Source organism: Triticum aestivum, chromosome 5D (assembly GCF_018294505.1).
Source record: "Triticum aestivum cultivar Chinese Spring chromosome 5D, IWGSC CS RefSeq v2.1, whole genome shotgun sequence".
In the NCBI taxonomy this organism is placed as follows: domain Eukaryota; kingdom Viridiplantae; phylum Streptophyta; class Magnoliopsida; order Poales; family Poaceae; genus Triticum; species Triticum aestivum.
In genome coordinates, this window is record NC_057808.1 from 413654287 (window position 1) to 413726375 (window position 72089).

General features: G+C 47.3%; 4 protein-coding genes across 4 annotated transcripts; all 4 read right to left on the reverse strand.

The window, feature by feature from the left end:
* Positions 1 to 8826: 8826 nt before the first annotated feature.
* LOC542812 (dehydration-responsive element-binding protein 1B) lies at positions 8827 to 10113 on the reverse strand. Its single transcript, XM_044542390.1, has 2 exons — positions 9359 to 10113; positions 8827 to 9156 (listed from the first exon to the last, which is right to left on the reverse strand). Exon 1 carries the CDS (start codon positions 10016 to 10018, stop codon positions 9380 to 9382), a length of 639 nt encoding a protein of 212 aa, XP_044398325.1. The 5' UTR covers positions 10019 to 10113; the 3' UTR covers positions 8827 to 9156; positions 9359 to 9379.
* Positions 10114 to 12837: 2724 nt separating this feature from the next.
* LOC100037628 (dehydration-responsive element-binding protein 1B) lies at positions 12838 to 13993 on the reverse strand. Its single transcript, XM_044545733.1, has one exon. It carries the CDS (start codon positions 13618 to 13620, stop codon positions 13012 to 13014), a length of 609 nt encoding a protein of 202 aa, XP_044401668.1. The 5' UTR covers positions 13621 to 13993; the 3' UTR covers positions 12838 to 13011.
* Positions 13994 to 31799: 17806 nt separating this feature from the next.
* On the reverse strand, positions 31800 to 33234 carry LOC123125206 (dehydration-responsive element-binding protein 1H). The gene has a single exon (XM_044545734.1). It carries the CDS (start codon positions 33154 to 33156, stop codon positions 32434 to 32436), a length of 723 nt encoding a protein of 240 aa, XP_044401669.1. The 5' UTR covers positions 33157 to 33234; the 3' UTR covers positions 31800 to 32433.
* A 6271-nt stretch (positions 33235 to 39505) lies between these two features.
* LOC123125207 (dehydration-responsive element-binding protein 1B) lies at positions 39506 to 40453 on the reverse strand. The gene has a single exon (XM_044545735.1). It carries the CDS (start codon positions 40356 to 40358, stop codon positions 39696 to 39698), a length of 663 nt encoding a protein of 220 aa, XP_044401670.1. The 5' UTR covers positions 40359 to 40453; the 3' UTR covers positions 39506 to 39695.
* Between the last annotated feature and the right edge of the window lie 31636 nt (positions 40454 to 72089).

Genomic DNA, 72089 nt, shown 5'->3' on the forward strand with positions numbered 1-72089 from the left:
GCAGCATGTTGGTGCCATGTCATGACACCATGCCAAGTTTCATGATTTTCAGGTGTGTTTTAGATTTACAGGAATTAAAAAACCAAGTTTCTCAATCTTTCCGGCCAAGCCACGACGCCCAAATGTTTGAATTTCATTCTCATTTCTTGCATGGACCTAGAAATTCACCCAAGGACACACATGTGATTTTTCAACCAACTTTGGTGCACTGGAGCATGTGCTTGTAGTTCAAATTTGAATTATGCACATTAAATGCCCAGAAACTCAATTTATGTATAAAAAGGCCAAACGAACCCGGAATAATTCCAAAATTTAGCATGATACTTCTATTTGGTCTAATCTGCCTGTGTAAAAAAATTAAGGCGGGAGAAGGCAGTGTACGTATGTTGTTTCGCACACGGAGGTGACACGTTCCCTTTCGGAACCACGAGCCTTCTTGAGGGAAGCTCCAGTTTGCAAGAAGCTTACACCAAAGCTTGTCCCAATTAGGCCAAAAAATTTACCTCAGCATGTTGGTGCCATATCATGACACCATGCCAAGTTTCATGATTTTCAGGCGTGTTTTGGATTTACAGGAATTAAAAAACCAAGTTTCTCAATCTTTCCGGCCGAGCCACGACGCCCAAATGTTTGAATTTCATTCCCCTTTCTTGCATGGGACCTATAAATTAACCCAAAGACACACATGTGATTTTTAACAAACTTTGGTGCACTGGAGCATGTGCTTGTAGTTCAAATTTGAATTATGGACATTAAATGCCAGAAACTCAATTAATGCATAAAAATGCCAAACGAACCCGGAATAATTCCAAATTTAAACACGACACTCATGTACTAGTTGCATGTTCACTATACATAAATGTTCTAGCAATTCAAACACCATCCTTTCCCTCCGTAACACCACTTTGTCTTTTAAAACATAATGAAAAAATCAGGTATACCACAAACAGTTTACTAGAAAGAATTGTGTGGGATGCGATATAAAATATCTTGGCGCACCGTCTTGTCTGGCTTACGCAGGAAGCTTCGTCGTCTAGAATCCACCGCCCCCGCTTGAACCACACTTGCACACCAGTTTCTCGCGGCACCGAGCGAAATTTTTTTGCCACCGCAGAAATATCTATCTCTCCGCCCCCTCCCTCCCACCAAAAGCCACATTTCCACTTCCTCCTTGCTTTCCAAGTTCAAACCTTCACTGCTGCTTACTGACAGCTCAGCCTCCTCGCTGGTGACCCTTCTTCTTGCAGCATCGGCTCCTCGCCGGCTACCCTTTTTCTTGCAGCGCCGCCTCCTCAGCGGTGACCCTTCTTTTTGCTGCGCCGCCTCCTCGCCGGCGACCCTTCTTCTTGCTGCGCGGCCTCCTCGCCGCCGACCCTTCTTCTTGCTGCGCGGCCTCGTCGATATGGTTAGGTAATCCACACCACACCCACACCATCCTTCTCCTTTCCCGTCCATATGCCCCGACCGACGGTGCTACACCTTCCACCGAAATCACTGTCCCCCTCCTCCAATTAAGCGCCGCCCACAGCCATTTTGCATGCAGTATAACATGGAGCTCAGTAGCATGTGGCCGCACGCACGCACGAGGTCGCTATGGCTGCCAGGCGTGCCGACCGCCAGATCTTGGAGGAGCACCTCGTCTTCGAGGCCACTGTCGACACCGCCACGCGGTTGTCTACTTTAAAATACAGTTCGTGCTGTTTTCTCGAGGCCACCGCCAGTGCCTTTTAGTGATTTATCCTCTGCAATGTTAATATGCAATCTGATGTTCAGTTAACAGTTTGGTCCTCTGAAATGTAATGTTCAGTTAACAGTTTGGTCCAACAATTGCTACATTTCGTAGTACTGTTCTCAAGCATTCTTTGTTTTGTTAACTGTCTTATCTTCTAGTACATGTTTCTATTCTGCAATGTCGTGCTCAGTTAACTATTTTGGTTCATTTGGTCTGCTGTCCATTTAACTGTTTGGTTCAGTTCTGCAATTTGATTTTCATTTGCTGTGGGTACAATTTTGTATTGTTATGCATGTGACACCAATCGAATTTGGCTGTACTCAATACATATTCTACTGATAGTATGGCAACTCTCAGTTAACCTGATCAAGATCTTCCTTATGTGTGTTGCAGGGAAACAATGGGAGACACTGCGGTTTACCATCGAGGTTTGTTCAAGCATGGTCCTTTGGCTAATAGCACATTATTGTGCAGTTGCAGGAATCATTCTAATATTTAGGTTTCTTACAATTTGGTCTTGCACATGTAGGTCCTGCTGTCAGAGGCTTAGACCCACTGTTCGACCCATTTTGCATATGGGGAAATGAGATGTCCATGAATATCAGTCAAGTCAAGAAACTCAGAAAGATTGTTAGGATGAAGAAACTTGCGACGAATAACAGCAAGATCTTTGTTTGCACAATGAAGAAGACATCAGTCAACTATAGGATGGTACTAACTCTTTTACCTTGTTTTTACCCCTTGCGCCATTTCAAAATTTATAACAGCGATTTATGCATATCTTTGTTTTCAGTACTTTTCAAAGCAGTTAACGGATGGTTACCTCTCAAACCACCTGCATGGTCAAGAGGCGAGGAAGGTATTCATTCAACACCCACGATACAATATTGAAGTCTTGCTGAAGAGGACGAAGGTTGGGCGGGCAATTATCCATAGCCACTGGCCTAAAGTTGCAAGGATATTAAACATCACTGAAGGCTCAATATTTTCCTTCAGCTTCTGCAGTTTCCCAGATGAGATTCATCTGTCTATTTACCATGTATGATGCTAATTTCCAAAGGTTTTTGATGTTGCATGTGAAACTTGGTGATGTTGTGTAATGGCGTAACTGAGTGCCGAAGCTATCTGATGTAATTCGATTATGAAATCCCGGTTGCTGTTACACGGATATGAAATATCTGGTGTGTTTTATAAGAAATATCAATTTGATTAGTACATGGATTATCAATAATAGGCTAATTACTCTGCTTATTGGGGGTTTCTATTGCAGACGGTTACTCAGACAGCACCGTGGGCGATGAACTCAAACAACCCGCACGGTTTCTAGAAAGTAGGCGTGTTCAATCAACTAACAATCACACACGGCTTCTGGCAGCGAACTATTTGCGTTAGGCCACCTTTCACAAACGTTTCCACACAAAGAACTGTGTGTGATATACATACCAACGGAAATGGTTTTCTAGGATTCACCGTGTGGGATGTACATACGAACGGAAACAATTGGGTTTTGATGGCCTGCCAGATTGCACACGAGCCAGCCTGTGAGCTAGGAGGGCCTATCCCCGACGGTTTCTGGGTCGTGTGGGAAGGACCCCCCCTATCGCCCACACTCACTTGGCGACGGTTCCAAACACCGTCGCGGAAAGGGGTTAAAAACCGTTTGTATAGCACGTCGTTGTACCAGTGCATGGCAATCCCTACTCACTCACATTGATATCTATTGAAGGGCATCTCCATAGCCCGTTGATACGCCTAGTTGATGTGAGACTATCTCCTTCTTTTTGTCTTCTCCACAACCACCATATTCTATTCCACCTATAGTGTTATGTCCATGGCTCACGCTCATGTATTGCGTGAAAGTTGAAAAAGATTGGGAACAACAAAAGTATGAAACAATTGCTTGGCTTGTCATCGGAGTTGTGCATGATTTGAATATTTTGTGTGATGAATATGGGGCATGGCCAGACTATAAGATTTTGTAGGGATAAGCTTTCTTTGGCCATGTTATTTTGAGAAGACATAATTGCCTTGTTAGTATGCTTGAAGTAGTATTGTTTTTATGTCAATATTAAACTTTTGTTTTGAATCTTATGGATCTGAACATTCATGCCACAATAATGAAAAATTACATGGATAAATATGTTAGGTAGCATTCTACATCAAAAATTATATTTTTATCATTTACCTACTCGAGGACGAGCAGGAATTAAGCTTGGGTATGCTTGATACGTCTCCAACGTATCTATAATTTTTGATTGTTCCATGCTATTATATTATCTGTTTTCGATGTTTTATATGCATTAATATGCTATTTCATATTATTTTTGGGACTAACCTATTAACCTAGAGCCCATTGTCAGTTTCTGTTTTTTCCTTGTTTTTGAGTTTCGCTGAAAAGGAATACCAAAGGCATTCCAAACGAAAGAAAACCTTCGTGGTGATTTTTCTTGGACCAGAAGACATCCAGGAGACTTGGAGATCTAGTCGGAAGAGCCATGAGGCAGCCACAAGGGGGGAGGGCGCGCCCCTGCCTTATGGGCCCCTCGTGACTCCCCTGAGCTAATTCTGCCTCCTATATATTCACATATATTCCCAAACCACCAGAAGTATCGATGAAAACACTTTTCAGCTGCCGCAACCATTTGTACCCGTGAGATCCCATCTTGGGGCCTTTTCCGGCATCCTGCCGGAGGGGGATTCGATCACCGAGGGCTTCTACATCAACTCTATGGACCTTTCGATGAAGCGTGAGTAGTTTATCTCAGACCTACGGGCCCATAGCTAGTAGCTAGATGTCTTCTTCTCTCTCTTTTATTCTCAATACCATGTTCTCCTCGATGTTCTTGGAGATCTATCCGATGTAATCTTCTTTTGCGGTGTGTTTGTCGAGATACGATGAATTGTGGATTTATGATCAGCTTATCTATGAATATTATTTGAATATTCTCTGAATTCTTATATGCATGATTTGATATCTTTGTAATTCTCTTCGAACTATCGGTTTGGTTTGGCCAACTAGATTGGTTTTTCTTGCAATGGGAGAAGTGCTTAGCTTTGGGTTCAATCTTGCGGTGTCCTTTCCTAGTGCAACAGGTGCAGCAAGGCACGTATTGTATTGTTGCCATCGAGGATAAAAAGATGGGGTTTACATCATATTGCTTGACTTTATTCCTCTACATCATGTCATCTTACTTAATGTGTTACTCTGTTCTTCATGAACTTAATACTCTAGATGCAAGCAGGAGTCGGTCGATGTGTGGAGTAATAGTAGTAAATGCAGGCAGGAGTCGGTCTACTTGACACGGACATGATGCCTATATTACATAATCATTGCCTTAGATATCGTCATAACTTTGCGCTTTTCTATCAATTGCTCGACAGTAATTTGTTCACCCACCGTATTATTTGCTATCTTGAGAGAAGCCTCTAGTGAAACCTATGGCCCCCGGGTCTATATTCCATCATATAATTTCCGATCTACTATTTTGCAATCTTTTACTTTCCGATCTATAAACCAAAAACCCAAAAATATTACTTTATCTTTTGTCTAGTTTCATCTATCTCCATCAGATCTCACTTTTGCAAGTAACCGTGAAGGGATTGACAACCCCTTTATCGCGTTGGGTGCAAGTTGTTTGATTGTTTGTGCAGGTATTGGTGATTTGTCGTTGTCTCCTACTGGATTGATACCTTGGTTCTCAAACTGAGGGAAATACTTATCTCTACTTTGCTGCATCACCCTTTCCTCTTCAAGGGAAAAACCAACGCAAGCTCAAGAAGTAGCAGCGATGAGCCTCGCGCCGGATCCAAGCCCACTAGGGCGGACGCTATAGATTCCCGCCGGATCGATTTAGACTGTCGTCGTGCACTTTTCTCATGGCCGAGGTGGAGCGTAATGCGGATGGCCATCTCCTCCATTAGCTCGCATGGGATGAGCTTCCAATCTGCAAATCAGGTGACGGTTGGCCGCCATGCCGGAGAAAGCCAAAGACCGCTGCAAGGGAGCTTGGGGATGGAATGGAGTGGCTAAAGTTTGGTCCGGGAAGCTGATAAGGATGGACATATGTGGGATTGTGTGGGCCAACATGGGCCAGAATGTGGCGGACGCTCCCGGTCCTTCCGTATCCATCCTAAAGTTGAGCTGAATATGTGGAATGCCTGTGAACCAAGGTGTTTGGTGCGTGTATGAGACATCCGTTTGGAATGGTTTTTTCTACCGATCAGTAATCGAGCCCGTCTGTTCAGCCAGTTTGGGCCGGTCTGAGGATCCCGACTGTGGATGTTCCTACCTCTATCTTCGTCGATGTTAGAATAAATCCGAGGCATACTGTTGATCATCCGAGGACCAAGCACTCACACGAGCACGACACCGAGATTTGTTAACGAGGTTCACCGATATGACTACATCCCCGGGGCTTGACTATGGGCGCTCCTCCCCATGACATCGCTACAATACCGCACCCGGTCGCCCTAGACGCCGGCGGTGCCGGCTTCCCCTGCGTTCCTGTGCTATTATGTTGGCATAGGTTACATCATGTGTCTACCCCCACCATATATGAGAGGCCTAGGATACAAGTGTCCTATTAGGACATGACTCCACCGATCGATGACAAGTTTTACGCTTCCATCGGACCACTGGGCTCCAGTCCGAACTACGTGTCACTAGCTTTTTTTCTTTCTAAATAGGCTTCGACTCTCTGTCGACTTATGCCGTAGCCCCTCAATCAGCACCGAGTGAAGTCTACCTCCAGACCTCAGCTCCACCTTCAACATGACTCCATCCATGGTAGATGATCAGTCCACCCCGCGCCTCGTCGATTTCAAGCTCTCACGTGCACCGTCTTGAATCAACCTCGCGCCATAGTCTTGTCGGAGCCACACAGACCCTCGGGCATTTGCCACGTGTTTGCACATCTCAGAAGTCGGTCACCATCAGCATCACGCTCCTATGTCGTCGTCGCCGATCCTACCACCGTCTACTGCACCAACCGACTTGCATCGATCCGTCAGACTGTCTAGTCCGACCCAACCGAACTTGTTCGACTGCAATCATGCTCCATCCTGCACCATGACCGCTTGCACATCTATGCATGTCTTGGACGCTCTGTGTTTGCATGATCCTCATGATGCGCTTGTCCGCGCGCTTCCGCAGCCTATCCACGTGTTTCAAGCCATCTCAACAAACCGGCCGAGAAAAAACTTCCGTGCAACCTGCATAATTTTTCTTGTCTCTATTTGTTGTTGTAGCTTCTCCGTGCACATTGGCAGAAAAGATCAAATCCAAAACTGCCCATGTACACACACATGGCTTTGGCACCTTTTTTCTCAAACAAATCTCACGTCTTAGCTTCCATGTTGGTTGTGTCGCGTGTATCATCAGCAGCACCTCGCAAATTAGACCCCACCAGGCCTTGCCCAAAGCCTCCACCTCATGGATGCACAAGGGCCTAGCCCATTAAGCACGCAACCAGCTAGCCCCACTGGGCCAGCCTGCCACGCCCTAGGCTGCCCACGAGCCTCCTCGGCTTCGGCTCCCCGTGACTTCGAAATCACTAATTAAGGAGTACTCGTTGCAAAGAACACTCCATCTTCCCACGTCACGACAAGTGACGTACATGCAGCGCGTCACTTGTCGCAACCTGGGAGTTTTTACTTTTTTCGTAGATTCGTTTATTCAAAATGTTTTATCTCTTAAACCGTGCGTCCAAATCTCAAACCGTTTCACCATTGGATTCCTCGCGTGGAGATCTTCAAAACTAGATCCCATGTTGATAGGTTTTGACGAACTTTTTTTCTCATGAAAAAACCGGACAAAAAAACGGACGAAAAAACCAAACCGGGAGCACGGTTTTTTCCCTTTCCGAAAGAGGCACGCCCGTGCCTCTCGCGAAATCACAACCGTGCCTCTCGCGGAAGCAAAACCGTGACTCTCGTGGAAAGAAAAAAAAACAGAAAACGCGTTTTTTTCCCTTTCCGAAAAAGGCAACCCGTGACTCTCGCGAAAGCACAACCGTGCCTCTGGCAAAAGCAAAACCGTGACTCGCGCGAAAGAAGAAAAAAACAGAAAATACGTATTTTTTTCCTTCTCCGAGAGGCACGGCCGTGACTCTCGCAAAAGCACAACCGTGCCTCCCGCGGAAGCAAAACCGTGACTCTCGCGAAAGAAAAAAAACAGAAAACGCGTTTTGTTTTTCCCTTTCCGAGAGGCACGGTCGTGACTCTCACGAAAGCACAACCGTGCCTCTCGCGGAAGTAAAACCGTGACTCTCGCGAAAGAAAAAAAACAGAAAACGCATTTTTTTTGTTTCCGAAAGGCACGACCGTGACTCTCGCGAAAAAAAAGTGACTTTTGACGAAAGAAAAAAAGTAAACGCGTATTTTCGCGCAAAAAAAATTTAAATTTTTTTTTGGTCGAAACGCTAAGGAAGACCTGGAAAAAACCAAAACGTCGAAAAAGACCGGGAAAAAACCGTTTAAAAAGCCGAAAACACGTGCGGAAAAATTAAAATACAAAATCTGGAGGGAGCGTCCAGAGCGCGACACGTGGCGAATGGCTGAGAGCGCGCCAAGTGGCGCTGATCGTTGCGAGGCTCCCGAAGGAGCGCTCGTTAACTAGTTGCTCCCCCGTGACTTTGGTCCGCGCCGCTTCGATCGAGCACGTCCGTCTCGCCGAAACAGATCGATCAGGTACCTATCCGATCGACAAGAAGTCCCAACGCACTCGCCTGACATCGCCTTCAGAGTTCAGACCGTTTCCTCTTCTAAGATCAACCTTCCACGGCCTCCACACAACCTAGCTCATGATACCACTTGTTAGAATAAATTCGAGGTATACTATCGATCATCCGAGGACCACGCAATCACACGAGTACGATACCGAGATTTGTTAACGAGATTCACCGATATGACTACATCCCCGAGGCTTGACTATGGGCACTCCTCCCTATGACACCGCTACAATACCGCACCCAGTCGCCCTGGACGCTGGCACATATCGCCGGCTTTTCCTGCGTTCCTGTGCTATTATGTTGGCATAGGTTACACATCATGTGTCTATCCCCACTATACATGAGAGGCCAAGGATACAAGTGTCATATTAGAACACGACTCCATATCCTTTCGAAACACAATAATACTACAAGTCCAACTGTAACCTACATTGTACATCATAGTCAACACAACTCTAACAGTCGAGATATTTTAGACTCGCAGAAGGAATCGTATGCTTTGGCATATAATCTGTCCAACAACCATTATCTCAAGTTGTATCACTCAACAGCGACGTCCTTTTCATTTGTCGTTTTCTTCTCCATGTTGTCATAAGATATTTTGATTGATTCCGGTCCATGGAGATTCAGTGCACCTGTGAGACTACCAGATATGGTCATTTTTCTTTGGTCTTGATAGACAAATTCAGTCCTTCCCTGCAAATAGAAACCGGAAGCTTTCAAATACGGGAAAAAAATTGCTCCTGATGCTTACTCTGTATCTTCCCATATTTGGAAGAACACAACCACTAGTAGCCTACTCCCTCCGTAAACTAATATAAGAGTGTTTAGATCACTATTTTAATGATTTAAATGCTCTTATATTAGTTTACCGAGGGAGTAGTTTCCAAAACTGTACATGGCTTAATTAGTCGGATAATTAGTTCCAAAGCGGCGTGTAGACGGCGCTGTATTCGCCGCCATCCTCGCTCCACGTTCTGGCGGACGGCGGCTCCATGAGCATCCCCTGCGCCAAGCTCGCGTAGTACGAGCCGGCGTCCATGCCGCCAAACCAGTGCTCGTCCAACAAGTCGCTGGACGTGGACAGCTCGCTCGGCGTCGGCGAGCCTTGGGCGTCCTTTTCGCCGTCGTGCATCTCCGACGTTGACACGACGGGGCGCTGCCGCTGGAACTCCAGGACGGCGATGGCGACGGCGTCCTTGATCTCCCGCGCGCTGCTGAAGCGGGACGAGCCAGCCGCGAGGACGGGCAGCATCCGCCAGGCGGAGTCGGCGAAGTTGAGGCAGGCGGCGCGGTCGAGGAGCGCGAGCACGGCGGAGTCGTGCGCGCGCGCCGCCATCTCGGCAGTGGTGAAGGTGCCGAGCCAGAGCCTGTACCCTTGCGCGCCGCGCACGCGAACCTCGCACACCCACTGCCCGAGCCGGCCCCGGCGCCGCACGCCGCGGTACAGCGGGTGGCGCGTCTCCCTGAACTTGGTCCGCCCTGCCGGCCTCTTGGGCGGCTCCGAGCACACCGTCCTGTGCCCCTCACGCGGGGAGCCGGCAGCGGCGGTGTCCATCAGTTGCAGCGTCAAAAACTAGTGGAAAGTCGCTGCGTTGAGAGTTGCAGGTTGGTTTGAGCGGTCGAGTTGGGATGAGAAGAAGGGAACCGAGGCGGGGAAGAATAAATAGGGAAGGTGGTCTAGTGGTTACCCGGCGGGGCGCTCGGGTGGTGGCAGCGGCGCGCCACAGAAGGAGACGGACAAAGCGGTAGGGTCCCACCCTCCATCTCTATCTCCTTCCTTCTGCTCTCGCTCCTTTTTACTTTGCAAGCAAGCAAAGCTTATGTGCCACAGGGATCACTTTTGTTTGCTTGTAGTACGTTTTACCCGTCGTTGCTACAAGTGTAGCCGTGCGAAGAATAACTAGCATAATGGAGCCACATATCTTTCTTTTATTTAGGGGATGGAGCCACATATCTAACCAAGTGAGGACAAACGCATCACATCTGGGCATCGTGCCAGTTGGCCATAGGATTCAGAGGACGGAGGGGAAGGGACAGCTCGTGATCACGACGTGAAGCACAGAAGCAGTGAAAAGATCTCTGATCCAGGGCCCCAACGTGGCCTCAACCGGCCGACTAGTGACTAGTAGATGGATTCCCTACCACATCTTGTGGATTAATTAGCGTAGCGTACGTCTACACCAGCCAGTGGAGTGGATTAAGCTGCCCGATATAGTCACCGCTCGTGAACGAATAGCGCCTATTTTTAGAACCATTTCGTAAGTATACGTACTGCAGCGTTGTCGTTACTGCTGTCCGTTGGCCTGCCGTTTTACTTTCTTTTTTGCTTTGAATAAAAATCTACTATAATTTCAAAAAAAAAGTGTGAACATGAGATTGAAAAAAAGTACTCCCTCCATAAAAAAATATAAGAGCCTTCAGATCACTACTCTGGTAATCTAAACGCTATTATATTTCTTTACAGAGAAAGTAAATACCACAGTTTTACGAAGGCATCTTTAGAGCTACATGAGACACAGTTGCATGAATTGATCCTTCATCAATAAGCTCAAAATTTCTCCTTACAACGCGGACATTGTCCATAAAAATTCCAAAAAAGAAAAATGGAAATTTAATTGTGAACACATGGTTCAAATTTTAAATGTCAACGTTCTATGAAAGCCTATATTACACATACTTGTATGGATTGGTCTACTAACAAAGTGGGTGCTCTTTATGTGGATAATGTTGGGCTAATTTATTTGGTTCCGAGTAAATTTTATGTGTGAACACGAGGTTGAAATTCTAAAAAGCTAAATTCCATATAGTGGTGACTTTCATTTGCATGTGACGTCCAAACATAAATATTATAATTCATATAATTATTTAGAAAACTCAAAATTAAATGGAATTGGTTTTGGAATTCGACTGAATGAGTCGAATTTAATTATTGTGAGACAAATGGGGCGTTATAATTGCCCCCTCCGCTGCGTGGAAGGAATGCATGAAGTTGATACCTATTGTATATTGTTTTTTGTGGGAGATACCTCTTGTATATGGGATATCTTCTTCCTAGTCAATGCATCTTCGGGGTCATTTTGGACTATAGTTTGTTCAAAAAAAAATGCAGCACGCGACTGTCTCACTGTGTGATCGACATTATAACTACCTTATGGGCCCCTAATGAAAATGAGTGAAAGCTGTAACTCGCTTAGCGCTCCAAGGAATTGGACAGAAAATTATGGCATATTTTATTCAAATGGTTTTTAGAGGATTATAATTATACAATATTTTTCTACCTGCGTTCTTTGATTTGTAGGAGTGAAACTCATAGAAAAATATATTTGGAATTAGTTTCCAATACATATTATAACAAATTCATCCACTCCAACCTCTTAGCAGAATCTTATTTTTTATGTGTACAATAAAATATTCTTTCGAATATGTAATACTATTAAATATGACATGACATTTCTAAAGTGATGTTCTAGTCCTGGGTGCATATGCAACCATGCCATGATGAACACCAAATTCTGAAAAAATACAAATAGTTTTCAACAAATCTGATTTTTTTTTTACAAACTGTACTGAATGTTTTTGCAACATGCAAAGTTTCATGATGAAAATTACTAGTGTGGATTTGGATATAAAAAAAACAATGTTTCTAAGTGCTCAAAAAATTGTCCTTTTAGAACATCATTTTTTCAGACTTTCATGCAAACATTCTGTACAAAACTTTGCATGTTGGTAAAATATTCAATTTGTTTATCACAAAGAAATCAGAATGGCTTGTATATTTTCTCTATTTTTTTTACTTCTTATTTTACTGATCATGTAGGTGCATACGCACCTGAGTGCAGAAACTCCGTGTCCCAGCACTTCAACTGTACATCTGTTACAGTCCTGTGTTTTTTAGAATAATGCAAATAAAGGGGATCTGAAAGAGGTTAAGCTTCCAATTACTTACCCAGCCGGCCCCATGACCCAAAGTGAATCCAGCCACATCATCTGGATTGACGTTAACTACATCAGCTAATAAATGCAATTTGTTAGTTGTTAAACGGTTATTCGATTCCTACCCCGCAAAAAAAAAGGTCATTCCTGCCCTGATGTTCAGATATTTGTGGTCACCACATCTCCACGAATAGTACATGCAGTTGAATTTCTCCTTCAAAGCCGTCTACTAACTCCATTGTGGCCACTTCCCTAATGTGCACTCTCGATCCCTCCCTACCAAAATACATTTCTTTCGGTTCTCCTATAAGACAAAGTCGAATCGCCATAAAATATGGTCTTATATTTTAATGTTCTTTTTCTTGTTTATATACTGACATAAAATATAGTAGTAGTACCTTATATAAGATCGTGAGTGCTTCAGGTCCACAATAATTGAAGTATTACTACTGTATTCTTTATTCACAGAACACGCAAGTGCAAATATGCCCTTCCTCAAAGTAGAAACCGGAGGCTTTCAATATGAACGAACACACATGACCATATGAGGGAAAATATTCCCCTCTGTTTCTTCCCATATCTGGTGGGACAGAAGTATAGAACCAACTATAAACTTTACCATAGCGGCGTCTTGACGTCGCCGCCACCGAGCTCGTGGTTTTCAGGCTGCTCCGGCGACTCCATGAACATGCCCGGCGAGTAGTATGATCCGGCATTCGTGCCGCCAAACCAGTGCTCGTCCAGCAAGTCGCTGGACGTGGACAGCTCGCTCGGCGTCGGCGAGCCTTGGACGTCCTTCTCGCCGTCGGCCGTCGACGCGACGGGTCGCTGCCGCTGGAACGCCACGACAGCGACGGCGACGGCGTCCTTGATCTCCCGCGCGCTGCTGAAGCTGGAAGACCCAGCGGCGAGGACGGGCAGCATACGCCAGGCGGAATCGGCGAAGTTGAGGCAGGCGGCGCTTCCGGAGAGAGCGAGGGAGGCGGAGTCGTGCGCTCGCGCCGCCATCTCGGCGGTGCGGAAGGTGCCGAGCCAGAGCCTTGTCTCTTTGCTGCCGCGCACGCGTACCTCGCACACCCACCGCCCGTACCGCCCCCGACGCCGCACGCCGCGGTACAGCGGGTGGCGCGTCTCCTTGTACTTGATCCTCCCCGCCGGCCTCTTCGGCGGCTCCGTCCACACCGTCCTGTGCTGGTCTGACAGGGAGGCGGCGTCGGCGTCCATCTGTGGGGGTGGCGTGCGTTAAGCCGTTGTGGCGACTGGCGAGGTTCGATTGATTGGGGCTCCGATGAGAACTAGAAGCGGAGAATCAAGCAGGTGAGTATATAGTATGCAGGAGAAGAGGTTGAGGGGTTACCCGCAACGGGTTGGATACCCGCCACGACGTGGACGCTCGGGTGGAAATGGAAGTGGAACGAAGGGACACTCTCATGGCAGACTGGTTTCTCACTCTCACTTACAATATCGAGCAGTAGCCAGCTTCATATGGCGCGCGTTTGCTTCATCGAGGTAGCTAGCGGTAGCTCTCGCTTGGACGTACGATCGACTACGGTGCTACTTTTGTTACATTTTTTCTATTTTGCCATGAGATGCTCTGGTGTCTATTTGTTCACCCCAAGATTGTTCATCTCGGAAGGGTTTGAAGGCTGTGGTGTCCTTCTAGACGTTTCGACGCCGAAATAGATTCCATACGAATGAGTGCAACTGATTCCATATTACGGATGAGCACACTATATATTTGTTCCCTACTTTTATTTTCGGGAAGCAACACATCACTTTTCTCCAATCAATAGTTGTAGTTGTGCGAGAACAACCTTTTTGTACATAGCACTTGAGTATATCGGAGGGATTTGCCGCTCCATGCGGTGGCCTTCCAGACATGTGAACGGCGGTAACTGATTCTAGATCGACTAACAAAGGGCACGTCGTTGTTTCTTACTTTTGAGTCTCGAAAAGGAGAATATCTTTTTTCTCCAAAAAAATAGTGGAGTATAACATAACCATCAACACTTCAGCATCTCCTACGTTTTTATTGGTAAGAAATCTATTTCATCAACTAGCAAATTACTCCCCCCGTTCCCAAATATTTGTCTTTCTAGAGATTTCAACATATGACCAAATACGAAGCAAAATGAGTGCATCTACACTCTAAAATATGTCTACATACATCTGTATGTTGTAGATTATTTGAAATGTCTAGAAAGGCAAATATTTGGAAACGGAGGGAGTACCAATAGCTGGCGAGAGAAAATACATATGATCGATCTTTAATTCACATTGCAGCTCGTGCAAGAGTCCTTGATTGATTTAGATATGACTTTGCTCTCTATACCCATTTACCCTATGACACACATCATCAGTTGACAGTTGTGGTAAATTTACCAACAACTATAACTATCTCACTCAGTTGGTGGAGCGGCTTCGTTTTGCATGGACCTTCGGTGGAGATGTCAAGTCATGCATGGTCGACATATGCTACGTTGTGTCATGTATGTTCGCCAGGTGCTACGTACGACGGATCTTCTAGAGACTAGAAGTTGTGTCGGCTGGTGGTACTTGGCGGCATGATGTTGCGGTTTACCGCCGGCGACCGCGACGTGCTCAGCAGTTTGCGCGCAGGGAGGTGGTGCCGTTGGGCGCCGTGGTGGCGTTGACGGATGCCGGACTAGCAAGGATGATGCGGATCTCTTTCCTAAAGATGGGTTAGCGGTTCTATGATAATGTCGGCTTCTAAAACGTGTGCATGTGGTGTACGCTTTAGGTTTGCTGCACCTGCTATAGGTTCCGATACGTTATGCGGATGGATCGGCGACGACACCGATTTTAGATATGGGGAGTGAGAGCACTCCACATTATCAAGTTTATAGGTGCGAATGATGGTTTCGGATGGCTTGATGTATGTTCCTGCCCAGCAATTGTTGAATAATTAATAAATATGGTTGTATGTATCGATTGATGCAGAGGCCGGGGTTTTAACCTCCTTTTCCGAAAACAAAGTTGGAGATGCCCTTTGGGATATGGTGGGGTCTTGGGTCATGATTTCATCCACTAAGATTGACATCTTGGAGATACTAATATATAGAAATAGTTTGTGAGTACAATAGAAATCTTGTTAGATTCATCAATCTACACCAAAATCCTATTGTGTGTGAGGCGCTTGTATGTGGAAGTCGGCGTGTGTTCACATGTGTTCCATCCTTGTAATCACAAAAAACTTAAATAACAATGTTCTTGCTTGTTTTAACTAGAAGAGATACCACATCATATTATTATTTTTCAAAAAGGAGCTTGAAACCCCCAACCTCTGCATCAATTGATGCAGACAGTCATATTTTTATTAAAGTTGACGCAAGGCAATGAAGCCAAAGACATCAACAAATGGAATACAAAGCATAGGCAACAACCAGAACCAATACAAGATATGGTTTTTTTAACACCTATGACCAAGTAAACTTCTCCGTAACAAAGTCTTCAAGAAGAGATAAATGAGCTCGTGCCGCCATGGCCACGTCCGGTCGGAGATGACCTGTACAAAGATTTTCATCATAATTACGGTGACCAACAAGTGAAGGCCAGCACATCGACAAGACGACAACGCCTTGGACAAGGCCATGCCACAAGTTTTTCGCTGTCGATCCGAACCAACAAATACCAGAACAAGAGTTTTCACAACGGACATCGAGCGTTGTTCCAATCACAGTCTTGATGATGGCTCTTCTGAAAATCACCCCTGCCGGTAATCCGTGCTAGGCCGGAGTGGCACTAGCAAACCACTGAGAAGAATTCCCACCTTGGACCACCAATAAGGTCAGCAGGAGGCCGGCCATGTCTCGGCCCGGATCTGGCAGCCGCCAATCCAGGTCGACGCAAACTGACATCTAGACCACTTAGCAACACAAAGACGGGAAATGTAAGAATAAGATGTCTTGACACATTAAGTCCCATCTAAACTATAAGGCAAGAACCGGCACTAAAAATTGTTTGATTACACCATAGGAAAACACATGATTTATCTGTGTAAATTGGGTGGGTGTTATAACTTTCATAGACATATTTTGGCCCAAGAAGCCTTTCTAGGACACTTATAGTTCCGAAACAAATATTAGAAAGGAATATGGAGGGTTATTCTGAAGGTTTAATTTCTTCCACCTAAGTGACCGCTTAAGGGTTTTGCTAACAAACTCAATAATTAAAATGTTTTGTAAAAAAGTAGCATCTCTAATTAGACACAATGTTGGGGCTATAAATATGAGGTACGCCCACGTAGACGGATGACACTCCAGGGGCCCATGACCCGTACAAGCTATGACAGAAAAAACCATGGGCCGAGGGGGCTTGATCATCAGCCGGCAAAGATAAAGAGGGTGGCCCAGGATTGTGCTAAGGCCCTTCAGTCGGATACTAGGTCAGCTGACAGCCTGGCACTGGTAGTCAGCCAAAGATGAAGGGATCAGACTGTTAGACTTCCATTCAGCGGCTACCTAGGATGCCACTCTCCCATGAATTCTGAATGAAGCACTTAACCAACGGTGCTATAATTTAGTTAAATAAGACAGTTACCAATAGTAAATGCCATGGAACAGTCGGCCACACCTGAGGCCATGAACAACATTAATACCAGCTCTTTATGTTCCCCCACTTGGTGCACTCTATATAAGCCGAGTGGGGAGCTCTGGGCTGAGAGTTGAACATCCACACATTGTACCTTACGCCAAGAGCTAAGAGCACCACATGAGTAGGATGTTACCTCCACCGCAGAGGGCCCGAACCTTTATAAATCCTTGAACGTACTCCCATCTGCACCCTTTGGTAGATACGATTGCCTCTACATTTCTACCCTCTAGTATTGTCAGGATTATTTCCACGACACACATCTTCAAAGTAAAATGGTGGAGAACTTGCTTCAGTGGTGCATGATAATCTGCATTGCAAGAGAAGTAGCAACTAAATATCTTGCAATGAAATTATAATAATCCCTCTGATCCAAATTATTTATCGCTGCTTTAGTATAATTTTATAGCATTTTTATTTTATTGGCAATTGTAGAGGTAAATTGAAACTAATACTAATCTAATACTTAGTTTTTCATGATTGATATTTTAGTTTCATCAACTTGGCGGCGCATACCATATCCAAATCCTAGCTCCGCCACTGTGAACCGCACAACCAGCATCCAAACATATAGCCATATGAGTCACATTAGGAGGTAGATGCAGACTAGATATACAGTTAACACAACGGATTGAGAAAAATGGCATTCTAAAAATCAAGCGTTTATTAGTAGACACATCTTTGTGATAAAAGCAGCACATTATGCTACCACGTCAGTTTTATTAGGTGGTGTTGTCTTGTTTTTTGTGAGAATTTAGTGATGTTATCTTAGGGCATCTCCAACATGGATCCTCAAACCACCCGCATCAGTCCGGACCACGTGGTTCTTGAAGGAAATATGCCCTAGAGGCAATAATAAAGTTGTTATTTATATTTCCTTATATCATGATAAATGTTTATTATTCATGCTAGAATTGTATTAACCGGAAACTTAGTACATGTGTGAATACATAGACAAAATCAGTGTCCCTGGTATGCCTCTACTTGACTAGCTCGTTAATCAAAGATGGTTAAGTTTCCTAACCATAGACATCTGTTGTCATTTGATGAACGGGATCACATCATTAGAGAATGATGTGATTGACAAGACCCATCCGTTAGCTTAGCATAATGATCGTTTAGTTTTATTGCTATTGCTTTCTTCATGACTTATACCGGAAGAACAGTTTGTGTGCTATCAAACGTCACAACGTAACTGGGTGATTATAAAGATGTTCTACATGTGTCTCTGAAGGTATTTGTTGAGTTGGCATAGATTGAGATTAGGATTTGTCACTCGTGTATCGGAGAGGTATCTCTGGGCCCTCTCGATAATGCACATCACTATAAGCCTTGCAAGCAATGTGACTAATGAGTTAGTTATGGGATGATGCATTACGAAACGAGTAAAGGGACTTGCCGGTAACGAGATTGAACTAGGTATGATGATACCTACGATCGAATCTCGGGCAAGTAACATACCGATGACAAAGGAAATAACGTATGTTGTTATGCGGTTTGACCGATAAAGATCTTCGTAGAATATGTAGGAGGCAATATGAGCATCCAGGTTCCGCTATTGTTTATTGACCTGAGATGTGTCTCGGTCATGTCTACATAGTTCTCGAACCCGTAGGGTCCGCACGCTTAACGTTTGATGACGATTTGTACTATGAGTTATGTGTTTTGGTGACCGAAGTTTGTTCGGAGTCCCGGATGAGATCACGGGCATGACAAGGAGTCTCGAAATGGTCGAGAGGTAAAGATTCATATATTGGAAGGTTGTATTCGGACATCGGAATGGTTCCGAGTGATTCGGGTATTTTTTCGGAGTACCGAGGGGTTACCTGAACCTCCCGGGGGAATATTGGGCCTACATGGGCCATAGGGGAGAGGGGAGGCAGCCCACAAGGTGTGGGCGCGCCCCTACCAATAGGGAGTCCGAATTGGACTAGGGAGGGGCGCCCCCCTTTCCTTCTCCTCTTCCTCTCCCTTCCCTCTCCCCCCCTCCGGAAAAAGGAAAGGGAGTCCAAATAGGATTGGGAGTCCTAGTTGGACTCCCCCCTTTGGCGCGCCCCCTAGGCCGGCCAACTCCTCCCCTTCTCCTTTATATACGGGGGTGGGGGCACCCCAAAGACACAATAGTTGTTTCTTAGCCGTGTGCAGTGCCCCCTCCACAGTTTACCACCTCAGTCATATTGTCGTAGTGCTTAGGTGAAGCCCTGCGCGGATCACATCACCAACAAAGTCGCCACGCCGTTGTTTTGACGGAACTCTCCCTCGACCCTCTACTGGATCAAGAGCTCGAGGGACGTCATCGTGCTAAACGTGTGCTGAACACGGAGGTGTCCTACGTTCGGTACTTGGATCGGTTGGATCGTGAAGACATTCGACTACATCAACCGCGTTAACTAAACGCTTCCGCTTTCGGTCTACGAGGGTACGTGGACACACTCTCCCGTCTTGTTGCTATGCATCTCCTAGATAGATCTTGCGCGATCATAGGGTTTTTTTGAATTATTACGTTCCCCGACAGTTCTGACTTTTTTGCCACGCAACGCGGTCCTGTATCCATCTGGAGGCCAGTCCAGACGTCCTTTTTCTTGCAAACTGAAGGTAAACTCCGGGGGGTTGTAGGAGTCCAGACACCAGTCACTTAGGACTCCGGCACCCCAGGCCCATTGAAATCCCCATCTCGGGCCCCTTCTCTCTAGTCCACTCCTACCCTCTCATTTCACCCCCACCCTCGTTGTCCATCGTCGGCGCTATACCTCTTTGGCCGCCTCTCGGGCATCCTGGACTTCCGCATGCCCCATCCCATGAATCCTTCCACAGCCAGGTACCCTCCGCACCCCTACCGATTCCATCCATGGCAGACACAACGCCCGGCAGATGTTCGGTCAAATGTCATTGAGCTTTTTTGGAACTTCTTGTTGTTTCCTAAAGAAGCACGATGGTGGGTCACTCGGTTTACAAGGATGAGTTGTTGTGCGATGTGTGGTTGGCCATTTCTAAGGACATTTTCGCCATGAACAAGGGCCTGGCTGATGGAGTCAAATCCAGCAAATCTTGGGTAGGCGTTCCCGAGCAGGTAGCCTTAGCACGATGGTAACATGGACAAATGGTTTACCCGGGTTCGACGTCCCTCAAAGAGATAACACCCTACATCTTGCTTTGATTGTATTGACTGAGTTGGTACAGAGTACATGTTGATCTACCACGAGATCGTGTGTGTATGAGTCGGCGTCTATGGTCCTCACCCCTTGGTTTATATAGACAACGGGGTACCTAGGGTTACACATAGGTCGGTTACATCTAAGGCCAAACCTGCCAAAGATCACCTCTAAGTCTTGGAGTGTGCACCAAGTCTTCGGAAGATTCCGTCTAGATTCCCCTGGAGACCGGATGAATGCGGCCCACTGATGGCCATTTGGGGGTCTTCGGCCCGACTCATATGTCTAGGACGACGTGACTATCACCCCTTATTTAGGACACCATCACCGGCCTTTTGGCAAAGCTTGCATATTTAATTTCATGAGCGAAAGAACTTCCCGTCCTACAACAAGCATGTCATCCATGCACGCAATGTAAAGTCGCTAACGCATCGATGGTACAACATCTAGAACTCCATCATGAAGTTTTGCATGCAATTCACCAAGTGGAGACAAGGTGGCCATTGGGCTCGCCAACCATCAAGATCGTAAGTGTTGCTTCTTGTTACTCTACATGTTGTTTAATTCATTAATTCTCATGTTGATGTACACATCGTATAGCCTGCAAGCATTGTCATGACGTACTAAAGGACCGAAGACAAACCATTCATGCACATACATTGTTGGATGAAGCTCAAGGGGCAGTTTATGTGAGACGACATGCGCCAGTTCTGGCTCTAGTATCATTTAATTTGGAATAAATGATTTCACAAAACTTGTTGAACATCTGGTTATCTCGTTGAATTTGAACTATTGTATTAAAGATATTTGCATGGATGAATTGTGCTATTTTCTATAATTACTTTGAGTGTTGCGAACATGGCTTAGTAAAACGGACAAAATATCGTCCGTTTTATGTAAATTGTGTCTGAACTTTGTTAAATTCCGTCATGTTTGATAAAATTTGCCCGCTTTGTGAAATGGGTTCTAAAATGTACGCAGGCATGGTTGCATCGCCGGCTCCTATATGTCTGTGGACTGATCCCCCCTAGACCGTTGACATATATGGTTTCCGATTTTAGAGTTGGAGATGCCCTTATATTAACATTACACATGTGTGCCTATATGAAATAAAGATTTGAATGAACCTTCTTAGAAAATAGAAATTGAATCATGTACAGATCACACCCGACCCTCGAACCCACCCACCTACCCAGCCCAAGCCCGCCCCTAAGGACGCCTGCTAAGAACTAAGCGATACACGCCGATGTGGAATCTTCCATGTCATCCCCATGGCCCCACCCCTCTCGAGCAGAAAACAGAAGAAAAATTACTCGCGCAAAAAGTCCTAATCGCCGCTCATCCCCTTTCTCTTCCGGGCTATGTGACGGCCGATGGTTGAAGACGGAGAGGATGTTCCCCAAGATCAATGGTGGCATGACATGTCGAGGGTCGTCTGAGGCGGCCCAACCTGCCGGTTCCCCTCGAGCGGTGGGTGCTACTTGTGAGCTGCGTTGGGATTTTCTCGAAGAGGAGAAGACGATGCAGTACAGTAGAGATAAGTATTTTCCTTAGTTAAGAACCAAGGTTATCAATCCAGTAGGAGAACCGTGCAACACCTTGTTAGCACCACCTGCACACAAAATAACAAATACTTGCACCCAACATGAACAAGGGGTTGTCAATCCTTCGACGGTTAATTGCAAGGATCAAATCTTGTATAGATACATAGATAAATAAAACACAAAATAAAATAAAGTAAAGAAAATAACTGCAAGGTAATTTTGGTTTTTGATATGTGATGAAAATAGACCTGGGTGCCATAGTTTACACTAGAGGTTTCTCTCTTGAAAATAGCATACGGTGGGTAACCAAATTACTGTTGGGAAATTGATAGAAAAGTGAATAATCATGACGATATCCAAGGCAATGATCATCTATATAGGCATCACATCCGAGACAAGTAGACCAACTCCTGTCTGCATCTACTACTATTACTCCACACATCGACTGCTATCCAGCATGCATCTAGAGTATTAAGTACATAAAGAACGGAGTAACGCCTTAAGCAAGATGACATGATGTAGACAAAGTAATATCACGCATGAATAAACCCCATCCTTTTATCCTTAATGGCAACGATACAATACGTGTCATGTCCCTTTCTGTCACTGGGATTGAGCACCGCAAGATCGAACCCATCACAAAGCACCTCTCCCATTGCAAGAAAAATTAATCTAGTTTGCCAAACCAAATCAATAAATCGGAGAGAAATACAAAACTATAATAATCATGCATAAAACATTTCAGAGAAGCTTGAATAATATTCATAGATAATCTGATCAGAAACTCACAATTCATAGGATCCCAACCAACACACCGCAAAAAGTGATTACATCGAATAGATCTCCAAGAACATCAAGGAGAACATTGTATTGAAGATCAAAGAGAGAGAAGAAGCCATATAGCTAGGACCTATAGATCTTGAGTAAAATACTCACACATTATCGGAAGGGTAGCAAGGTTAATGTAGAGCCCCCTCCCCCGATGATCGATTCCCCTCCGGCAAAGTAGCAGAGAAGGCCTCCAGATGGGATCCCACGAGAACAGAAACTTGCGGTGGTGAAAAAATTATTTCGGGTGGCTCTCTGATGTCAGGGAAATATTTGAGAATTTATAGAGGCGAAATTAGGTCAAGAGGTGCCACGACGAGCCCCCAAGCCTGGGGAACACCCCCCTTGGGGCGCGCCTACCGAGCTTGTCACTCCCTCGTGACTCATCAGGTTTTCTCCCGAACCTTCTAGGGTCTCTTCTGGTCTAGAAAAAAATAATCCAATTTTTTTCTCCATTTGGACTCTGTTTGATATCGATTTACTGAAAAGCTAAAAACAAGCAAAAAACAGCAGCTGGCACTGGGCACTAAGTTAATAGGTTAGTCCCAAAAAATAATATATAATTGCATAAAGTTGCATATAAAATATCCAAGATTGATACTATAATAGCATGGAATAATGAAAAATTATAGATACGTCAAAGACGTATCAAGCATCCCCAAGCTTAATTCCTGCTCATCCTCGAGTGGGTAATGATAAAAATAGAATTTTTGATGTGGAATGCTACTTATCATATTCATCATGTAATCTTTTCTTTTTGTGGCATTTATATTGAGATTCAAATGATTCAAAGCAATAGTCTATAGTTTGACATAAAGCAATAATAATAAGGCATGCTAACAAACAATCATGTCTTTCAAAATATCAACGCTAAACAAAATTATCCCTACAAAATCATAGTATTTTCAAGCTCCATCTTCTTAACACAAAGTATTTATCATGCACAACCCCGATGACAAGCCGAGCAATTGGTTCATAGTTTTTAACGTGCCTCAGCTTTTTAAACTCTCACGCAATATATGAGCGCAAGCCATGGATATAGCACTATGGGTGGAATAGAGTATGGTGATGGAGATAATATATAGAAGACAAAATAGGGAATTCTTACATCGACGAGGCTAATCAACGGGCTATAGAGATGCCCATCAATTGATGTCAATGCAAGGAGTAGGGATTGCCATGCAACGGATGCACTAGGATCTATAAGTGTATGAAAGCTCAAAAATAAAACTAAGTGGGTGTGCATCCAACTTGCTTGCTCATGACGACCTAGGGCATTTGAGGAAGTCCATCGTTGGAATATACAAGTCAAGTTCTATAATGAAAATATTCCCACTAGTTATATGAAAATGAAAGCATAGGAGACTCTCTATATGAAAAACATGGTGCTACTTTGAAGCACAAGTGTGGAAAGGATAGTAACATTGCCCCGTCTCTCTTTTTCTCTCATTTTTTTGTTGGGCTCTTTTTGGCCTCTTTTTTTATGGTCTCTTTTTGACCTTTTTTTTATTTCCTCACTTGGGACAATGCTCTAATAATAAATATGATGATCATCACACTTCTATTTACTTACAACTCAAATGAAAATTACAACTCGATATTAGAACAAAATATGACTCTATGTGAATGCCTCCGACGGTGTACCAGGATGTGCAATAATCTAGGTAACATGTATAAAAAATATGATGAACGGTGGATGAGCCACAAATACTATGTTAGCTATATGATCATGCAAAGCAATATGACAATAATGATGTGTGTCATAATAAAACAGAACGGTGGAAGTTGCATGGCAATATATCTCAGAATGGCTATGGAAATGCCATAATAGGTAGGTATGGTGGCTGTTTTGTGGAAGATATAAGGAGGCTTATGTGTGATAGAGCGTATCATATCACAGGGTTTGGATGCACCAGCGAAGTTTGCACCACATCTCAAGGTGAGAAAGGGCAATGCACGGTACCGAAGAGGCTAGCAAATTGCGGAAAGGTGAGAGTGCGTATAATCCATGGACTCACATTAGTCATAAAGAACTCACATACTTATTGCAAAAGATTATTAGCCCTCGAAGAAAAGTACTACTACGCATGCCCCTACGGGGGTAGATTGATAGGGAAAGACCATCGCTCGTCCCCGACCACCACTCATAAGGAAGACAATCAATAATAAATCATGCTTCAACTTCTTAGCATAACGAGAGACTATACATGCATGCTTTTGAAATCACAAACCTTAACATCAATATTCTTACTAAACCACAATTTCTCATTATCACAACCCACATATTACCATCTTTATATCGCAAAACTATTGCAAGGAATCAAACTTATCATATTCAGTGATCTACATGAATTTTTTTATTATATCCCTCTTGAATACCTATCGTATTAGGACCAAATTCATAACTTGTACTAATTGCCATTATGATTATCGACTCTCAAAAAGTTATAAGTGAAGCATGAGAGTGCAACTATTTCTTAAAAAAACACCAATGTGCTCTAAAAAAAATATAAGTGAAGCACTAGAGCAACGCCTAGCTCAAAAGATTTAAGTGAAGCACATAGAGTATTCTTACAAATCACGAATAATGTGTGTCCCTCTCAAATAGGTGTTTCCAGCAAAGATGATTGTGACAAACTAAAAAGAAAACAAAGCAAAGATTCATACAATAGACAACGCTCCAAGCAAAACTCATATCATGTGATGAATAAAAATATAGCTCCAAGTAAAATTGCCGATGGTTGGTAGAAGAAAGAGGGGATGCCTTCCGGGGCATCACCAAGCTTAATTTGTTGGGAGTCCTTAAATAGAACCTTGGGGTGCCTCGGGCATCCCAATCTTAGGCTCTTGCCACTCCTTGTTCCTTCATCCATCATGATCTCACTCAAAACTTGAAATTTCAGCACACAAAACTCAACAAAACCTTTGTGAGATCCATTAGTATAATAAAGCAAATCACCACTTTAGGTATGGTTGTAAACCCATTCATTCTTTATTATTGCATTATACCTACTATATTCTAACTTCTCCATGGCATAAACCCCCGATACAATCCATAGTTTCATCAAAACAAGCAAACAATGCAACGAAAACAGAATTTGTCAAAAACAGAACATTCTGTAGAAATATGAACAATGCTCGTACTTCTATAACTCTAAAATACTGAAAACTTAGAACAACGTGGGCAATTTGTATATCAATCATGTGTAAAAAAATTCAGATTCAAAGCATGTTCCAGTGAATTTAAACAATTCTGTTAGTGGGCGCAAAAGTTTCTGTTTTTCCACATAATCAAATCAATTATCATTCAAATCACCCCAAAGGCTTTACTTGGCACAAACACTAATTAAAACACAAAAACACATGCATAAGAGTAGCATAATTGTGTGCACACTCAAAAACAGAAAAATAACAAGAAAATTTAAGATAAATATTAGGTTGCCTCCCAACTAGCTCTATTGTTTTGTGCCCCTAACTAGGCGTAATGCATAGTTTCAAGTGTTGTCATATTTGATTCCTAAATCCTTTTTGATGAAACCTCCCAAATATTTTCTCAATAATTATCTATTTTCATTTTCTTCTTTTCTAGTGGGAGAGCTTAAACTATTAAAAGGACTCTGTTTGGTGATTTTAACATTCATTACTCCAAATTCCGAATCATCACTATAAATATCCTCATATAAAACATGTATTTCATCATCAATAGGTTCCCTAGCCATCTCCTCAAAATAATCATTGGTAAACCCCTCATCAATTCCCTTAGTGATCCAATCCAGATTATCACACAAGTATGGTGGTATAAAGTTTTAATAATTTCAGCATAAAGAACTCTCCTCCTAAGATTTTTGCCATAAGCAAAATAATCCTTAGACTCCAAACTACGTATAGTATCTTTATCATGGAGAATTTCTTCTATTGGAGGGTGTTCAAAATTAATCCTATAGTAAGCAAAGATTTCTCTAGCTTCACGGATCACATAGTCAAATTCACACATAAGAATAATGGTGGCAATCTTCTTATTTTTAGGATCATGGATATTGGAAAGCTCATAGAATATCTTTTGTAAAGATGGATGCATATGCACGAATTGTCTTTCTAGCTTAGTAATTAACATGGCAATGGAATCAACATAACAATTTGTTTTATCAAGAATAGACCCTCTTATTACTGGTATAACTCCCGCGCAATCAAAGAATTCTTGAACAATATGCTTCCCAATAATGTTTCCATCTCCCACATGATATATTTTACTTTTAAGATTTGTGGGATCGCTAGTTTCCGGAGGATCATGATTAAGATCAACGGATTTTAGCTTTTCCTCAAGGGATTCTGTAGCGCTATCCTCACTAGCACATTCAACGATAACTTTGTCAAATTCTGGCATGATGGGAACTTAAAGCAAGCAATCAAGCAAACATGAAAAAAGCAAACGAGAAATATTTTTGTATTTTTTTTAAAATGTTTTAGAAATGGGGGAAATGAAAATGAGAGGCAAATGGAAAATAATGTAAATGCAAGGAGATGAAAGTATATGCGTAGGTACTTGATAGATGTTGATGATGTCTGCCTGGCAACGGCGCCAGAAATTCTTCCTGCTACTTGTTAGTTGCGTTGGGATTTCCTCGAAGAGGAGAGGATGATGCAGTACAGTAGATATAAGTATTCCCCTCAGTTAAGAACCAAGGTTATCAATCCAGTAGGAGAACCACGCAACACCTCGTTAGCAGCACCTGCACACAAAATAACAAATATTTGCACCCAACGCGGACAAGGGGTTGTCAATCCCTTGGCGGTTAATTACAAGGATCAAATCTTGTATAGATAGATAGATAAATAAAACACAAAATAAAATAAAGTAAATTAAATTGCAGCAAGGCATTTTTGGTTTTTGATATATGATGGAGATAGACCCGGGGGCCATACACTAGTAGAAAAAGGGCCATTTGTCCCGGTTCTAGAGGGACTTTAGTCCGGGTTCTGGAACCAGGACTAAAGGGTCGGTACTAAAGGCCCTACACGTGGCTGATGTCTGGAGCTCCACCTTTAGTCCCGGTTGGTAATACAAACCGGCACTAAAGAAAATTTTACGAAAAAAAATTGATTTTTTTTAATTTTTTTTTCTGATTTTCAAATTTGTGAATTATTTTACAATTTAATATCTAATCACTGCTCAATTTAACCTCTAATCTCTAATCACCCCTCATCATTACAAATCATCTAACTTCCCGGCCGGTCACCCATCCTCTCACTACTCCAGCCTGAGCACGCTTAACTTCCGGGTTCTATTCCCCCTCGTTTCCAAGTCTGCACTTGTTGTTTTCCTGACAATAGTGAGATGTCAATCCTAATAACCCTCAGGAGTTTAGCTTGAGCATGAAGTCACACGTTTCACTGTTTGAGTTTAAAACTATTATTCTAAAAAACAATAATTATGTAGTAACACTAATATTTCTTGAGTAAGTAGTTTGACCATAGTTTGACCAGATTTGACCAAAATACAAAAAATTGAAATAATTATTTAGTAACACTAATATTCTTGAATAATTATGTAGTAACACTAATACTTCTTGAATAAGTAGTTTGACCATAGTTTGACCATATTTAACCAAAATTCAAGAAAAACTTAAATTTGAGCATAACTTTTTCCCCTTTTAGAATTTGAGGATCCTAAAAATTTGCAAACCGGCTGTAGGCCGTCAAAATCGGATGCGGATTTTCGTGCCGAACTTTTTTTCCGACATCGTATGCAAAAGTTATAGCTGTTTTACTTTTTCATGACACTTCTTTGCAAAACATGTCCAAATTTAAGTTTTTTAATTTTCCTAACTAGTAGATATAGTAATATAACTACATCTCAAAGGATTTTATTTTTTGAAGTTTTTATCATTTTCTTTTGTTTTTTTCAAAACTGAAATGGCGATACACAGGGGGGGGTAGAGTTTGAGAAATGGGCCCTTTAGTCCCGGTTTGAGACACGAACCGGGACTAAAGGGTGCGATGCCCTTTTGTCCCGGTTCGTGTCTCAAACCGGAACTAATGGGCCCATTTGAACCGGGACTAATGCTCACATTAGTCCCGGTTCGTAATGCAACCGGGACTAATGTGTATATTGTGCTGTGACAAAAGCCTTGTTTTCTACTAGTGATAGTTTTCACTAGAGGCTTCTTTCTTGAAAATAGCATACGGTGGGTAAAAAAATTACTGTTGGGCAATTGATTGAAAAGCGAATAATCATGACAGTATCCAAGGCAATGATCATTTATATAGGCATCACGTTCGAGACAAGTAGACCGACTCCTGCTTGCATCTACCTCCACACATCGACCGCTATCAAGCATGCATTTAGAGTATTAAGTTCATAAAGGACGAAGTAACGCCTTAAGCAAGATGACATGATGTAGACAAAGTAAATTCATGCATGAATAAACCCCATCTTTTTATCCTTAATGGCAACGATACAATACGTGTCACATCCCTTTCTGTCACTGGGATTGAGCACCACAAGATTGAACCCATCACAAAGCACCTCTCCCATTGCAAGAAAAATCAATCTAGTTGGCCAAACCAAATCAATAGATCAAAGAGAAATACAAAACTATAATAATCATGCATAAAAAAGTTCAGAGAAGACTCAAATAGTATTCATAGATAATCCGATCATAAACTCACAATTCATGGCCGAAAAAAGTGATTACATCGAATAGATCTCCAAGAACATCAAGGAGAACATTGCATTGAAGATCAACGAGAGAGAAGAAGTCATGTAGCTACAAGCTATGGACCCGTAGGTCTTGGATAAAATACTCAGACTTCATCGGAAGGGCAGAAAGGTTGATGTAGAGCCCGTCCGTGATTGATTACCCCTCCGACGGAGTACCGGGGAAGGACTCCAGCTGGGATCTCACAAGAACAGAAACTTGCAGCAGCGGAAAAAGTATTTCGGGTGGCTCTCTGATGTCAGGAGAATATTTAAGAATTTATAGAGGCGGAATTAGGTCAAGAGGTGCCACGAGGGGCCCACAAGCCTCCCCCCAGGGCGTGCCTCCCAAGCTTGTCGCTCCCTCGTGACTCTTCAGGTCTTTTCCCGAACCTTTTAGGGCCTCTTCTGGTCCAAAAAAAATCAATCCAAAGTATTTTCTTCATTTGGACTTTGTTTGATATTGATTTCCTGAAAAGCCAAAAACAAGCAAAAAAACAACAACTGGCACCACGCACTAAGTTCATAGGTTGGTCTCAAAAAATGATATATAATTGCATAAAGTTGCATATAAAACATTCAAGATTGATACTATAATAGCATGGAACAATCAAAACTTATAGATACGTTGGAGACGTATCAGTGGGTCGAGCTCCCCTTTGACGGCCACGGCGAGCTCCTTCTCGAGGGAAACCAACTGGTGAGCTCTTTGCAGTCAGCGGTGGCGCGGCAATCGCTATGTCGTACACGGGTGGTCGGCGCTCACGAGCTCTTGGTCTCCGGCAGCTGCGGTGCAAGCTCTTCGTCTCCAGCGATTGTACCTTTGAGATGGCACGGTGAGGTCCTCCATTGCTGCCCTGCCTAGCAATTAAAATCCCCAAAAAACTGCATGTTGTGTGAAATTGCCCATCTCCCTTGGTTGTCTGATGATGTCACTTTTTGCTTGAGAGATTCAGAGCTGTCTTAGATGTGTGATGAAACAGTACTACACAAGATGCCGATTATGATAAACATAAACTAAGCAAGCCAATACAGTGTTCAATCCTTCTATGAACATACCATCAGCTAGTGCCCTTCCTGTGAACATCGCCAGGATCCAACAGAGTTAGCCCAAAGCTGTAAGCATCACCAACAGGTGATACAAAAAGGGGCGCAAAATCAAGGCAGATTAGTTTATTAATAATTAATATGTCTGTTGGAAACATCCCTATGTAATGTTGTTTTTCCGTGTAGAAGCAGCTGATTCAATCCAATCATAAATGTTGTACATTGTAAACATATCTCCCTATTCAGGGATATAGCAAGCCACGACTGACTAGCACGCTCGTGCACTCATGTAGTTGCCTGAGATCAATACGAAAGTCGGCTTCATCATATTCTTACCTCTTACATTCTGTCATTGTTTGGTAAGAATGACAAATAAAGAGTATTTGCTGCTGATGTTTCTGCTAGGATCTACATGAAAGAACCACCTAACATTTGAACTAGAACTGAAACTGGAATCAACTAATACTTGAACCATATAACACAGACAAATTCAAATACCTTGGGCAGAAACAAGATGACAAAACTTAAATCCGTCTACTTTTCTAGTGCCCTGGTGCCTATCAGGTAACAGGTATTACATTAAAGTTCACAAGGGCATACAAAATATTGCATCCAACATCTTCAAACTATGTGTAAGACACTTCAGCTGTCCATTATCATCATTGTTTGAGCTTCTTCTTGTCACACCAAAGCCCTTCGCTTTAGCATAGTTGTTGTAGTACTCTCGCACCTCATTCTCAGTATCAAAGGTCATCCCCAATTTAGGATCTCCAAGTAAGGCATCTGGTTGAGCTTCACCGTCGTCATGTTCAAGTTCCACGTTGCTTTCATTCAGTTGCTTAATGGTGTCATCATCGCTTGAAATAGACATGTCACTTGATTCTTGAACACCACCACTTCCATCATCCATTTCTATAAATCAAGAAAATTTAAACATTATTATTGTTCGAAGACAATATAACTAAATTGATAGGGGATGGTAACATATTGTGCTAAAATTTGGCATGTGAACCATGAACTATACAAGATGTATACATTCAGAAGCATGGGTAGGAACAAACAATCAATCGTAAATAATGTGCTACACTTCTGTAGATTTAGACAAAAGAAAGGAATATAAGAATCGATCAACATGCAGTAACATCGACCACACGATCAAGAAAAGCTAGATAAAAGGTGCAGAGATTGAACATAATAAAATATCTCTACTCTTATAAAAAACAGAGTTGGTGATGATTGTGTGCCTGCCATCCTGCAATATAGACCGTCCGATTTATATCTGACGGATATGAAGGAAACTATGACAATTTTGTAAAAAGATATCCACACCCCTCTGCACATATGCAAATAAGGTCTTCCCTCGTTCATCATTTTCTCCCACAAAATAAACTACTCATACAAATGCATCTTGATGCTCCGTACAACGCATGGGCATATTGCTAGTTGGGGCAAAAACCTCACCTCCTCTACTCCTCGAGAACTCCACCCCCCAAGGCACAGAAGAACTCCACCCCCCGCGTCGTCATCGAAGCGTCGACGGACAACAGCTGCTGAAACAAAAAATCAATCGTAAATATCTAACCGAGGCCACATAAATATCTTAGTAAATCATCATCTTGGAATGTTGTGGTCCATTGCCCTCTAGGAGCGTGGCATACCGTACCACTCGCTCACTCAGAAATTCTAAAAAAAAACGCGCTCACTCAGAAAAAAAAAAACTGTTCCTCGCTCACAGGCGTGACCCACCCACTGAAGCGCGCGACAGCTCGTGTATAGCGATAGCGATGATTTCTAAAATGAGAATGAAAGCAGAAGTGTATATTCTGTGCTGTTATGGAACGGATCTGTTGGACGTCGCTTGTTATGGTAATCACACGGCACCTACTTCCGGACCATTTTTCAGCCGACATCCATGTCTTTCGCTTTGCATGCTCGTCTTTTTAGGAGAATGAAGAACCGTGCCGCTTGCTTGTCCATCTATGTCAAGTATATGTGTTGTTATGTGAGACCGGTTTGATGCGTCCAAATGTTCCGTGATTTTATTATGCTGGTGTAGTGATGTGTGATGATAGCCCCACGGAGCGCTTTTTCATAATAAGAAAAAATAAATTAGAACCCACGGAGCGTGGATAGTTTTGGCCGGAGAAGATTACCGGTATCAGTGGCTCCATAGCGCCGCATCATCTCCGCCGTCGTTGCAGTCACTGGCCGCCAGTGGCGGCGGCTCCAGGAGCAGCCCCTGCGCAAGGTCCGCGTAGTACGTGCTCACGTCCATTTCCCCGGACGTGTGGAGCTCCGGCAGGCCGCCGCGCAATGCGTCAGGCACCTCGGACTCAGCATTGGCACAAGGCTGCTGGGACGACGTCGCCGACGACCTGGCATTGCCCGGCGGGGGCGCTACGGAGGCGACCCCGTTGACGGGAACTACCTCGGCGTCGCCGGCGCCGGCGGTCCTGGCCTGCCGGCGCAGGAAGTCCACGACGGCCCCGATGGCGGCGCGCCTGACGTCGGCCAGGCTGGAGGGAGAAGAGGGCACGGCGAGCAGACACGCGGAGTCAGGGAAGTTGAGGCGCGCGGCGGAGCGGCCGTGCAACGCGAGCATGGCTGCGTCGTGCGCGCGGGCGGCCGCCTTGGCGGTGGCGTGCGTGCCGAGCCAGAGCCGCTCGCCGCGCTTGCCGGGCACCCGCATCTCGCACACCCACCGGCCGTTGCAGCCCCGGCGGCGCACGCCGTGGTACACCGGGTGGCGTGTCTCCTTGATCTTGGTGCGCCCCGCGGGGCGCTTCGGCGTCGGCGACGTGGGCGACGTCGGCATCCCCTGCTCCTGCGAGGACGGCGACGAAACCGGCGAGCTCCACTTGTACTCGGGGGCCGTGTGCATTGCTGGCGAGGAAGGTGGTGGTGCTAGGTGTACGGCTGGCTGGCTGGATTATGATTGTTGCTGCTACCTTGCTGGGCTTGTGAGTACTCAGTAAACCGGTGGCGTGCCTAGACCATGGAGTGTGCTTATTTATAGTTTTGTACCACGCGTCGCCCGTCGGCGCGGGACAGCCTGTGGTCTGCTTCGTTGGACTGTTCTCCGTTGGACGCGTGGTTCCAGGTCGATGTCTGGGGGTTTTGCACTTTGCAGCGTCAAATGGCAAATTTGTTCGGCGGACTGTTCACAAACCGTTCTTATCCGAGGCCCCTTTCTATCCGCGCCTCCATTCACTAGTGTGGGTTTGAGAAAGGGAATGTGCATGTCGATGCAAGAGAGAGGGGTTTGGGGATCAGAGAGGGGACCTAGCTAGGGAGAGAGACATATAAAGAGAGAAATGTATCGGCCTCGCTCGAGCTTACCAAATTCTCTTTCGTATCATAATAAAAAATACACTGTCGATACAATACTACAAGATTGGACAATCAAATATCTCATACTCCCTCCGTTCCTAAATATTTGTCATTTTAGATATTTCAAATGAATTACCACATACGGATGTATATAGACATATTTTGCTTCGTATGTAGTCACTTGTTGAAATTTCGGATCGGAGGGAGTACATTATAACGATATTTAATCAAACAACCATTGTAGTTTATCATGTACATGAATAGTTGGTAGTGTTGCATTTGTATATTCATATGGTTTCGATTATATGATGTTCAATTTTAAACTAACGACTAAATATTCATATTTGAATTCAATGGAGACTGTAATAAACGTTTGTGTATCTTTGGGTTGGATCCGTGGTGGTTGCTTTTCTGGTGCGCTGCTCCCATGAGGCCTTAGCATGACGACTTCCCGACTGTCTACTGCAACAAGTTGTGCCCGACTCCGGCGATGAGGGGCGATGCCGGCGGCGCGCCTTCGGCTCGCTTCAGTGCTTGTAGTCGTTGTTATGTGGTCTACGGATCTGGATGTAATTTTTATTATTTTGGATGTTCGTTGTACTGTCATGATTGAAGATGAATAGATCAGAATTTTTTCCGCAAAAAAAAGAAGACGGTAATAAATGAAATGAAGGGCATGAAATCATATGAGATTATACTTTTAAGTAACGGACTTTAATATTTATATTTCAATTAAACGGATATTACTGATTGTTATTGTACCATATATTCGAAACTAACATGTCAATGTATTTAGTTTACAATAAACAACCAATGGCACAACATTATTAAATTTTTATGAGAAATACATAGGCATAGCATATACTGTGTTGTTTATGAACGTGTCTCAGTTACATCATATGATCGGCCATGCGCCTGTATGATCGTACCAAGTTCTCGTTGCATCATGCGAGTTATTGTCTTTTTCTAGGGTCAACTAGATAAGTATGTTATTGCTGAAGTGTGCTCCGTGCACACAGTCACGGGTCACCCTGTTCCTGTTGCATCACTGTCCAAAATAAGTTCAATTAGATACGAAATATCCCACCGGCTGCAAAATCTACTTCATCGAAATATTTCGCGATTTCGATTGGAGCACACAAAATTCCCCTTCTATCTTGGGTATGAGAAGAAAAATGCACATTACATAAAAAAAAACCGGGCTGCTTTGGTAAATTCTTGTTCTCCCCCATCATGTGACACCTTAACAATCCTCATTTTCTCACCCCCCCCCTCGCAATAATGACTCCTCCACAACACCAGAGCTCCTCACTTTGCGTCGTCCGTAGTTCATCGGCGCTTCTACCCCTCACCCCTCTCAAAACCCTCTAATGTCCATCCACCACTGTACCATAGCCTATTCAACCATCGTCCACCTCGCTAGATCTACTTCAGCGGCCGCTTCTACCCCTCCCATCCCTACCCTGGAAACCCTTGACCGATCATCCACCATTGTACCACAGCACATTCAGCGCTGGTCTTGTACCACCGCGCGGGATTTGCTTCACCGGGACCCTCATCCCCCGCAGCGCATCTGCACCCGGCCCATGCCTACACCGCACTGGAGCCACTTCGTTGACCCCATTGTCTACCATATCAGAGCTGCTTCACCGACGCCCTCGTACACGACCGCAGATCTGTCAACACCATTATCCACCCTACCGGAGTCGCTTCATCGACGCCCTCGTCCACGACCTCATATCCGCTTCGTCGATACCATCGTCCACCTAACAGAGCCGCTTCACCGACGCCCTCGTCCACAGATGCCACTTCGTCGACATCATTGTTCAATATCAGAGCTACTTCACCGACGTCCTCGTTCACGACCCTAGATCTCCTTCCCGGACCCCGACAACCACCGCAGCGGCAACACCCCCGACGACTCTAATCTGATCCCCATTGTCTCCCACGATGCCTAGACACCGACGTGACCTAGTTACTTGTCGCCTTTAAACCCAACTAGTATCACATGCTTGCTATAATTCTAATATACTAACGGTCGCTCTTGCATCTTGTGGAGCTGGCAATTGCAGCAAGGACGATATTTCTTATGGAGCTATCACCTTGACCAACCAAAATTTGGGACCGAATCATAGCTATGATCTTATAAGTGTGTCTCTCTTTTGTATTCTTGTGTGCCTCGCAGCATGCTTTGCTACAATTTTTGAATTGTAATCGAGGTGTGTAGCCAGTGATTATCACTTTTGCCTACAAAATTAGAGATGTAGACGTCATTGTTGGGAAACGTAGCATGCAATTTCAAAAAAATTCCTACGCTCACGCAAGATCTATCTAGGAGATGCATAGCAACGAGAGGGAGAGTGTGTCTACGTACCCTTGTAGACCAAAAGCGGAAGCGTTTCACAATGCGGTTGATGTAGTCGAACTTTTTTCGAGCTCCACCAATCGAGTACCGAACATACGGCACTTCTGAGTTCTGCACACGTTCAGCTCGGTGACGTCCCTCACCTTCTTGATCCAGCAAGGTGCCGAGGTTGTAGATGAGTTCCGTCAGCACGACGACGTGGTGACGGTGATGGTGTAGTGATCCTCGCAGGGCTTCACCTAAGCGCTGCGAAAATATGACCAGGGGTGTAAACGGTGGAGGGGGACGCCGCACACGGCTAGGCAATTGTCTGGTATGTGCTACGCGACCCCCTCCTCATATAGGTGGTAGGGAGGGAGGGAGGAGCAGCCATAGGAGGCGCCCAAGTAGGAGGAATCCTACTTGGAGTCCCTCCCAAGCCGCGTGCCCCCTGCCATATATAACCAATGGGGGGAGGGAAGAGGGGGGGAGAGGGAAGGAAGTAGGAATCCTAATCCACACTTTCCTTGCCTTCCCCTCTTTCCTTCTCATCCTCATAGGGCCGGCCTCTGTAGGGGCGCACCAGGGCTGGTGTGTTCCCTCACTTGGCCCATAAGGCTCATATCTTTGCCGGGGATGCCGGAAACTCCTTCCCGGTGACCCGATAAGTACCCGCTACCCTCCAGAACACTTCCAGTGTCCGAATACCATCGTCCTATATATCAATCTTTACCTCTCTACCACTTCGAGACTCATCTTCATGTCCATGATCTCATCCGGGACTCTGAACAACATTCGGTCACCAAATCAGATAACTCATATAATACTATATCGTCAACGAACGTTGAGCGTGCGGACCCTACGGGTTCGAGAACTATGTAGACATGACCGAGGCACCTCTCCGGTCAATAACCAATAGCGGAACCTGGATGCCCATATTGGTTCCTACATATTCTACGAAGATCTTTATCGGTCGAACCGTTATGACAACATACATAATTCCCTTCGTCCTTCGGTATGTTACTTGCCCGAGATTCGATCGTCGGTATCTTCATACCTAGTTCAATCTCATTACCGGCAAGTCTCTTTACTCGTTCCGTAATACATCACCTCATGACTAACTCATTAGTCGTTTGCTTGCAAGCTTATGATGTGTATTACCGAGAGGGCCCAGAGATACCTCTCCGATACTCGGAGTGACAAATCCTAATCTCGATCTATGCCAACTCAACAAACACCTTTGGAGATACCTGTAGAGCATCTTTATAATCGCCCAGTTACGTTGTGACATTTGATAACACACAAGGTATTCCTCCGGTATCCGGGAGTTGCATAATCTCATAGTCGAAGGAATATGTATTTGACATGAAGAAAGCAATAGCAATAAAACTGAACGATCATTATGCTAAGCTAACGAATGGGTCTTGTCCATCACATCATTATCCTAATGATGTGATCCCGTTATCAAATGACAACACATGTCTATGGTGAGGAAACCTTAGCCATATTTGATCAATGAGCTAGTCTAGTAGAGGCTCATTAGGGACACGGTATTTGTTTATGTATTCACACGTGTATTTAAGTTTTCGATCAATACAATTCTAGCATGAATAATAAACCTTTATCATAAATAAGGAAATATAAAATAACAACTTTATTATTACCTCTAGAGCATATTTCCTTCAGTCATACATTACACAAAGTCATAGGTATCATAAAGGAAGGCCAAACACTTCATTAGGGTCCCTAAGAGTGTGTCTAAGTCCATTACACAAAGTCATGGCTAGTTTATATGAGGCACGCAATCACTAATTGGTGGTTTAATTATGTGCAAGGATATGCAATGTATTATGATGTAAGGAAATCTCAAATTAGTTGTGTCAACATAAAGAGGGGTGCACCAATGAAAAGTACAAGATTTCCGAGTACATGATCTAGGGGAGCACCTTCATCGAACATCGCAACAAAAGGAGGAGCAACACAGAGCCTGTACAACATTTTCTAGTAAGTCACTGCATTTTAATTACTCTGACATGCTATTTGTCTAGCATTGTGCCTGACCAGGGTTCTAGACGCCATACGTGGGATGACAAAACACATGTAAATTTCATGACGCTCCCTATCATTTAGAGGATCCAAAATACGCAATGATCAGGCTAGTTCGTGTAGGGGAATGTTCTATGCAACAAAAAAGTTATGGTAAACGATCACACCCAGAACACTATGAATATGGCGGTAACGACCAAACTCACCGACGAGCAAAGTAGAGAAAGCAGTGAAGAAGTCGGTGAAGCGCGAGGATTCCCACATCTAGGTTACACCTTCCAGCCATGAGATGATCCGGCAATCAAGAGGCAAAATAGACAACCCCTACAAGGTATCAAGGCATTCCGAAGTAGTAGTCGGCAGAGCTTCGACGTCTAGGACTCAAAGAAAACTAGAGAGAGAGAAAGCCTAGCGGCTCTTCTCGTCCAATTAAGAGTCTAATTCTATTAGACAAATTAGACCGAAGAGGTTGTCTAATTAGGAGCCTAAACACTTAGGCCTAGACCCAAAGATCATGGAGCTATTGGGAGAGATCCCCTTAGAATTAATGTGTCTCAAGGGGTGTCCAATTCTCTGGACGAATTTCCATACCAAGCCGACCCATAAAGGGCCAATGGCCTTGAAATTTTGGGTCGGACCAATGTCCCAACGGGTAACATCAATCCATTCCCATCATGGCGAAGAACCAATCGAGGAAAATAAACTGTACCTAATAGTGTACCCATATTTATATTAATCCCCATTATTTGGGTTAAAATTTGACTAGCAAAATGTTAATCATGTCATAAAAAATTATACTCCCTCCGTCCCAAAATAAGTGTTGCAACTGTAGTATAACTTTGTACTGAAGTTAGTACAAAGATGAGATACTCCCTCCGTCTAGGTGCGTAAGTCATCTTACGAAAACCAAATAATCCAAAACACTTACGCACGGTACGTTAACTCCCTCCTCGTTTTTTGTTTCGTGACATATCAACCAATAAGAGATGTGGGTCGTGCATGCTTTCAATGATTTGAGACTTTCAAACATGACATACAGTGGTTAATTCATTGCATGCAATGCTATTAACTAGCAAAAAAACATTAAGTTCTCTCATTTTCCCCTCCGCCTTGATCGCGATGCACACCTAGACGAAGGAAGTACTTATTTTGGGACGGAGGGAGTATTATTGGATTTGCATATGAATAATGTTTCCAATGGTATGATTTTTGCTACATATAAATTGTATTTTATTAGTTGAAACTATGACCAAAATATGATGCAAAATACGAGAGTGCTAGTACAACAAGTATACCATGCTTTTATCATATTTGTTAGGCCGTCCAAAAACAGAGTAGCGTCGAGCTGTCTCACCACCCAAGGCGAGACGTCCTTTCATTTGTCGTTTCCTTGCCTTGGTTTCTGTTGCCAATATATTTGGTTCAATTGGTTGGTCTCCATGGAGCGAATGATTGCACTACAACTGCTCATTTCTTCCTTCTCCAAAAAATAAAATAAAATATCTGCCCATTTCCTCATTATTGAATAAAGAAAGAACCCCAAGTTTGGCCTCCTGGAAGTAGAAACCGAGAGCTTTCGCATTTGGGGAAAACATAGCCCCCGACGCTTACTCTCTGTTCTTCCCATATCTGGAAGAACATAGCTACACTAGCTACTGCTACAACAACTGTCTAAAAATTTACACTGCTTGATCGTCGAACTAGTAGCTCCACAGCGACGTCGGCGTGTCGAAGCCGTCGTCGTGTTCGCGGTCCTCCCGCCATGCACCGGCGGCCGGCGGCTCCATGAGCATCCCCTGCGCCAAGCTCGCGTAGTACGACCCCGCGTCCATGCCGTCAATCAAGAGCTCGTCGTCCAGCCCCGATAAGTCACTTGAGGTGATGGAGGGCGCGCTCGCCTCGGTCGTGGACGCGTCTGCAGGGTGCTGCTCCTGGAATGCCTCGAGGGCGACGGCGACGGCGTCCTTGATCTCTTGCGCGGGGGCGAACCTGAACGACCCGGTCGCGTGGACGGGCATCATCCGCCAGGCGGAGTCGGCGAAGTTGAGGCAGGCATCGTGGCCGGAGAGCGCGAGCGCGGCGGAGTCGTGCGCGCGAGCCGCCATCTCGGCGGTGGCGAAGGTGCCGAGCCAGAGTCTGGAGTAACCCCGGCTTGCGGGGACGCGCAGCTCGCACACCCACTGCCCGACCCTGCCACGGCGGCGCACGCCGCGGTACACCGGGTGGCGCGTCTCCTGCAACTTGATCCGCCCGGCCCGCCGCTTCGGCGGCTCCGACCACACCGTCCGGTACTCCTGCTCCTCCGGCCACACCGTCATGTACTCTTGCCCCTCAAACTGCGGCCAGGCGGCAACGGTGTCCATCACTCGCAGCTAGAGTCGAGAGTGGGCTGTGGTGTTGTTGCAGCCGTGTAGGCGTGTAGCGAGGCAGTAGTATGTTCCGAGCTAGTGAGCTGGAGAGCTGGAGCTCGGAATGGATGAGAACGAGACGAAGGAAGATGGCACGTATCTATAACTTGATGGAGGAAGTATCCCGTGGAAACATGAAAACTTCATCGTGCGTTTTACAGAAAACTCCCGAGGCCTTGTGCAAAACTATAACTAGCCCCAGGGTGCTTGCATGCAAGGACAAGAAGTTCGATCAGGAGCCCACATTTCAGATCCGACGGTTCACGTATGGGTTTCCAGGGTTCCACTAGTGGTAGGTCTTCATGGGATACTCAGAGCAACTCCAACCGGGCGACCCAAACGGACGCACGCTTTGTCTGTTTGGGTCGATCAGGCGGACGTGCGCATCCGCTTTTCGTTTTGGGTCGGCAGGTGTGCCCAACAGAAGGCATACCCTTTTTGACCCGCGTGGCCGAAATAAATTTAGAAAAATATACAAACATAAGAGGCCGGTCAACGCCCGCCAAAGTCCTCTTAAACCTAAAAAAACGCCCGCACACTGCCCTAGTCATCCGCCTTGCACTTGTCGTCATCGCCACCGGTAAGGTCGATAAAGACAGGAGGCGGCCTAGCCCAGCTGGACGCGGCTTGATAGGCCGACAGGGTTGCCTGCTGCGGCGGTGGCAATGTGGCGTGGTGGGCGCACTCCTCGTCCTCCTTCTGGCGGCGCTCCTCCTCCTCCTCACGCTCCCGTACCTGGCCGGTCCAGACGTACTGGTCGGCCAGCTTGGGCTGCGTCACGGGGGTGAGCGGCGGTGGCGACGGCGGCACGATGCAGTCGCCAGCTGCAGAGAGGGCGATGGCCTCCGCCAGCCTTGCCTGGTAGTCCGCCTCCGCCTTGAGCCACTCATCCTCGATGGAGGTCTCCAAGGCCGCCGCCAGCGCCGCCTGGTAGGTAGCCTCCTCCTCCTACTCCTCTGGCTTGACGACTGGGGGAGGCGGGGGGTTGGCGTGGTGGTGTTGCACGCCGAGCCGCCGTTTCTCCTCGTGTTCGAGGGCAAACCAGGCCTCCCAATGGGGAGAGCCTGCCGCGCACTCCGGCATCCCTCGCTATTTCAGCGTGAGCAGCGACCGACACCTGTGCACCTCCTCAGTGTGCGCCCGCTGCGACCGCGGCACCGCCGGCACGATCGAGGTGCCAGTGGTGCGGCAGCGTGACGTCGGGGTACGGCAGCACCTGCCTGAACTCCCAGTGCCATCGCGCTTGGTGCACTGGGATGTGCAGACGCTGCCTCGCGGGACGGGCAGGCACCGGCGGTGATGGAGGACGAAGAGCGCGGGAGGAGAAAGCGCTGGGGGTGAACTTCCCCTTGCTCTTGCCGGAGCCACTGCCACTGAAGAACCCCCATGGCTATGCTTTGGTTATCACCGGTTAGGGGGGGAGGGCAGATGTAGAAGGGATGGCCTCCCGACGCTTTCACTGGCTGACACATGTGCCCAGTGTCGATGGGCGCTATTAATATGACCACCTTTGGTCGTTGGCCGGCCGGCCGCCATGTGGGACCGCGGCAGACACCGACGGGACGCGTGGCACGTCCGATTTGTGTCCGCACCGACGTATTTCAGGACCAAATTTGAGTTTGAAATGGGTCGGTGCCGACATGAAGCGAACATGTTTTGGATTTGGATCCGCGCGTTGGGCCGGCGTTTTGTTGCTCTTGTGGAGGCTACAGGTAGGGCGTAAAGATGGCGTCACCTTCCAGAAACCACTAAGTACTTAGCAACATGTATGCAACAAGCAGCTTCATTTGTTTTCTCATAGGGCATCGGTATATGTGCGAGGGGCACGACCATGGCCGCTCGATCTAACTTAGAAACGAGTTTTGGACAGTCAGTCATAATAGCTACAAATCTCAGCGTCCAACTTTATATGTTTATAACACAACTTATACGGTTCACTTGTACACATGGTAAACCATCTGGGCCAGGTACTCGTATGTTGATGGGCCTTTTATGAGCTTCATAGACCACAAAAAATAATTGGATCAAAATAAATCAACATTGTGAGAATTGAATGTGGGGCTAATTAAAGGAAGGATTTGAGGTAAAAGGGTAGGATAATTAAAATGAAGGATCCATAGGCTACATTGTGGTGGGGCTACTAAATTAGAAAAGGAAGGATTTGATTCCCGACTAAAACGGGTGAGAACATCATAGTAATTAAAGGAAGGATTATACTTAAATGAAATTTGTGGGAGATTATGCCCGCAAAGAAAATATGAACGTGGATAAATTGCATCCTATTTTTTATAGTGAATATGGTGCCAGCATGTTCTTCGTAGTGAATCCGGTGCTACCAGACATTATGCTTGCAAAAACATCAAATTTTTCCGTTGCAATGCATGGGCATATGTGCTAGTATGATATCAAAGGGTAGCCCACTCATGTCATCAAACTTGCACACAAAAGCACAGACAAAAAACCTATTGGGGGCCGCTTATGCATTGCAAAAAAAAAATCAATTACACTTTACACAAAAAGGGTGCTAAACCTTAATCATGTGTTTAAAAAATAAAACTAAAACTAAATGGAGCTTCTATCCTGCTCACTTCAAAAAGGCTACAAATTTCCAAGTTAACAAAAGAGGATGTGCGAAAGTGTTACTCTAATCTCGAGCAAAAATACCCTCATGGACAGTAAATTCCTAAATATAGTAAAATAAATCATGAACATCAACAACTTTTCTAGCATCATGCAAAATTTTGCCACGAAAAGACATTCGTAGAGGTGTGTGCCAGACAAAAAAGTGCTCAAAAATGCGTCTTTCTGACCCTTGAATTTAGTTTTTTTAAAGGCCTCCACTGATATCATTTCAATGTGAACCTTTGCAAGATATTAGATTTTTTTGATGTTCATCCACACAAAAAAATCATACTTTTTTATTTTATTTACTATTATTTGGATTTACGGTTCATGCGGGTGTACTTGAGCTCGGGAGCAGATTATCCATATCTGGACATATGTCTGTTATTTAGGTGAACCTTTTTTTTGCGAAATTATTTAGGTGAACCTATATTATAACTTTGCATCATTAGTTAGTCATGTTTTTATGAAAATGAAAGCCTTTATTAACATCTAGCTACACCGAGCGGGTGCATAAAAGGAATAAACTACGATAAGAAACACTAATAGACCTCTCACATGCCAGCTACCAAAACCAGGACATAAACTCCCTGGTACAACAATCGTATGTTTCTTTTTCAAGTATATTCTCAATCAAGAGCAAACAAAACTCTGGTTTTAAATACGAACAAGTAGTGCATTGTAATATCAAACCACACAAATCGCTTAACTTTAGAATTCTCCAGTAGTTCTTTGCGTGAAGGCAAAAGCAAGTCATGCACTGCATAATTACGGATTTGTGCAGTGTGCAATTAAAAATAACTAGTCACTATAACTGATATGGTAAATATATATCTAAGGGCATCTCTAATGCTGTAAATGTCCATTTTTATGTCCGAACGTGCTCCACATGATGCTTGAGTCGGCCATCCAATGCTATTACAAATTAATCCAGTAGGGAGGAGAGAGAGGAGAGGAAACACTATGCATGTGGTGGGATATTGTGGCGTGGTGTGATACGTCTCCAACATATTTATAATTTTTTATTATTCCATGCTATTATATTATCCATCTAGGATGTTTTATATGCATTTATATGCTATTTTATATGATTTTTGGGACTAACCTATTAACCCAGAGCCCCGTGCCAGTTTCTGTTTTTTCCTTGTTTTTGAGTATCGTAGAAAAGGAAAACCAAACGGAGTCCAATTGACCTGAAATTTCACGGAGATTGTTTTTGGACAAGAAGAAGCCCACGGAGTATCGGAAATGGGTCAGAAGAGTCCCGAGGCACCCATGAGGGTGGGGGGCGCACCCCACCCCCCTAGGCGCGCCCCCTACCTCGTGGCCGTCTCGCAGACCCCCCCTGACTTGTTCCCGATGCCGACACCCCTTATATATACCCAAACTTCCAGAACATAACCTAGATCGGGAGTTCCGCCGCCGCAAGCCTCTGTAGCCACCAAAAACCAATCGGGACCCTGTTCTGGCACCCTGCCAGAGGGGGGATCCCTCACAGGTGGCCATCTTCATCATCCCGGCGCTCTCCATGACGAGGAGGGAGTAGTTTACCCTCAGGGCTGAGGGTATGTACCAGTAGCTATGTGTTTGATCTCTCTCTCTCTCTTTCTCTCTCTCTCGTGTTCTTGATTTGGCACGACCTTGATGTATCGCGAGCTTTGCTATTATAGTTGGATCTTATGATGTTTCTCCCCCTCTACTCTCTTGTAATGGATTGAGTTTTCCCTTTGAAATTATCTTATCAGATTGAGTCTTTAAGGATTTGAGAACACTTGATGTATGTCTTGCATGTGCTTATCTGTGGTGACAATGGGATATTCACGTGATCTACTTGATGTATGTTTTGGTGATCAACTTGCGGGTTCGGTGACCTTGTGAACTTATGCATAGGGGTTGGCACACGTTTTCGTCTTGACTCTCCGTGTCAGGTGGTAGGTGCGACATATGCCAACGGGTGGCTTATCATTGTGGGAGCCAGTAAGATATCGCCGGTGCCTGGAAACGGGATAAGGCGAAGACATGCACGCCGGCGAATCTTACCCAGGTTCGGGGCTCTCCGTGGAGATAACACCCCTAGTCCTGCTCTGCGGGGTCTCCGCATGATCACTAGATCAACACAAGTGGCTACAAGTGGCTCCTTGAGCTGTTCGGCTAGAGGAAGAAGAAGGGCAAGGCTAGATCTCCTCTTCTCTCTATGTGGTGTCTAAAACTCTAAGAGATCAACCCTTTGCATGGGTGCCCTGGGGGGTTTATATAGGCCTACCCCCCAGGGGTACAATGGTAATCCGGCTGGATGCGGGTCCAGGCCGTCAGTGTCTGTATCCGCCGGCTTCTCCGCCGGCCGCTGGGGCCCGCCGACTAGTGGGTCCCGCCGGCTGCCGGCCTCTTGGCCGACAGGCCGGCCCCACCATCTGGGGGTCTTGCCGGCGGCTGGTTACTGTAGCCTCGCCCCTGATGACGAGGGCTTTGCCGAGGTAAGCATGGCTACAGTGCCGCCGTCTGGCGGGCTCTCACTGTAGTCTTACCTCGTCTTGTCTCCTTAATGATGCACATACTTCGAGGGAGTGAGGTAGCCGGCTATTAGGAGCCGGCTACACCCCAGGCCGACTCGGGGGGCTTGGCCGCCTTCGAGCGTCTCTCTGGCTGAAAAGGCCCGCCGCCCGCGGGCCGTACTGACAGCCTGTCGTGGGTGGCGTCATGGTCAACATGGCAACAGTGCCGCGCCGGACGGGGGATGGCCGATCCGTACGGCGCACTGTGGCCATGCGTGCTCCGGGATTCGGGGGTGGCAGGCTTTACTGTAGCCACGCCCCGTCTCGTCACCGTTATGTGGGTGCAGTCCTTGAGGGTGCAATCTTGGCCGCTTGCCGGGAGCCGGCCCTCTTGTGGCCGGCATCGTGGAGTCGGTCTTCTTGTGGCCGGCTTCTTGGAGTCGGCCTTCTTGTGGCTCTCTTCGGGAGGGTTTTAGGGCCGGGCCGCCTTCCAGTAGTCGGCCTGTGAGATAGCCGGCAAGGGGAAGGCGGCCCTGTGCTTTGGGTGCTTGAAGGCTCGATCGGCCCGATAATTTTTGAAGAGCTAGGGGGAGTCGGTTAGGCTACCCGTAGTCATTTACTCCGACATTAGTCCCCGAAGCTGGTTGGGCTTCGTGGCTGAAAGGAGGACGAGAAGCTTAATCAGATTCCTATCTTGAGGAGCCAGCAGCTAGGAGCCGGCTTTGATCAGGGGCGCCGTCTTGGTGAGGCTTTGAAGTCTGAAGGCGGGAACCAGCTGGCGCGCACGCCAGGTTGTGGGCCGGCCGCTTGCCGCCCGCGCGCCACATGGCGCCCTCCGGCTGGGAGAGCCTGCCAGCCCACGCGCGCGACGGGACGCCGCCGCAGGCCGGGGCCCGCCACTTCCACGCCTCGGCCTAGGTGTGGATCTTCTGTGGCCCAAAACCGGCCATTCGCCTTCCAACGGCAGTTTCCGCACGCCGTTAGGGCGCAATAATCGCGGGACGTGGGGGAGTGGGCGCAGTTGATCCCACGCCCCCTCTACACCTTGCCTCCTCGGCTTCGCCGCACGAGGCTATAAATAGGGGGAGAAGGGGGAGCGGCAGACGCTCGCACGCTCGCCCTCGCTCCGCCATCTTCTTCTTGTTCTTCCTCTCCATCGCTGTAGCCCCTCGCTGCCGCGCCGTCCCTCCAGTCATCGCACTACCCCGCAGCTTCGCCGCCGCGGGGCCGTGCTTTCGCCGTCGCCGCGCTTTTTTCATCGGCTTCTTGCCCTCATGTCGCGCGGCGGAGACTGGGATGGCTCCAACGTCCACGAGGACCACATCGACTTCCTCCGCAAGACGCGGCGGTTGCCCGGCAAGGATCATGTGCGGGTCCGTCTTGCGCCGGAGAGGGAGATCTCGCCGGCACCGGAGGAGGGCGAGCGGGTAATCTTCCGCTCGCACTGCCTGCACGGCCTCGGCCTGCCTGCGAGCGGCTTCTTCCGTTCCTTCCTCGAGTTCTACCAGCTCCAGCCGCACCACCTCACTCCAAACTCGGTGGTGCTGCTGTCTGCCTTCGTCACTTTGTGCGAGGGCTTCCTCGGCGTCCTTCCCACCCTCGAGCTCTGGGGGGAATTCTTCCAGTCCAAGCTTGGTACCGCCATGAGGGGCGTGCCGGCTCAGAGCGGCGCCTTCATCGCGATGCGGAGGCCGGTTGCCGACAACCCTTTTCTTCCCATCACACTGATCCAGTCGGTGAAGCTCTGGCAGCAATCCTACTTCTATGTGAAGAACGTCGCTCCGCAAGGCGACTTCGTCAACTTGCCGGCTTATGTAGCTGGCCCGCCGGCTGGGAGGCGGCCCCAATGGTCCTATTGGGCCAAAACACTGTCGCCTGCTGGAGCCGCGGCCGTCGCGCGACTCTGGGTATTGGTCCAGTCGGAGGGCCTGACCGGGCCCGACCTGCTGGCCGCCTTCGTGGCGCGCCGGGTGCTCCCGCTCCATGGCCGCCCTCATATGATTTGTCAAATGAGCGGCCAACTCGATCCGAGTCGGTTGTGTACCAAGGAGATGCCTCATGTAGAGGTAGCTCACATGGTGAACTACCTTGCGAACTGCAAGCTCACCGACGAGTGGCAGTTTGGCAAGGAGCCGTACTCCCGTGCCAATCCCCGCCTATGGTAAGCTTTCTTTTTCTTCTCTTCTTTACTTTTGTCACCAAGTTTCTCTTGGCCGACTCTGACCAGTCGGTTTGTCTTGACAGAGCCCCCTCCTTCGACCGGCAGCCGGGGCAGCGGGGGTGGAGCGCCAATATCCCCCCGACCAGACGACGCACGACTTGGACGACCCCGACTTGGGGGCGGCCGCTCTGGACGACGACATCGTGGGGGGAGGCGGCGAGGCAGGCGGCTCTGGGCTTGGAGCCAGCTTCGACGACTGGCCGAATGATGACGAGGCGGAAGTCGTCCCGCGCCGCCAGCCGGCGTCCGATCATCATTGCGCGGGTTCATCTGCCGCGCCGGCTGTCCAAGGCGGCGCGCAGAAGCGCCGGGCCACGCCGAGCCTATTCGGCAGTCGGCCGAAGAAGCCCAAGAGCGCGGCGGCGGCGACCAAGCGGGACAAGGCAGCCGCGAAGGCTGCCCGCTTCCGCAAGGTGGTGAAGCAGCCACAAATGGTTTTGGCATAAGTGTCAATTTTCTCACGTATTCCTTCTTCTTTTTTGTTGATATTCTTCTGAGTCCTTGTCTTGACTTAAAAAAAACAGGATTTCATTTTCTCTTGAGCGGACCGCTGCCGCCTCCGTGGTTGGAGCGGCGGGAGGATCTGCAAGCGCCCGCCGCGTGGACCCCCGTGCCGAGCTTCAAGCGGCGACGGAGCGGAATGCACGGGAGGCGGAGGAGCTGACGGCGGCCGCTGCCACGGCGGCGCAGGAGACGACGGAGAAGTCGGTGGAGGCACAAGCCGACGCAGCGGCCAAGGCTCAGGCGGAGGCTGCAGCCACAGAGAGGGCGGCGGAGGCCCTGCGTAACCGGCATCCGCAGCTTGTCGTCCCCCTTCACGCTGTGGCGACCGAGATCCCGGTGCCCCCGCCGGAGGAAGCCGGTGGCGACCAGCTGGTGGTGGAGAGAGAGGAGGGCGACGTCGCCGTCCTGGAGAGGGAGGCGGCGCCGCCATCGCCGACTGGGGTGGACCAAGGCAGCCGGCCTAGCGCGCCGCCCGTGCAACCGGCTAGAGGCGAGCCGGCTGCAAGGGCAGACCTTGTGGTCCGGTCGCCATCGCGCCAGCGCGCAGGGAAGGAGACTTCGGCGCCGGACCCGCAGAAGGCCATGGGCTCTAGCTCGTCGGCCCAGGATCTGAAGACGGCCAGCGCCAACTCACCGGGGTGGACGGCCGTGCTGAACGTGGCGGCGCAAGAAGTCCGGAACCGGCTTCAATCCCAAGCCACCGTGCTGAAGTAGTGTACTCAAGAGTTCCTCGCGACGCGGACGGCCATTCGGGTGAGTCTTCCCGCTTTTTTGTTTCTTGTTCTTGATTTCTTCCGTGGGGGCGCGTCAGCGCACCCACTGGGTGTAGTCCCCGAGTTCCGAGTCAGCTGCTGAGCAGGCGGCTTGGAACTTCTTAGTAGACTTCGATTTCTATCTTGTTCTTATTCGCTCCTCTGTCCTATTTGCAGGATTATCACAACCTCTGCGCGGCTACCTTCAACTCCCAGGCCCGGGAGCTGAACCAGAAGACCATTGATCTGACCGAGAGCCGGAGTAAGTGCTTCATCTTTTATCTCACGTGGGAGCGCGTCAGCGCACCCACTGGGTGTAGTCCCCGAGATTCGGTCCGACTGCTGAGCATTCGGGCTGGATCTTTCCTGGTGACTTCTTTCTTATTGCTTTTTTTTTCTTCTTTACCATATCTGCAGAGGCGAATGCCGACCTGAGGGAGCAGTTGGGTGGGGCCTAGACCGCCCTTCGCTCCAAGGAAGCCGAGTGCAACGCCTTGGCTCAGGAGCGTGACCGCTTGGTCAAGAAGCTGGCCGACCAGGAGGACAGCCATAAGGCGGCCCTGAAGGCAGCGCAGGACAGCGAGGCCGCTCTCCAAGCCGAATACGAGACCGAGGCGGCGGGCTGGGCTGAGGCAAGGCAAGCGCTGAGCGACGGCTACGGCCAGATCGAAGATTTGGTTGACGGTAGCCCGCCTTCTTCTTCGTCCCTTTGCTTGCCGCCTGCCATTTGGTCCATTTTCTGACTTTGTGTTTTTTTTGCCCAGAGTACTTCCCTGGTTACTCCATTGCCGCCAACCAAGTCATCGAGGCCCACCGCGACGCGCAAAGGCAGGCTGGAGCTGAGATCGCGCCGGATGCTCGTCGGTCGCTTGAGGAGCAGCTTCTGGCGATCCAAGCCCGCCTCCAGCTGGCTCACCGCATGCTCCGCCGTCTTCAGCGCGTTGGGGCGCAAGTGCTGGCCGCCCTCTGGCCCGGCAAGGTGGTTCCCCGTACCCCCAGTCGGACTGCCGACTGGCTGGAGGTAGCGGTTGGCCGCTTCGAGGCCTGGAAGGCTTCAGCAGCTCGGTCAGGCGCCAGGCGGGCGCTGGAGTTCGTCCGAGCTTGGTATGCTGGGCTGGATTTGGCCCAGCTGACCACCTGGCGGCAGGAGGCCAACGAGGAGCTGGAGGCGGTGCGGCCGGCTATCATCCAGCGCGCCTCGGCGATCGCCGACTACACCGACACCAGTGCCTTTGCCCCTGAGGTGAATGATGACAGCGTTGCTCAGCCGGAGGAGTGGTTTGGGCTGAACCCAGCGGATGGTGAAGACTCGGTGGAGGAGATCGACTCCAGTGACGAGGGCGAAGAGGAGGAGGGAGGATGGTGAAGACGCCGTGCCAGACGGTGGAGCAACCGGCCAGCCTCAGCTTGATCGTGCCTGCAGCAACGAGGCACGTGCGAGCGCGCCGCCTGCAGCCGGTGATGATCAAGCCGAGACTCGCCAGCCGGCCACTCCTCCAGCCAGCACTGCCGTCTCCACTGACCTTCCTGGCTCGCCTATTGCACCTTTGGCCTGATCCGCCACCTTTGCTTTCCTGTTTATTACTCTTTGAACAATATTTGTTAGGTTTGCGCAGTTCCACCCACTGGGGGTGTATTCAAACTATGTTGAACGCCGGCCTTTCGAAGGCCTTTTGTGTAAATATAATCATGCATGTGCTTGGCTTCCGATTGTATTTGATTTTCATCCTTTTGGCTGTTTCCTTTGCCGCCCTCCCTTGGTCGCCGCCTTCCCAGCCGGACAGCTGCTCTGCAATCTGTGGCTGGGGAAGGGCTTGGCCGTTTGGAAGGGCAAGTACTCTAGCTTTCTTAGATTGTAGCAAGGTGAATCGGAAGCCGGCCAGCCGGCTGTTCTGACAGCCGGTTGGCGGGGTGGGAGGCCGGCTTGTGTTATATAAGTTCGTTAGTCCTTAGCCGTTCGTGTGGGCATCCTTTCCTGCCTTTGACTCTTGCCAGTCGGACGGTCAATTCTTCGAGCTGCGACTTTCAACAAGAGAGGGCTTGGATGCCGGCACACTACTTGTTTGACTGCAGGTAGAACTTTAATATAACTCAAGGCGGCAAGTCCCCGGGCCGACTGATCGAACCCGGTGCCGGACAGGAAAACAAATGTAGTAATGCATTCATAGGTATGACACTCATCATACGTAGATAAAAGAGGGGTAGTCCCCGAGTGCTCCTCGGGGGGCCCGTTGTCTTGTACTTAATACAAAAGGTAGCGTGGTACATACCGCATTTAGCTATAAAATCTTCAGAGGAGATTGGCGTTCCATGGTCGTTCCGACTCCTTGCCGGAATCATCTCTTTTGCGTGCCTTCGCCTTCTGTGCGTCGATCAGGTAGTAGGAGTCATTGCCTAGGGCCTTGCTGATGACGAAGGGGCCTTCCCAAGGGGCCGAGAGCTTGTGTTGGCCGGCTGTTCGCTGGATCAGCCGGAGCACAAGATCGCCTTCTTGGAAGGATCTTGGCTTGACCTTCCGGTTGTGGTAACGGTGCAAACCCTGCTGGTAGATGGCGGACCGGCTGAGTGCTAACAGCCGGCCCTCTTACAGCAGGTCAACACCGTCTTCTCGCGCTTCCTTGGCCTCCGCCTCCGTGTACATGGTGACCCGAGGTGAGTCGAACTCAATGTCAGTTGGGATGACAGCCTCGGCACCATATACAAGGAAGAAAGGGGTGAAGCCGGTTGACTTGTTCGGGGTAGTACGCAGACTCCAGAGGACGGCCGGCAGCTCGTCGGGCCAGCAGCCGGCCGAACGCTCCAGTGGTACGACTAGTCGGGGCTTGATGCATGAGAGGATGAGGCCGTTTGCTCGCTCGACTTGGCCGTTTGACTACGGGTGGGCAACAGACGCTAAGTCCAGTCGGATGCTCTGTGTCGCACAGAAACGTGCCAGTGCTCCTTTGGCAAAATTCGTGCCATTGTCGGTGATGATGCTGTGTGGTACGCCATACCGGGTGGTGATATCTGCGATGAATGTCACGGCAGTCGGCCCGTTCAGCTTCTTGATTGGCTTCGCTTCAATCCACTTGGTGAATTTGTCCACGGCGATAAGTAGATGTGTCATGCCGCCGCGCGCCGTCTTGAATGGGCCCACCATGTGCAGTCCCCAGACGGCAAAGGGCCAGGTGAGGGGGATGGTCTTGAGTGCAGAAGCCGGCAGGTGTTGTTTGGAGCTGAAGACTTGGCACCCTTTGCAGTATTTCACTAATTCCTTGGCGTCTTCCAAAGCAGTCAGCCAGAAGAACCCATGGCGGAAAGCTTTGGCGACAAGTGATCTTGAGGCCGCGTGGTGGCCGCATTCGCCTTGGTGGATGCCCTTGAGGATTGATATGCCCTTCTCTGGCTCGACGCAGTGCTGGAAGACTCCAGTGACGCTGCGCCTAACGAGTTCTTTGTTTACTATTGTGTATGCTCTGGCTCGGCGTTGAACTTGTCTTGCCGAGATCTCGTCAGTCGGCAGCTCTCTGTTTACCAAGAAGTTGAGGATGGGTTGGGCCCATGATGGAGCTGTGACTTCTTCCATTGCCAATACGGCTACTATGACCAGGGTGGGTGGGTTGGGTGGTGAAGAGTTGGAGTCGGCCACCGCCTGTTGTGTCGTTGCAGTCCCCGGGCCGACTGCTGCAGTCCCCGGTCCGGGTTCTGAAGTCCCCGAGCCGGGTGCGACTACGGCAGTCCCCGAGCCGCCTGATGGGTTCCCCAAGTCGGATCCGACTGCATCAGGGTCAGGCGGTACGAAGATGGAGTGATTCTGGAGACGGCTTGACAGACGGTTTGAGGAGGCGTTGGAGAGAGACGCCGGTTGGGATAGCTTGTCGGGTGGAACCGATTCGTGCGAGGGCATCTGCTTGCTCGTTGTCGGCCCGTGGCACGTGGAGGAACTCGCATCCTTCAAAGTATCCGATGATTTGCTGAACGAGGAATCGGTAGCTCGCCATGTTTGCGTCCTTGGCGTCCTAGATGCCAGATGATTGTTGGACTACCAAATCCGAGTCGCCATAGCACAGGATCCGGCGGATGCCGAGCTCTTTGGCTAGCCGGAGCCCATGTATGAGCGCCTCGCACTCGGCCACGTTGTTGGAGGCGGCAAAATGAATTTGCAATGTGTATCTGAGCTTGTCGCCCTTGGGAGAGGTGAGGACGATGCCGGCTCCCAAGCCGGTGCGCATCTTGGATCCATCGAAGTGCATCCGCCAATGAGTGGAGTCGGGAGCCGGCGGTAGGTACTGGGTCTCGGCCCAGTCGACAAGGAAGTCGGCCAATGCTTGGGACTTAATGGCGGTGCAAGGCTGGTAGAAGATCGTGTAAGGAGCCAGCGCAATGGCCCACTTGGCCACCCGGCCGGATGCATCCTGGCTGCCTATGATCTCGGCAAGCGGGGCAATACATACGACCGTGATGGGATGCTCTTGAAAGTAGGGCTTCAGCTTCTTGGCGGCGAAGTATACTCCATAGCACATCTTCTGGTAGTGCGGGTAGTTTTGCTTCGAGGTGGACAGTACTTCGCTCAAATAATACACCGGCCTCTAGACTAACTGAGCCCGGCCTTCTTCTGGGCATTGGACCATAATAACTGTGCTGACCACTCGGCTAGTCGCGACAATGTAAAGGAGCATGGGCTCTTTCTCAGTTGGCGCCGCCAAGACAGGTGGCGTGGTCAGCATCTTCTTCAACTTGTGAAAAGCTTGGTCTGCTTGGTCGTTCCACTCGAAGTGGGTGGACTTTTTCATGAGTCGGTACAGGGGGAGAGCCTTCTCTCCTAGCCGGCTGATGAAGCGGTTCAGGGAGGCCAGGCACCCGGTAAACTTTTGGACGTCTCGCGGCTTGGTAGGAATCTCCATTCTCTCTATGGCCTTGATCTTCACTGGGTTGCACTCGATGCCGCGTTCGGAGACCAAGAAGCCTAGAAGCTGGCCGGATGGTACTCCGAACACGCATTTCTCAGGGTTGAGCTTGATCTGAAACCGGCACAAGTTGTCGAATGTTTCTCTGAGGCCTTCCAGCAGGGTGCCGCACTTCTCCGTCTTCACCACAATATCGTCTACATAGACGTGGGCATTTCTGCCGAGTTTCTTGAGGAGGCATTTCTGCATGCAACGCTGAAAAGTGGCACCGGCATTTCTCAAGCCGAATGTCATAGTCAGGTAGCAGAAAGCTCCGAATGGTGTGATGAAGGCGGTCTTCAGGCGGTCGGCTGGATCCAACTTGATCTGATGGTAGCCTGAGTAAGCATCCAAGAAACTCAACAGCTCGCATCCGGCTGTGGAGTCTATCACTTGATTGATTCGAGGTAAGGCAAACGGATCTTTGGGGCAAGCTTTGTTGAGGCTGGTACAATCTATACACATGCGCCATTTATTGTTTTTCTTCAATACAAGGACCGGGTTGGCAAGCCATTCTGGAAAAAACACCTCCATAATGAAGCCGGCTGCCAGAAGCCGGGCTATCTCTTCTCCTACAATCCTTCTCTTTTCCTCCAACAGTCGGCGGAGAGGATGTTTGACTGGTTTTGCGTCTGCTCGGACGTGTAGCTTGTGCTCGGCGAAATCCTTCGGAACACCCGGCATGTACTTTGGGGACCATGCAAAGATGTCCCGATTCTCACGAAGGAAATTGACGAGCTCGCCTTCCTATTTGCTGTCCAGGTTTGCTCCAATGACGGCAAACCTCTCCGGGTTCTCTGGGTCCAGAGGTATCTTCTTTGTTTCCTTGGCCGGCTGGAAGGCGCCTTGAGCATCATATTCCTTGGGGTCAGGGGACAGGGCCGGCTGCTTGCCGGCCATGGCCACGACTCGGTCCAGCATCTTTTTTTCTTCGGCAATCACGAGGGACTCGGCCAGCGGGCTGCTGGCTGCAGCACACTCTGAGAATTTCTTGTAGTCTCCGGCTATGGTGATGATCCCCTTTGAACTAGGCATCTTCATCTTGAGGTAGGCGTAGTGGGGCACAACCATGAACTTGGCCAGGGCAGGTCGGCCAAGCAATGCGTGGTAAGGGCTCTCTAGATCCACCACTTCAAACCAGACTGCTTCTCGGCGGAAGTGATCCTTGTCTCCGAAGAGAACATCTATCTTGATCTTGCCGATTGGTGAGCAGGACAGGCCGGGTACGATGCCATGGAACACAGTCCGGCTTGGCATGAGTTGCTTCGTCTTGATGTTCAGCTTCTCCATGGTGTCACGGTACAGTATGTTGATGTTGCTCCCACCGTCAATCAGTACTCGGGAGAAACGGGCAGCTCGCCTTTCTGTCGCGAGGGTGGCGTCCAACACCAATGCATAAGAGCCGGGAGACGGCATCACCTCTGGGTGATCGGCCCAGCTCTAGCTGATAGGCTTCGCAGACCAATGCATAAACTCTGGGTTGTTAGAGGCGACCGCGTTGACTTCTTGGTGTTGTCAGTGCCGACTACGTCTGTCTTCAGTTTGGTTTGTAAAGACGACGTAGGCGGCATGCTCGTTCGGGAACTTGTCTTGAATGGCTCCGACTGCTGGTCGAGCAGCCGGCTGCTGAGGGGCTGGAGGTGGCTGGCCAGCAGGTGGAGGCGGCACCAGCCCTTCGCCTTTGGAGATTCGCGTGAGCCAATGACACTTCCGAGTCGTGTGGTTGGACGGCTTCGCGCCGCTGTGGAACTTGTAGGGGGCATCAAGGGTTTGCTCGTAGGAGAAAGCCGGCTGCCAAGCCGGCCTGCCGCCCTTCTGCTTCTTGGGCATGGGCCGCCCTTCAGGTTGTTCGTCTTCGACTGTGGCTACTTGCCGACTGGTGGAAGGCGGCATAGGGGCCTTGCGCTTGTTATCGTTTGGGTACGGGCGTCGATTGGAGTCACCAGCCGGCGTCTTGGGAGCCGGAGCGAGCACCTTTCCAGAGGCATCCACTCGAAGCTCAGTCTTCATTTAAGAGTCGGTCGTGGCGTACTTGTCTGCTATGATCAACAGCTCATCGAGGGTAGTCGGCTCGTCGCAGAGGAGCCGGTGGTTGAGGAGGGTGCCCTCTCGTCACCCGGCGGTGAAGTACTCTATGGCTTGAACCTCGTGCACCCCTTCGCAGGAGTTGCAGAGCTCGGCCCAACGCGTGAGGTAGTCACGAGTTGATTCGCTGGGCCCTTGGACGCACAAGGAAAGCTGGCGGGGCTTGGGAGGCCGCTTGTATGTGCTGGTGAGATTGCGGATGAAGACTTCCGTGAAGTCTAGCCAGCTATTGACGCTGTAGGGCTTGAGGCTGTTCAACCAGGTGCGTGTCGTGTCTTGAAGCATGAGTGGGACGTACTTCACGGCAACACGCCTGTTGCTGTTTGCTATGCAGACTGCGGTGGAGTAATCGATCAACCAGTCTTCCGGCTTCACGGAGCCGTTGTATTTTGGCGTGTCTCTTGGGAGTGAGAACCCTTTGGGGAAGGGCTCGTCGCGGATGCAGGGGCCAAAGCAAGGCAGGCCGACATCATCATCTTCTTCTAGCGCCAGGGATCGCGCTAGGCGGTCGATCCGGTGGCGGGCGTCATTCTCGCCGACTCCTTCGCGGCGGCCTAGTCAGTCGCTGAGAGTCGGATGCATAACAGGCGGCGGGGTGGGATATCTCTCCCCACAAGGCGGGGGAGGAGGCGGATTGCCTCGTCGTTCCACAGCTCGAGGGCGGCCTTCTGCGTCACGCTCGATGGTGAGCCGAGTCCGACTGCGGTTAGCAGCCGGCTCCTTGTCTTTTCTCGCGCGGGCGCCGCTTGCAGTCGGCGTCCGGGATGTCGCGTCGTGCTCTCGGCGTGGGGGAGGACTTTCAGCGCGGGCGCTGGCTTCATGCTGCTCCGGGGCCGCGTCGATCAGCTGCTGGATGCGTCTAGTCATGTAGAGGAGCTCGTCGGCCTCCAGCCCGTTCAACTCGTCTACGGCCGCCTGAGCGGCACGCAGGTTCTCGAGTGGCGTGGCGTAGACTGGGCGGTCTGCTCCCAGGATGCTGGCGATGGCCGCGCCGCGCTTCTTGACGATGCCGGCTCGGCTCGGCCCGCCAGGAGGCGGCGCGGTCGACTTCGCGCTGGTGCGCCTCAGTGAGGCGTCTCATGGATGCTATCTTCTGGCCCTCCGCGATGAGGGCGAGGCGGCGTACCTCCAGTGTCTCGGCGTCGGCGTCGGCCGGGTGGGGGCGGACAGGTCGTGTAGCGCCGCTTGTAGGGCGTCGTGGGCATTCTCGCCTGAGGCGCCGCCATGGCTGATGACCAGCACCTCAGTGACAGTGCTGCCGCCACTGTCGGCTCGAGGAAGAGGGTCGTCGATGATCACCACGTTGGTGGGGAAGGCGTCAAGCGATGCCGTGTCGGAGTCGACAAGCATCGGGTCGATGGAGCCGACCGACTCCAAATCCACAGCAGGCTCGCTGGAGACGTGAAGCTGATCGAGGAGGCTGACGAGGCGGCTCTCGGGGCAGTCTGTTCTCGCGTCGGACTCAGGCTCGTCGGAGATGCGAGCCTCGCCAAGAAGATCGGCGAGGCAGCTCGCCGCGCAGGCGTCGTCGACGCCTTGCAGCGCTTCGGGGCAAGCGCCATCGGGCGTGCCGGGCTGGCTACGCTCGCTGGGAAGGAAATGGGTTCCCCTCCAGAACAGGTCTCCGGACGACGGTGCACCTAGCCCCATGGTGGGCGCCAAATGTCGGGTGGTATGTGCGACATATGCCAACAGCTGGCTTATCATTGTGGGAGCCAGTAAGACATCGTCGGTGCCTGGAAACGGGATAAGGCGAAGACATGCACGCCGGCGAATCTTACCCAGGTTCGGGGCTCTCCGTGGAGATAACACCCCTACTCCTGCTCTGCGTGGTGTCTAAAACTCTAAGAGATCAAACCTTTGCATGGGTGCCCTGGGGGTTTATATAGGCCTACCCCCCAGGGGTACAATGGTAATCCGACTGGATGCGGGTCCAGGCCGTCAGTGTCTGTATCCGCCGGCTTCTCCGCCGGCCGCTGGGGCCCGCCGACTGGTGGGTCCCGCCGGCTGCCGACCTCTTGTCCGACAGGCCGGCCCCACCGCCTGGGGGTCTTGCCGGCGGCTGATTACTATAGCCTCGCCCCTGATGATGAGGGCTTTGCCGAGGTAAGCATGGCTACAGTGCCGCCATCTGGCGGGCTCTCACTGTAGTCTTACCTCGTCTTGTCTCCTTAATGATGCACATACTTCGAGGGAGTGAGGTAGCCGGCTATTGGGAGCCGGCTACACCCCAGGCCGACTCGGGGGCTTGGCCACCTTCGAGCGTCTCTCTGGCAGAAGGGGCCCGCCGCCCGCGAGCCGTACTGACAGCCTGTCGTGGGTGGCGTCATGGTCAACATGGCAACAGTGCTGCGCCAGACGGGGGATGGCCAACCCGTACGGCGCACTGTGGCCATGCGTGCTCCGGGATTCGGGGGTGGCAGGCTTTACTGTAGCCACCCCCCGTCTCGTCACCGTTATGTGGGTGCAGTCCTTGAGGGTGCAATCTTGGCCGCTTGCCGGGAGCCGGCCCTCTTGTGGCCGGCATCGTGGAGTCGGTCTTCTTGTGGCCTGCTTCTTGGAGTCGGCCTTCTTGTGGCTCTCTTCGGGAGGGTTTTAGGGCCGGGCCGCCTTCCAGTAGTCGGCCTATGAGATAGCCGGCTAGGGGAAGGCGGCCCTGTGCTTTGGGTGCTTGAAGGCTCGATCGGCCCGATAATTTTTGAAGAGGCAGGGGGAGTCGGTTAGGCTACCCGTGGTCATTTACTCCGACACTCCGGTAGAAACTTTGGGGCAATCTTTGAAGTTCTATGTGTTGGTTGAATAGATGAATCTGAGATTGTGTGATGCATCTCGTATAATCATACCCACGGATACTTGAGGTGACATTGGAATATCTAGTCGACATTAGGGTTTTAGTTGATTTGTGTCTTATGGTGTTATTCTAGTACGAACTCTATGATAGATCGAACGGAAAGAATAGCTTCGTGTTATTTTACTACGGACTCTTGAATAGATCGATCAAAAAGGATAACTTTGAGGTGGTTTCGTACCCTACAATAATCTCTTCGTTTGTTCTCCGCTATTAGTGACTTTGGAGTGACTCTTTGTTGCATGTTGAGGGATAGTTATATGATCCAATTATGTTATTATTGTTGAGAGAACTTGCACTAGTGAAAGTATGAACCCTAGGCCTTGTTTCGAAGCATTGCAATACCGTTTACGCCTACTTTTATCATTAGTTACCTTGCTGTTTTTATATTTTCATATTGCAATTACCCATATCTACCATCCATATTGCACTTGTATCACCATCTCTTCACCGAACTAGTGCACCTATACAACTTACCATTGTATTGAGTGTGTTGGGGACACAAGAGACTCTTTGTTATTTGGTTGCAGGGTTGTTTGAGAGAGACCATCTTCAACCTACGCCTCCCACGGATGGATAAACCTTAGGTCATCCACTTGAGGGAAATTTGCTACTGTCCTACAAACCTCTGCACTTGGAGGCCCAACAACGTTTACAAGAAGAAGGTTGTGTAGTAGACATCAAGCAGCTTCTGACGCCGTTGCCGGGAAGGTGAGTGCTTGAAGGTATATCTTTAGATCCTGCAATCGAATCTTTTTGTTTCTTGTTTTATCACTAGTTTAGTATATAAAAGAAAACTACAAAAAATGGAATTAAGGTTGCCTCATATGCTTCATCTTTTTAATGTCTTTCGTGAAAATAAGGATTCCGATAATTGTGCCAAAGTGTTAGAAGAAGAATGCATTAAAATGTTTGGCACTAAATCTTTGAATGATGAGCATGATTGCAATGTTGTTAGTATGAATTCTTTGAATAACCACGATGCTAATGATATGCAAAGCTACAAGCTTGGGGATGCTATGTTTGATGAAGATGATATGTTTAGTCCCCCAAGTTTTGATGAGCAAATTTATTATGATGAAAGGATGCCTCCTATTTATGATGATTATTGTCATGACACGTATGCTATAAAGAATAAAGACAACCATGAAACTTGTCATCATGATTTTAATTTTCAATTGGATTATGCTTCACATGATAGTTATTTTGTTGAGTTTGCTCCCACTACTATTCATGAGAACAAATTTGCTTTTGTGGAGAGTAATAAAATTTATATGCTTGTAGATCATGAAAAGAATGCTTTGTGTGATAGTTATATTGTTGAATTCATTCATGATGCTACTGAAAATTATTATGAGGGAGGAACATATGCTTGTAGGAATTGCAATAATATCAAGTTTCCTTTTTATGTGCTTATAGTTTTAAAGTTATGCTTGTTTTGCCTTCCTATGCTAGTTGATTATTGTTCCCATAAGTTGTTTGCTCACAAAATCCCTATGCATAAGAAGTGGGCTATACTTAAATGTGCTAGTCATATTCTTGATGATGCTCTCTTTATATTTCAATTCTTATCTTTTATGTGAGCATCATTGAAATCATCATGCCTAGCTAGGGGCGTTAAACGCTTGTTCGGAGGCAACCCAATTTTACTTTTGTTCTTTGCTTTTTGCTCCGATTTAGTAATAAATAATTCATCTAGCCTCTTTTTAGATGTGGTTTTATGTTTTAATTAGTGTTTGTGCCAAGTAGAACCTTTGGGAAGACTTGGGTGAAGTCTTTGCGATCTTGCTGTAAAAAACAGAAACTTCTGCACTCACAATATTAAATGCCATTTTTTTACTGCAGAGTGATTTTAGGTTGATTCTTTTTGCATATGATTAATAGACAAATTCCTCACGTCCAACAATTTATTTCAGAATTTTTGGAGTTCCAGAAGTATTTGTTTAAGTCAGATTGCTACAGACTGTTCTGTTTTTGACAGATTCTGTTTTCATTGTGTTGTTTGCTTATTTTGATGAATCTATGAGTAGTATCGGAGGGTATGAACCATAGAGAAGTTGGAATACAATAGATATTACACCAATATGAATTTATAATGAGTTCACAACAATACCTAAGTGGTGATTTATTTTCTTATACTAACGGAGCTTACGAGTTTTCTGTTAAGTTTTGTGTTGTGAAGTTTTCAAGTTTTGGGTAAAGATTCGATGGACTATGGGATAAGGAGTGGCAAGAGCCTAAGCTTGGGGATTCCCAAGGCACCCCAAGGTAATATTCAAGGACAACCAATAGCCTAAGCTTGGGGATGCCCCGGATGGCATCCCCTCTTTCGTCTTCGTTCATCGGTAAACTTACTTGGAGCTATATTATTATTCACCACATGATATGTGTTTTGCTTGGAGCATCATTTTATTTTGTTTTGTTTTGCTTGCTGTTTGAATAAAATACCAAGATCTGAAATTCTTAAATGTTAGAGAGTCTTCACATAGTTGCATGATTATTCGACTACTCATTGATCTTCACTTATATCTTTTGGAGTAGTTTGTCATTTGCTCTAGTGCTTCACTTATATCTTTTTAGAGCATGGCGGTGGTTTTATTTTGAAGAAATAGATGAACTCTCATGCTTTACTTATATTATTTTGAGAGTCCTAAACAGCATGGTAATTTTCTTTGGTTATGCAACTAGTCCTAATATGATAGGCATCCAAGATGGGTATAATAAAAACTTTCATATAGAGTGCATTGAATACTATGAGAAGTTTGATACTTGATAATTGTTTTGAAATATAAAGATGGTGATATTAGAGTCGTGCTAGTTGAGTAATTGTGAAATTGAGAAATACTTGCGTTGAGGTTTGCAAGTCCCGTAGCATGCACGTATGATAACCGTTGTGTGACAAATTTGAAGCATGAGGTGTTCTTTGATTGCTTTCCTCATTAGTGGCGGTCGGGGACGAGCGATGGTCTTTTCCTACCAATCTATCCCCCTAGGAGCATGTGCGTAGTGCTTGGTTTTGATGACTTGTAGATTTTTGCAATAAGTATGTGAGTTCTTTATGACTAATGTTGTGTCCATGGATTATACGCACTCTCACCCTTCCATCATTACTAGCCTCTTAGGTACCGTGCATTGCCCTTTCTCACCTTGAGAGTTGGTGCAAACTTTGCCGGTACATCCAAACCCCATGATATGATACGCTCTGTCACACATAAACCTCCTTATATCTTCCCCAAATCAGCCACCATACCTACCTATCATGGCATTTCCATAGCCATTCCGAGATATATTGCCATGCAACTTTCCACCGTTCCGTTTATTATGACACACTTCATCATTGTCATATTGCCTTGCATGATCAAGTAGTTGACATTGTATTTGTGGCAAGGCCATCATGCATAATTTTTCATACATGTCACTCTTGATTCATTTCCCATCCCGGTACACCGCCGGAGGCACTCACATAGAGTCATATTTTGTTCTAGTATCGAGTTGTATTCATTGAGTTGTAAATAAATAGAAGTGTGATGATCATCGTTAATAGAGCATTGTCCCATGAAAAAAAAGAGATGCCAAAAAAAAGGAAAGGCCAAATAAAAAAGAAAAAAAAGAAAGCCCAAATGAAAAAAGGAAGGCCCAAAAAAAGAAAAGAAGGGACAATGCTACTATCCTTTTTCCACACTTGTGATTCAAAGTAGCACCATGATCTTTATGATAGAGAGTCTCTTATTTTGTCACTTTCATATACTAGTGGGAATTTTTCATTATAGAACTTGGCTTGTATATTCCAACAATGGGCTTCCTCAAATTCCCTAGGTCTTCGTGAGCAAGCAAGTTGGATGCACACCCACTTAGTTTCTTTTGTTAAGCTTTCATACATTTATACTCTAGTGCATCCGTTGCATGGCAATCCCTACTCTTTGCATTGACATCAATTGATGGGCATCACCCTAGCCTGTTGATTAGCCGCGTCAATGTGAGACTTTCTCCTTTTTTGTCTTCTCCACAAAACCCCCATCATTATTCTATTCCACTCATAGTGCTATGTACATGGCTCACGCTCATGTATTGCATGAAAATTGAAAAATGTTAAGAAATACTAAAGTATGAAACAATTGCTTGGCTTGTCATCGGGGTTGTGCATGACGAGAGCATTTTTGTGTGACGAAAATGAAGCATGGACAAACTATATGATTTTGTAAGGACGAGCTTTCTTTGGCTATGTTATTTTGAGAAGACATAATTGCTTAGTTAGTATGCTTGAAGTATTATTATTTTTATGTCAATATTAAACTTTTATCTTGAATATTTCGGATATGAACATTCATGCCACAATAAAGAAAATTACATTGAAAATTATGTTAGGTAGCATTCCACATCAAGAATTCTGTTTTTATCATTTACCTACTCGAGGACGAGCAGGAATTAAGCTTGGGGATACTGATACGTCTCCAACGTATCTATAATTTTTTATTGTTCCATGATATTATATTATCCATCTAGGATGTTTTATATGCATTTATATGCTATTTTATATGATTTTTGGGACTAACCTATTAACCCAGAGCCCAGTGCCAGTTTTTGTTTTTCCTTGTTTTGAGTATCGCAGAAAAGGAAAACCAAACGGAGTCCAATTGACCTGAAATTTCATGGAGATTGTTTTTGGACCAGAAGAAGCCCATGGAGTATCGGAGATGGGCCAGAAGAGTTCCGAGGCACCCACGAGGGTGGGGGCGCGTCCCACCCCCCTGGGCTCGCCCCCCTACCTCGTGGCCGTCTCGGAGACCCCCCCCTGACTTGTTCCCGATGCCAACACCTCTTATATATACCCAAACTTCCAGAACATAACCTAGATTGGGAGTTCCGCCGCCGCAAGCCTCTGTAGCCACCAAAAACCAATCGGGACCCTGTTCCGGCACCCTGCCGGAGGGGGGATCCCTCACAGGTGGCCATCTTCATCATCCCGGCGCTCTCCATGACGAGGAGGGAGTAGTTCACCCTCGGGGCTGAAGGTATGTACCAGTAGCTATGTGTTTGATCTCTCTCTCTCTCGCTCTCTCTCTCTCTCTCGTGTTCTTGATTTGGCACGATCTTGATGTATCGCGAGCTTTGCTATTATAGTTGGATCTTATGATGTTTCTCCCCTCTACTCTCTTGTAATGGATTGAGTTTTCCCTTTGAATTTATCTTATCGGATTGTGTCTTTAAGGATTTGAGAACACTTGATGTATGTCTTTCATGTGCTTATCTGTGGTGACAATGGGATATTCACGTGATCTACTTGATGTATGTTTTGGTGATCAACTTGCGGGTTCAGTGACCTTGTGAACTTATGCATAGGGGTTGGCACACGTTTTTGTCTTGACTCTCCGGTAGAAACTTTGGGGCACTCTTTGAAGTTCTATGTGTTGGTTGAATAGATGAATCTGAGATTGTGTGATGCATATCGTATAATCATACCCACGGATACTTGAGATGACATTGGAATATCTAGGTGACATTAGGGGTTTGGTTGATTTGTGTCTTAAGGTGTTATGCTTGTACGAACTCTATGATAGATCGAACGGAAAGAATAGCATCATGTTATTTTACTACGGGCTCTTGAATAGATCGATCAGAAAGAATAACTTTGAGGTGGTTTCGTACCCTACAATAATCTCTTCGTTTGTTCTCCGCTATTAGTGACTTTGGAATGACTCTTTGTTGCATGTTGAGGGATAGTTATATGATCCAATTATGTTATTATTGTTGAGAGAACTTGCACTAGTGAAAGTATGAACCCTAGGCCTTGTTTCAAAGCATTGCAATACCGTTTACACTCACTTTTACCATTAGTTACCATGCTGTTTTTATATTTTTAGATTACAATTACCCATATCTACCATCCATATTGCACGTGTATCACCATCTCTTCACCGAACTAGTGCACCTATACAACTTACCATTGTATTGGGTGTGTTGGGGACACAAGAGACTCTTTGTTATTTGGTTGCAGGGTAGTTTGAGAGAGACCATCTTCAACCTACACCTCCCACGGATTGATTAATGTTAGGTCATCCACTTGTGGGAAATTTGCTACTGTCCTACAAACCTCTGTACTTGGAGGACCAACAACGTCTACAAGAAGAAGGTTGTGTAGTAGACATCATGGTGTCCGGTTGGGAGGAGAGAGAAGAGATGGACCATGCATGTGAGGAGAGAGAAAAGAAAGAGAACCACATAGAGGCTTTGTATTGATCAAGTGCATGTCCGGACTCCCACATATCCCCTCTCCTGCCCCCAACTTTGTTTCTGATTTACGAAAAAACGGACGTCCGGACCGTTCCACTGATAGATAAGGGTCTCCATTGAATGATAAGAAATAACAAAAATGATCCGGACAACATATATCGGAGCTTTGCAGGTCTCCTTTGAAGATGCCCTAACACCAATAGTGACGCATCACATCTTGCCACTATTAATTAGAATGATTGAGTGATGTTGAATTAACGATCAGATCTAATCCTATATACGTAAGAGAGCCATCCTTATTAACTTATGTATCTCAATATGTAAGCATGTCATCTCAATATAATTATGAATTGGATAAGGGCTGCCTCAACATGCAATCATGCATGTGAAAAGACCACCACAACACTCAATCATGCATGCAAAAATGTTTAGCATTTAATTATTCTTTATATTCAAAAAATTCCAACTATACGTAATTAAATGTATTAAGTCATATGTATTTTAAAATTTGGTTCTGCTATTAATTTTAGCAGCCAATTAACGCAGCAACGCGTGGGATATTCTGTAGTTACAATAGCCTAATGACCATTCTCATATTTCTAGTTGCCCATTGAGGTCGCCCCAAATAATCTGATGCGTGGTAACCTACTTCTGGAACAAACCATTTGCGTGCTGTCGAATCCATCGTTTTCACAAGCTGTCAACGAACCAACTGTGAGGTCCTTTCATGTGTCTTTTCCTTTATTCAAGACTGTATATTACATACTCGAGTTCAGTGGGAGCATATATATTTCTCCTAGGCAAAGTCGCAAAGTAGAATAGAATCCCGAAGCATCCGCAAAGTGTACAAGGTCGTTACCAATGCTGATCTCCAAATCTTCCGTACATGTCTGAACCAGACGGTTCGGTCGTGTTTTGCATTCAACAAGTGTATCTCCATCCGCGCATCGGTCTGAACATATTTTTTCCACAAATCCAAAGCAAATAGGGGAGGAGAGAGACTTTGCGGATAACCGGACCGCTGCTATGCATGCATTTGACAATCCAGACCTGCCAAAACCATCTCCCGCACTTTCTCTTCAAGATGCACCGCTCCGTGTGCCGCATTCATGCCGGCCCTAAGCCGCAGCGGACCACTTTGATGCCGCACGATAAGATCGGACGGGAAAGCGGCGCTGACCGACGCGACTAGAGGGCCACCGCCGCTTTAATGCGGTCGCGTCGTCCCAAGAAACCAACTCCGCCCGTTGCGCTACATTGAAGCGGGCTGACCATCCATTCGCCTCGTCGCGGCTATTTAAACACAGCGCCTGCTGTAGTTCACGTCCACAACACACTCTCAACTCCAAATCTCTGCACCCCGCCGTTGTTCCCTTCTTCCTCCACTCACCGGCGATGTGCAAGTCATGGGCCTCAGCACTGGCAGGCAACTGTGGCTTTGGCTCCGAATCACGGTGCCGCTGTCCTCGCTCTACGGGATCATCTTGCGCCACAGCGTTTGATTCCTCCGCGAAGGAGGAGATCATCATCTCCTCCAGCGACGAGAAGGACCAACCACCGCAACAGATGCCCGTCCTCTCAGAGGACGCGGTGTATGAGGTGACAGATGCCGAGTATGAGGAGCAGATGAAGTTGGTGCTCCAGCGTTTGCTCCTCCACGACCTTCGTCTGGGGCTACAACTGCAGACGCTTCTCCACGCTGTCAAGCCGGAGCCTCAGTCACATCCTCGCTGATGGGTGAGGACAGAACCTCCTTCCTCTCCATGCTCCCCCTACGCTACTGTTGCATCGAAACTGAACGCCGTACGAAGCAGGAGCCGCAGTCGCCATCGCCACGTCACATCAAGGAGAAGCAGCAGGCGCCACCTCCATGTTGCGCCGATGGCATGCTGCTCCCTGCAATCACGTCGAAGGCTCGCGGGCGCATACTTCACTACCTCGGCGTCAACCTTGGAGGCAGGAGCATCGGAAGTTCATCCTCCTGGAGTGCCAAGATAATGCAGGAATTCACGGACAAGGAGAGGCGGCGGCAGGAAAGGTGCAACGCCTCGCATTGGGAGGAGTTCGTGGACTCCAACTCCTATCGTCACAAATCCTCGATGACCCAAAGCTCGCAACGGCCGAAGCCCTCGATCGGCTGAAGATCACGGTGGAGACAAGCATGCGCCTTCTCGGCCGCCTCGATGAGGAGATGGCGAAATACAGCATGGAGAGGTCCCTTTGTGAGACCGCTGCCGCTACCTCCTCCAACAAGTCCCGCCGCCCGTCTCTCCCGCTGCCCATGTCTGCGGTAGCCATGGCCGCGCGCACTGCCCGCGGCACTTGAGCAAGCGGAGAAGATCATACGCGAGTGCCAGGTGGCAGCCCGGAAGCCTTGCCATGACCCCGCAATCTTCTATCGGCCGAAGCCAAACACCGACGATAGCAATGGTGAAGACGGTGGAGTGCCACTGGCCAGCACGAGATGGGTACGAGGTCACCGTAAAGTGAACGATACTTTAGGTTTTTCATTAGTTTTAGTTCGCCGAACAAAATATCGTCCGGTTTTATGTAAAAATTATGTATGTTTGAATGAAAATCGTCCAGTTTGTTTAAATTTGCATCAGATTTGTTTCTTTTCATGAAATAACATTCAAAATGTGACCGAACTTTTGCGCCTAGCTTTGAATGGAAGCCTCTTGTATTAGTGTCTGGACACCGGTCCAGACTTGTCCGCAAACAGATGTGGTGTCTATTTTACAGGCTAGCGTTGAAGATTCCCAAATAAACTCATATGGCCGCATGTAGGAATTAGGGCATCTCTGATGTGGAACCTCAACCCGCCCGCATCTGTCCGAACCCGTTTGCCATCCGACACTGTACCTTATCCGTCCATGGACCGGTTCGGACACCCGTTTTCCTGCAAATCGGAAGCAAACTAGGGGAGGGGGCTTTGCAGGAGTCCGTACTACCACCACGTAGGACTTGGACACCACTGGCCCACTCAAATTCCTCTTTCGGTCCACTTTCCTTCGACTTTCCCCCCGCATCCCACTTGCTCTGCATCCATATCCTCCTCATCACACGCCACCATTGTACCTCTCTGGCCGCTGCCCAGGCATTGTAGGATGCCTTCAACCCTGCCCAATGCACCTTCCCTCCTTGGATTATACTGCCGTCCACCTAGGTGCCCTCCATAGCTAGGTACCCTCCTTCCCCTTCCCGGCGACGTCCTTTTGCGGACACCTCACCCCGACAAGTGTTCGCTCAAATGACATTGACCATTTTTGTTGAACTTCTTGATGTTTTCTAGAGTAAAGGACGATGGCGGGGGTACTAGGTGACCGATGATGAGTTGTTGTGCGATGCATCGTTAGCCGTATATGTAGGCTTTGTAGGGAGGAACTCAAGGGGCTCGATCTTTTGGTAACGCATGTGCATGCTTTACTCCATGCGTAAAAGAACTTTGCACCCTACGACATGCACGTAATCCATCAATGCAATGTGAAGTCGATATCGCATCGATGGTAAACCATCTGCAACTCCGTCCTAAAGGTTTTTGGTGTGGTTGCACGAGTAGAGAAAATGTGGCAATCAGGCTCGTCAACCATGAAGATCGTAAGTTTTGTTTCCTACCGCTCTACATGTTGGTTAATTCATTCATTCTATATACCTAAGAGATTCATTCCCATAATATTTTTTTATCTTAGCATGCAGTCTATCCACATCAGCAACCAGCCCTTGTCATCAGCATTTCGTTAGAGTGATCCCCACTAGTGAATATTAAAGTGCATAATTCACGACACACATTGTGTTACTGGCGTTCAAAACCGACTATGGATGAACCCTCTCTGCGTTCTGTCGCTAGCATTTGTTTTTTTAATCTTTAGTAGCCCCCATCTTCTCAACAGTAATCAGTCTACCACCAATTAATTCCGCTCTTCAGTTTACCACCCACTACTATTCTCACTAGATGATCCATTGCCCCATTGGCACAGAAACCTAGTGCAGCCCGCAAGTTACGTGAACTATTTGAAGAATTTTTTCTCAGATGTCTACAAATGATTATGTTCACATTATGTTGATGATGATCATTCCCATAGATTTTCTGGGCGACACATCAATTTTTTGCTTGAGCAGGTGAATTGACTATGTGAATTTTTTTGATGCTCCGGTCTATCCTCATCTCATAATTGCGACGAAAAAATAACAACCGAGAAATTAGTTGAACCATTTGAAGGATGTTTCTGGTGAATTGTCTGCAAGTGATAATATTCGTATTCCACCGAGAAAAAATAACAACCGAGAAATTAGTTGAACCATTTGGATTTGTAGTTCCATTGTATTTTTACCAATGATAGACAATGATCGTTGTCCACGTGCTTCATTGGCCAGCCAGGGCAACCGAATTACCGGGTCGATAGAAAGCCTAACCGCACCCCATGGTAAATGACCTAAACTATCGGAACCATGCACCCCCATCCAAAAGCAAACGAGCAGAAGGAAGCCATGAGAACCGACCAGACGATTTAGAGGCCAAGGAGAGCCCAGTCAATGAGAACGTGCAGCCTCATACGCCAACCGGCAAGGCCGCATCAGCCAAAGCCCGGGTAGAGATTCGAAACCATGCCATCCGGCCAAGCGCAATGCACAAAGGCCGGAGAGACAATCGCCCTATTGAAAGGATTATTTTACTCAATTGTTTGCAAATGATTATGTCTGTACTGTTTTTATTTGCCTTGACAATGATCATTTGAAAGCATAAGTGCTCCTTGGGTGATTTGGTAATTAATGTCAACATATCTCTTGTTGGACTAATGCTTCTACCTAGTATGTTTCAGATAAGTTCAACAATGGAGTGGCATGGACTAGAGGATGTGGAACCCCTTCAAAATACTAAGGACAAAAGATTGGCTCAAGCTCAAAGCACAAGACTCTACATTTTCTATTTTAGTGATCCAAGATCACATTGAGTCTATAGGAAAAGCCAATACTATTAAGAAGGGATGAGGTGTTGCTTAATGACTTGCTTGCTCAAAGTGCTTAGTGATATGCTCCAAGCCCTCAACCACTTTCTCATATCCACATATGTCCCAAACCAAAAGTCAAACTCGGATCCACCAATTCTTTCTATCCGGAACCACCAAGTTCACTTGACATAGCCACTGCCAGAAACCCTAATCAATTCGGTCTCACCGACGGGATCTCGGTCTCACCGAGATGGGCTTGCAAACTCTCTATTGCCTATTGCAATAATTTCGGTCCCACCGAGATATGTAATCGGCCCCACCAACTTTGCTTGGCCAACTCTCTGTTTCGCTTAATACCCAAATCGGTCCCACCGAGTTTGAGTAATCGGTCAAACCGAGTTTTGGATTTACCCTAACCCTAGCACATCGGTCCCACCGAGTTGATCCAGTCGGTCCCACCGAAATGCCTAACGGTCACATTATGAACTAAATCGGTCTGACCGAGTTCTTTCAATTGGTCCCACCGAGTTTGGTGATTTGTGTGTAACGGTTAGATTCTGTGTGGAGGCTATATATATACCCCTCCACCCACTCTTCATTCGTGGAGAGAGCCATCAGAACATGCCTACATTTCCAACACATATTTTCTGAGAGAGAACCACCTACACTTGTGTTGAGGTCAAGATATTCCATTCCAACCACATAAATCTTGATCTCTAGCCTTCCCCAAGTTGCTTTCCACTCAAATCTTCTTTCCACCAAATCCAATCATATGAGAGAGAGAGTTGAGTGTTGGGGAGACTATCATTTTAAGTACAAGAGCAAGGAGTTCATCATCAACTCACCATTTGTTACTTCTTGGAGAGTGGTGTCTCCTAGATTGGCTAGGTGTTACTTGGGAGCCTCCGTCAAGATTGTGGAGTTAAACCAAGGAGTTTGTAAGGGCAAGGAGATCGCCTACTTCGTGAAGATCTACCCTAGTGAGGCAAGTCCTTCATGGGCGACGACCATGGTGGGATAGACAAGGTTGCTTCTTCGTGGACCCTTCGTGGGTGGAGCCCTCCGTGGACTCGCGCAACCGTTACCCTTTGTGGGTTGAAGTCTCCATCAACGTGGATGTACGATAGCACCACCTATCGGAACCACGGATAAAAAATCTACGTGTCTCCAAACTGCGTTTGCACACTCCAATCCCTTCTCTTTACATTCTTGCAACTTGCATGCTTTACTTTCCTCTGCTCATATACTCTTGGCATGCTTGCTTGATATGTATTGTGAATGTTTAAACTTGTGCTAAAACTCCACATAAACCTAAAAATTAAAAACTGCAACTTTTCTTGATTAGAGTCTATTCACCCCCCCTCTAGACACCTCTTCTCGATCCTTTCAATTGGTATCAGAGCTTTGGTCTCCATTGCCTTGGTTTAAACACCTTTGGAGGAAGATGGATGTGTCTACTTTGGGGAGTCTTAGACGTAGAGTGCCTATTCTTGATGGAGAGTTCTTCTATGAGTGGAAAAATGAAATGCTTGAGATTTTCAATGAATATCATTTGAACAAGTACATTACTAGCCCTTGTGCACCTCATATTGATCCTTTGTATCCTACACCCGAAGAGGATCTTGACATGATTCGCAATCTTAGAACTATCAATCTTATGATTAGAGGATTGCCCAAAAATTTGATTACTAGTTTGCCTACTCTTGATTGTGCCTATACTATTTGGAGATTTCTGGAGGAACGATTTCCAAATTATTCCTTGAAAATTTTAAACAAAATTCTCCACAAGTCTATTGCCTTGAGTAAGATGAATTCTAGTGATCCTAACTTTGGTGATTGTCTATTTGATCTTACCAATCTCATGCGTGCCAAAGGAGATGTTGGAATCATTAGCAATATCATTTCCGAAGCTATTAGAATTCATAAACATAACCATAGAAATGATCATTTATCTAATGAATTACCCTCTCTAGGGGTTGATAAATCACAAGATGATGTTGAACATGGATACTATGATGAGGATGATGATAGGGACTATGATCTTGATGATGCAATGA

Excerpts from the sequence above, each read along its gene's own strand:
- LOC542812 (XM_044542390.1), bottom strand. The coding sequence starts at position 10,018 with ATGGACACCGCCGCTGCCGGCTCCCCGCGTGAGGGGCACAGGACGGTG.
- LOC100037628 (XM_044545733.1), bottom strand. The coding sequence starts at position 13,620 with ATGGACGCCGACGCCGCCTCCCTGTCAGACCAGCACAGGACGGTGTGG.
- LOC123125206 (XM_044545734.1), bottom strand. The coding sequence starts at position 33,156 with ATGCACACGGCCCCCGAGTACAAGTGGAGCTCGCCGGTTTCGTCGCCG.
- LOC123125207 (XM_044545735.1), bottom strand. The coding sequence starts at position 40,358 with ATGGACACCGTTGCCGCCTGGCCGCAGTTTGAGGGGCAAGAGTACATG.